General features: G+C 43.6%; 4 protein-coding genes across 11 annotated transcripts in view; 1 reads left to right on the top strand and 3 right to left on the bottom strand.

The window, feature by feature from the left end:
• LOC117750502 (RCC1 and BTB domain-containing protein 1-like) overlaps positions 1-2,213 on the top strand; it is an 8,939-nt gene extending 6,726 nt beyond the window's left edge. For 2 of the 6 annotated variants that reach the window (XM_034561743.1, XM_034561744.1), the window contains 4 exons: positions 27-153; positions 636-787; positions 880-1,010; positions 1,330-2,213. In XM_034561743.1, coding sequence (XP_034417634.1) covers positions 27-153; positions 636-787; positions 880-1,010; positions 1,330-1,470 — 551 coding nt within the window. In that variant the 3' untranslated portion in view covers positions 1,471-2,213. Of the gene's footprint in view, positions 1-26; positions 182-635; positions 788-879; positions 1,011-1,329 lie in introns of those variants that run through there. The other 4 variants (XR_004611811.1, XR_004611812.1, XM_034561746.1 and 1 more) reach the window with 4 other exon arrangements.
• A 901-nt stretch (positions 2,214-3,114) lies between these two features.
• On the bottom strand, positions 3,115-11,263 carry phf11 (PHD finger protein 11). Of its 2 annotated transcripts, none has more exons than XM_034561981.1 (17): positions 11,020-11,263; positions 10,451-10,555; positions 10,213-10,346; positions 10,048-10,082; positions 9,882-9,967; positions 9,048-9,054; positions 8,116-8,204; positions 7,956-7,978; positions 7,444-7,511; positions 7,254-7,336; positions 7,111-7,118; positions 6,448-6,482; positions 6,295-6,359; positions 5,890-6,015; positions 4,231-4,495; positions 4,062-4,133; positions 3,115-3,948 (listed from the first exon to the last, which is right to left on the bottom strand). In XM_034561981.1, exons 1-17 carry the CDS (start codon positions 11,125-11,127, stop codon positions 3,851-3,853), a joined length of 1,407 nt encoding a protein of 468 aa, XP_034417872.1. In that variant the 5' UTR covers positions 11,128-11,263; the 3' UTR covers positions 3,115-3,850. The 2 variants fall into 2 exon arrangements, with proteins under 2 accessions (XP_034417872.1, XP_034417871.1); XM_034561980.1 differs by having other exon boundaries at positions 4,231-4,500; positions 5,889-6,015; positions 11,020-11,262.
• Positions 11,264-16,063: 4,800 nt separating this feature from the next.
• Positions 16,064-53,196, bottom strand: mcf2lb (mcf.2 cell line derived transforming sequence-like b). 2 transcript variants are annotated; one of them, XM_034561523.1, is made up of 33 exons: positions 53,118-53,196; positions 37,164-37,247; positions 35,272-35,386; positions 31,359-31,449; positions 28,350-28,469; positions 28,098-28,214; positions 26,694-26,843; positions 26,473-26,597; positions 25,577-25,691; positions 25,361-25,480; positions 24,542-24,733; positions 24,224-24,415; positions 23,849-24,008; positions 23,058-23,119; positions 22,892-22,977; positions 22,716-22,782; positions 22,510-22,625; positions 22,281-22,350; positions 22,100-22,192; positions 21,922-22,014; positions 21,719-21,844; positions 20,925-21,146; positions 20,726-20,818; positions 20,244-20,322; positions 20,048-20,117; positions 19,786-19,892; positions 19,455-19,547; positions 18,479-18,544; positions 18,248-18,325; positions 17,792-17,901; positions 16,770-16,882; positions 16,579-16,682; positions 16,064-16,221 (listed from the first exon to the last, which is right to left on the bottom strand). In XM_034561523.1, the coding sequence occupies exons 1-33, from the start codon at positions 53,194-53,196 to the stop codon at positions 16,142-16,144; spliced, it is 3,588 nt and encodes a 1,195-aa protein (XP_034417414.1). In that variant the 3' UTR covers positions 16,064-16,141. The 2 variants fall into 2 exon arrangements, with proteins under 2 accessions (XP_034417414.1, XP_034417413.1); XM_034561522.1 differs by lacking the exon at positions 53,118-53,196 and adding an exon at positions 48,002-48,158 and having other exon boundaries at positions 19,437-19,547.
• Positions 53,197-63,404: 10,208 nt separating this feature from the next.
• LOC117750444 (probable phospholipid-transporting ATPase IH) overlaps positions 63,405-72,089 on the bottom strand; it is a 23,766-nt gene continuing 15,081 nt past the window's right edge. Inside the window, exons 14-29 of the mRNA XM_034561672.1 lie at positions 71,576-71,742; positions 70,786-70,857; positions 70,002-70,075; positions 69,787-69,890; positions 69,466-69,647; positions 68,749-68,982; positions 68,257-68,434; positions 68,045-68,147; positions 67,458-67,603; positions 66,974-67,033; positions 66,244-66,371; positions 65,987-66,122; positions 64,435-64,500; positions 64,256-64,359; positions 63,987-64,152; positions 63,405-63,482 (exon numbers count right to left, since the gene is read on the bottom strand). Of these exons, the coding sequence (XP_034417563.1) occupies positions 63,405-63,482; positions 63,987-64,152; positions 64,256-64,359; positions 64,435-64,500; positions 65,987-66,122; positions 66,244-66,371; positions 66,974-67,033; positions 67,458-67,603; positions 68,045-68,147; positions 68,257-68,434; positions 68,749-68,982; positions 69,466-69,647; positions 69,787-69,890; positions 70,002-70,075; positions 70,786-70,857; positions 71,576-71,742 (1,998 nt within the window). The remainder of the gene's footprint in view (positions 63,483-63,986; positions 64,153-64,255; positions 64,360-64,434; positions 64,501-65,986; positions 66,123-66,243; positions 66,372-66,973; positions 67,034-67,457; positions 67,604-68,044; positions 68,148-68,256; positions 68,435-68,748; positions 68,983-69,465; positions 69,648-69,786; positions 69,891-70,001; positions 70,076-70,785; positions 70,858-71,575; positions 71,743-72,089) is intronic.

Here is a 72,089-nt window from a genome sequence, read left to right on the forward strand (position 1 = left end):
CGTGTTTGGGTGTCTCCTCCCGGCAGAGCACGACGACTTCTTGACCGTGGCTCAGTCTCTGAAGAAAGAGTTTGACAACCCGGAGACGGCCGACCTCAAGTTCTGCATTGACGGCAAATATATCTATGTCCACAAAGCGGTTCTCAAAATAAGGTCATGGATTTCATCTCGCAGCTTGTCGGTTTGTTATGAAACTAAAGAATATATATATTATATATATATATTATTATATATATATATATTAAATATATATATATAATATTATATAATAATAATATATATATATATATATATATAATATTATATATATATATATTATTATTATATATAATATTATATAATATATATATATATCCCCGCCCTAGTCGATGTGTCCTTGAGCAAGACACTTAACCCTGCATTGTTCCCTGTAGCTGTGTCTACAGTGTATGAATGTAACATGATTGTAAGTCGCTTTGGACAAAAGCGTCAGCTAAATGACATGTAATGTAATAATTATATATATAATTATGTATAATATATATATATATATATATATATTGTATATATTATTATTATATATATATATATATATATATATATATAAAATAAATAAATAACATCTTCTATCTGTCCTGAAATGAACTGTCGTGCAGGTGTGAACACTTCCGATCCATGTTCCAGTCTCACTGGAATGAAGACATGAAGGAGGTGATTGAAATAGACCAGTTCTCCTACCCAGTGTACCGCTCCTTCCTAGAGTTCCTTTACACAGACAATGTGGAGTTGCCTCCCGAGGACGCCGTCGGTCAGAACTACACACGCATCACACGGCCTCGTCCTACTTCCCCCCCGACTCCCGTCGAGCGCTGACGCCTGTGCCTCTCTGCTCCCCGCCAGGGCTGCTGGACCTCGCCACGTCGTACTGCGAGAGCCGCCTGAAATGCCTGTGTCAGCGCATCATCAAGAGGGGAATCACCGGCGGCAACGCCTTCTCCCTGCTGTCTGCCGCGGTGCGCTACGACGCAGAGGTCAGAGTTCAACTTCGGTCCGCCAACTATCATCCGCGCGCTTGTATTTCAGTGAGGAGAGACGCAGGACTTGGAAAAAGCTCTTTATTTACAAGATAAGTTTACAAAAAAGTTTGTTTAAAAAAAAAATAAAAAAAATTAGTTACATTGACACAATCCACTGTCCTCGTTCACATTATGTGCAATTTAATATTGAAAAGACTTGTTGATCAGATGACTGAAGCCTCCATAATGTATTTCTTTTGCGTCCCCATCACTTTGCATTGGAAGTGCGTTAAGGAAAAGCTATTTGTTTCTCTCACCTTTTTTTGACATTCAGGAGCTGGAGGAGTTCTGCTTTAAGTTCTGCGTGAATCACCTGACCGAAGTGACCCAGACCGCCGCGTTCTGGCAGATCGACGGCGACCTGCTCAAAGATTTCATATGTCGAGCCGGCCGCTGCGGAGCCTTCAAAAACTGACTCTGAAGTCACTCGCGGAAGACGAGGGCGAGGGAGTGACTTCTCAAAGGTCGCAAAGGTCACCCCCTTCACTGACAGTCGGTTACACAAAGTTTATATCTTTGCCACAGTGCCTCGCTGCCTCTTCATGTACACACACACACACACTGAGGCACACTTTCACTTGATCAACGTGTGTCTAATTAACTTGAAAGATTCTCGCCAGTCGTTTTGGTTTTTCCTAATATTTAACCGACCGCGTTACTTACTTTTAGTATTTGCACTTGCTCGAAATCTGATGAGGCTGTTTTTTTGCACTTTTGGACATATGAACACGGACGTATGAAGAATACAGAGCGAAGTCTGTTTAGGTCAAAGTCCAGTCAGCGATTACTGAACCTCGGTCCAGGTCGTAGGACAACAAAATGAGAGAACTGGTGGCCAGCTGGAACTAAATATATGGAGCCATTAGAAATGAGTTAACAGGAAGCTTATGTTTGGACCTGGACCGACATTTAATGTATGTAGAAAACAATATTTTACAGGGTTAACGTTCATAAAGTTGTTAAGTGGCATCTGCACAACTGCAGTGAGTATTTTTAAGAATATATTTGCAAAATTTCTATGCAGGACATTTTTTTTTACATCAAAATCAATAAGTATGTCTATTGATGAGTGTTATGAATGGCCAGTTAACGTTTTGTGACCGTTGCAAACTAATTTAATAAAAATATGTCTTTTTCGGTATAATAATTATATATATTTATTATATATAATTATATATATATATATATAATTATATATATGATAAATATATATATTTATTTATTCATTTATAATTATATATATATAATTATTATATAATATTTATAATTATATAATTATTATATATAATATTTATAATTATATATAATATTTATAATTATATATAATAATTATAATATATATATATATGATATATATTATAAAATATAATATCTATAATTATTTATAATTATATATTATAAATATATATATTAATTAATATATATATATATATTATAAATATAAATATATATTTATGTATAAATATTACAATTAACCAAATTGGAAAAGACGGGAATTTCATGTATCTTTGTAATTTGAAAAAGTACAATAAGAATAAATAAAAATAAGAGTTCGACAGGTGATCGATAAACAGCTTGTTTGTGCATCAATAAACTGCGAGATGCAAATCACGAGTGATTTGTTTCATCATCAAACTGAATTTTCAGACGGCATGAGGATGTGATTTGGGGAGATGGGTCCCCGGAGTGGTTGGCTTGAAGCTTGAGGCTTTGCATCTTGGCTACAGCTTGAAGCTTGAGGCTTTGCATCTTGGCTACAGATGTGATTCTGTGTGAGGCGGTCGCTTCAGGTTCTGCTTTTTATTTGAAAAGTTTGTGAAGATCTTTCTCGCTGCAGTTTGGTGTTCAGACGCTTCTTCAGCACTCGGGTCTGTTTAGAAGTGCTTCTCGAAAGCGGTTTGTTACAATCTTTTGTCAACAAAAATATTTTTCAATAAATAAATCCAGTTTTTACTGGTTATGCACAGAGTTGTTCAAAGACTGGATCATTTCACTGTATATATATGGACTATGAAACTATAGGAAAAAAAAGGGTCAAGGAGATGAAAAACTATACGGCAACATGTTGAACAAACAACTTTACTAACGGTTATAACAATGTATTACCTGAACAAGAGGACTAAACATGAATTCCTCTTGATCAATAATGTAAACACAGACTCCTGAACTTTGCAATTAAGTATTTGCAGAAATTTCCTTGCAAATACTTGTAAACTGCAACATTATTTCCGCTCTTCTGTCCTTCTGGTTTACAGTAAACTTGTCAAACACACGTCTGATGAACCGTTTGAGTCTTTAATTAACAACTCAAACCTGCAGAGTTACTGTAGTCACTCAGTTTGAGGAGGAAGGACCTTTTGAGAGATGAATACTCCAAACATTTCATCTATTTCTGGCCCAAATTCACCGGCTTCCAACATTAATACATGCATTGAAATACAGCAGGGTTTTTCTTCTAAGATAGCTCTACAATAAAATATCTTAAAAGTACATGAAACATCATAAAAAGGAACAAACTTAAGAACAACAATGTTATTTTTTTTTAACAATTTCAGATCGTTGTGTTGCATGTGGAACTTTTTCCAAGACATAATTATATTATTATATACCCACATGCTCGGGTAAAATGGTGCAGTTCACCTTCCACTTAAATATCAAGACATAATCAATAAAATATATCGTAATGTACAAATCGTATAAAATGCTAAAAATGTCATCCGAGTAATTTGAAAAAACTAAAACAGTGTTTTAGTTGTAGTTTGTTTTTTTAGGACAAAAGAGAAGAGAAGACGTTCTCACAGCTTCTGCTGATGGACGCGTGTCTTCAGGGCCGAGACGACCTCCTTCATGGCGCCGCTGGCCGTCAGCAGCTCCGTTTGTTTCCTTTGCAACTCTGTGGAAACAATAAAAAAAAAACATGATTTTCCTAAATTATCGTAACTGTAAAAAGTATGCCATAAAAAAGGGTCACAGTATGTTTGTAGTGCAGTGGGAGAGAGGAGGCACCTTCCTGCTGCTCGGCCACAAGCCCCTCCAGTTTCCCAGAAGCATTCATCACCGTGAGTGCATGATCATAGTCTGTGGAAAGAAGAGAGCTTTTTTAAAATTTTTATCCCGGTGTTTAAAAAAAAAGAAAAAAAAGGTGCTCATGGGTTATCTGGATTCGCCCCCTCACCCTCCTGGCTGGCCAGGTCGGACTGAATTCTGCTGGAGATGGCGTTCATCTCATTAATGAAACCAGTGAAGAGCGCCCGTGTGCACCCTGCCTTGTTGCAGCTTTTCCAGAAGCGGGTGGAGTCGAAGCTGAGGGAGGGGTCTGAGGGAGGGGCCAGAGGAGGGGGAGGGGCCAGAGGAGGGGGAGGGGCCAGGGCCCGAAGGAGGGGAATGGCTGAGCTGGTGCACGGAGGTGAGCGGTGAGGAGAGGGACTGTGGACAGGACCGGATCCTGGGGGACAAAATGATGAAGTTACTACATGTGTTCAGCTCAGATGGTCAGATGGTGGGGCATAACTCCCGTTTGGTTTTTGCAAACTTCATTAAACAACAGCCTAATTATTCATATCAAAAGGCCATATTTGTGAGTACATTTCTCACATCCATCCATTTTCAATACCGCTTATCCTCATTAGGGTCGCTGGAGCCTATCCCAGCTGACATAGGGCGAAGGATGCATGTCTTTGGACTGTGGGAGGAAGCCGGAGAGCCCGGAGAGAACCCACGCTGCCACGGGGAGAACATGCAAACTCCACACAGAAGGACCGCTCCGACCGGGAATTGAACCCGCAGCCCTCTTGCTGTGAGGCGGCAGTGCTAACCACTACACCACCGTGCAGCCCTACAGTACATTTCTCACATATGTTATTTAAATGGATACATGTCATGTGAATGGCTAATCGTACACAAACCTGGCAAAGTGTGTACACTTAAAAAAACAAAAGATATTTTCTAAGTGTATAAATAAAGAAATTCAGTTTTTTGGAAACATTTTATAAATATATATATATATATATATATATATAAATAATTTAGATATAAATAATACGTTGTTAATTGTTCACCCCCCCACCCCAATAATAATTACAAACCACTTTATCAGAGAGCATGTTGGTCCTCTTGTAATTGAAATCCTATATAGAGCAACATCTTTGCACATATACATACATACATACATACATACATATACACATACATACAAGCTGCTATCAGCAAAAAGATGATTGTATCGGCCTCGCTGCTGGTTCACATGCAGTGTGTTTCACTGAGGGTGATAATTCAAATTCATCCTACATTGAGACAAATAGTTTCAGCCAAATCTTTATCAATGTCACAGTGAACGCTGGCAGTCTTTAAAAAAAAAAAAAATGTTTTACAGCCATTATTTCGAGATCACGAGTTCATCGTTTCATTTTTCTTGAGATAACGAAGCTCGTTTCCCGCGATAACGAGTTCATTTAAGGTGATTGTCGAGGAAACCAAATTGTCTGCCAATTTCTCCAGATGATGAGATAAGTAAGTCAATCTAGTCGGATAAAGAAAACAAGCCGCTGCATGTGAACGGGAGCATAATCGGCCCCGCGGGGGGCCGGACGGCGCTGCTTCAATCATCTCTGAACATTAGAGGTGATGTGCGGAAACGAGCTTCGTCACGTCGATAACGGAGCTCGTTTCTTATCGACGCAAAAAAAAAAATGAACCCAAAAGCCTCGCAGTTGTTGACGCAACAACCACAATAACCACAATCGATATATTATTACATTACATGATATATGAAGTCTTGATCCTGGTTATAATGATATTTCCTAACGCACTAAAGGGCCGTGAGTGGAACGGTACCTCGGTCTAATCTCCGAGCCGCCGCCTCCTCCGACTTCACCAAAACCATGCGGGGTGACTGAGTCGCCACGGTCTGAGTTGAAGGAGACCGACACACAGGAAGCAGCAGACTCTCTGACCCGGCATCCTGAAAGGAAGCAAAACAATATTTCATGCCAGACGAGTTAACGCCGCCATGCATGAACTGCATATTAAAGTCTGTAGATTAAATACACCTCTAGGGGCAGATTAATTCAAATTATCTTCAAGAAGCTTTGGAGTTACTGGAGCGAAAGACCAAATCTACTTCAGGACTAAATGAGAAGAACTGCTCAAGTGTTCAAAAGGAGTCTTCAGGACGAGTTGAGACTTTACAGTTGAGAGAGAAAGAAAAACAAACATGGCAATACAGAACTTAACAACTCACTGAATGCATGATGGTTTCATCTCCTTCATCATTTCCACCGACGCTCGCGTCCTCCACTTGATTTCCTGGAGAAAGACATCAAGCGTTAGCAAAACTGTTTGCATGCTGGCAACATATTACATATTATATATTACATAAGCACAGGCGTTGTACCTGAAGTGGACCCAGTGGGACTCTCGCCGTCTTTTCTGTGTGTGGATGACATCATCGAACAATTAGATTTTTTTTTTTTTAAACAGTTATGTTCACACTGAATAAACCACACAAAAGAAATTTAGTAACGTCATGAAAACTAATATTTTATTTGAAATAGTTGTTAGCTGTGCTTTGTAGTTGAATGGGAATGTTGAACGTTAAATGGGATTGAATATTAATATGTAAAGTATTTTGTGAGTAACAGCGACTTGTGTGTGTTTTTTAGGGTCAGATTTAGTTTTTGAAATCCATAAAAAAAAAAAAATTTAAAAAAAAAAAGGTAAATCAATTATCAGCTAGAACGCATTCAGCCCGTTACAGGCACCGAACCATTAAGAGTGCACATATCCAATTAATAATAATAATAATATCACAAATCTTGACTTTTAAAAAAAGCCAGAAACAACAAAGAGTACATTTATTTTTTTGATTAAATTAAGTAAACAATTGTTTCATCACTCTCGTGAGGTGTGATATTTCTCTTCCTTCTAAAGTGTAATAAATATTACGCCACTACGAACTAGAAAACACATCACAAATATGAGTCAACACACAAAACAGACACATTAGCTTCAATAAAGTGTGATTTATAATTTCAGTTCACCAGAGGTTTGATCTCACCTGATCAACTGACGCACAGCCAAGACAGGAGGGGGGAGGGGGGGAGGGGGGGAGGGGGGATGAATTAAGGAGAACAATTAGTCAGATTATTGAACATCTTCAGCCTCTCACGATGACGTCACCATGAAAAGATTAAGACTCACTCGGGCCTCCGGAACGGAGTTTGCGCTTTCCTCGAAATCCGTGTCCACGGGTGCAAACATTGCCATTTCTGACTCGCTCTCATCTGGAGCAGAAAAGAGAGAGAAATGGAATAAATCTGACGACCGCTTGACAACCACGAGTCCTCCAATCGGTTACGCTCTCTCTCGCGTACGGAAAAGCGCGTCCAACCTGAATTTGAAGAATCGTCCGTTGAGATCACGTTCCAGCCTTTACGTTTGGACACGCCCCCTTCCCGCCTGTGACAAGAGAGCCATTCATAAACATATCTGTTGTAATAAACAGTTACACAAGCAAGGATGCAATTGAAGAGGAAAAACAGTCGAGGTATGCAGTGTTTTTGGAAAGAAAACAAAGAATCCTGCACACTTGTGCTCCCTTTATTCCGCCGACCTTCAAAAAGGTCAAAAGGTCATGAAGTCACACGGTCTCTCACTCGCCTGAGAGCAAGACTTCCCATCTAGTGTGTGCATGATAATGTGCGGTGGATCTTTTGATAGCCTCTTTATGTGTGGTGCTGTTCGCTGTATGGATGATAAAATAAGTGAGTTCCAGACGTGGTGCAGGAGTCTTTGTTTCCTTTCCAATGCGCCCAGAACTAAAACTTTATGCTGTGCAAGAACACTTTTGAATTTGCGAACAGATATAAAAAAGGTATCGAATGCGAATTATCCCACACTTACTTGTCTCTGAAACTCAACTTTCTCTGTTTCAAAAAGCAAAAACAAAAAGATTATAAAAATTAAATAATTTTTTTTTTAAAAACCGCTGAATCGTTTCTGAAAAGAAAAGGAAACGGCACTGAAAAGCTATATTTCAGGTGCCTGTGAACTATATTCGTACCTTGGTTGATGAAGGCGTCGTCATGCTGCCGCACGGGTCGGAGTCGCTGCTGCTGCACGCCAACAGACGTCTGGCCGCGGTCGAGTCCCCTGTGAAGAAGAAACACGACGGAAAACATGAAACATGGCCGCTGAAGAAAAGGTTCCCACGGGACTGATGATGATAAATAAAAAGAGGCATGAAAAGAGAAATAAGCCTGAGATACGAACTGTGACGCTCAGCTACAACAGATATGGTGTGATATCAAAGTTAATGTGAAAGAAAGCATAACAGACCAGATGAAAAAGAAGGAAGATTCCTCATCCCAAGATGAGAGTTAATTATTATAAGAGGGTACTTCCTAATTATTTCCTAATTGTACCGAATAGTTCGAAGCTTCGATCCTAACTTTGACGTTTACAATTTTTAATCGGCACTTAAATGCTGCACGTCTTCTTTTTTTAATTTTTTTATGTGAATCTTTTAATTCTGTTCATCAGGATTTAATAAATGACATTCGTACAACCACAATAAAATTATTTACGGCAATGTCATAAAAATAAATTTAAAAAAACACACGTTCACACAGAAAATCAAAGCGTCATTCAAAAAAACCTTAATAGAAAATTTGAAAAATAGCATTTTAATTATGACAATAAATGATGAGGATTGAAGTGTCAATTTATTGATAATTTAACATTTGGCTACAAATAAGTGTCGTCGATGGACATTTTTAAAATAAAGTTGTCAATGGACATTTATTTGTAATGAATGCAGATTATAATATGAGATGTATTTAGTTAAACGGTGTGTGTTTACATTAGGACAGCCTTCACACTGAGGCAGTTCTACATTTATTTGTAAAATAAGAACAAATTACCGAGGTTGGCGTGTAAAAACATTTGTATGCACAGTTTAAGTACAGATTAATTTAATCATTAATCAGGACTCACCGTTGCTCTGACGTGACGCAGGAGCGCGTTTGTGACAATGAGATCTAAAAAAACACGACAACGGGGTCAGATATTGAAACGTACAAATGTTTTAATTACAGGATGATAAAAGGAATGTTTGCAACGTACTTACACGACAACGCTGTTGGACAAACTGTCCAAGCTGATACGCCCCTTCCGTTTTCTTACAGGCAATAAACCTCGTGAACAAAATAGATATCATTATTTAATAAAACACGTTTTTTGCGCCAGACTCTTAAACTCGCGTCTTTTGAGATTTCGACCCGTGACCGAAATCAATAAGAAAAAAGGAAAGAACTAGAACGGGCACTCGGTAGAGCGCATACCTTCGCATGCCAATTGGATAAAAATTTACCGCGTTATGATAAAAATACGATTTTGACCTTTTCATGACCTTGACCTTGACCCGATCGCTCCCAAAATCTAATCAAATGGTCCCCGGATAACAGCCAATCATCCCACCAAATTTCATGCGATTCGGTTTAATACTTTTTGAGTTATGCGAATAAAAAACAGACATATTTACAAATAAATACACAGCGATCAAAACATAACCTCCGCAAAAATATTTTGCGAAGGTAAAAATTCAGCACACGCCCGCTTCATTGACAAGAGCGACCGTCACAATTAGGCTGCAAAATGTGCATTAATCCGCCCCTGAAAAACAGTCCACCAAATAATGCACTGCGTTCTCCTGCTTGAGTGACGTTTGCTGAAAGCTACGGCGCCAACGTGTTTAAAATAAAGAAATAAAATAGCTGACCATTCATTTAAGTTTTGAAGTTATAAGTTATACATTTCCATCAATCTAACCTTAGAGGATCCGGCTTCACTCGCTCTATTGGACGGTCGGCACTGAGTGAAGGAGGCGGGGCGTCCGTTTACAGAGTCGTTGTGTCCTTGGAACATTTTTTTAATAATTAAAAAGATTCAACACATAATATGTTGCACACTGAAAAAGTGGAAGGAGGACACCTACTTTGTGTTTCTTGATAGTGATTGAAGCAGTACAGCCTGAAGATAGTTTAAAAAAAAGAGGCGGGGCGGGGGGGGGGGGGGGTAAAAAAAACATATATTTTTTTGAATGCCTTCCAGGATGTTTTCTAACATAAGAACACGTACTAGACAGTAATGTTGGACGAACCCATATTTCCCCTGGTCTGCGTCCTCCACATTATTGGCTCCGTCTTGAACAGCACACGGGTAGTGGTAGGACTTCTTGCAGCGCTTGACTTCACATCCTGCAGTGGCGCCTTTCTTCTTACATTTGTTACACATCTAAATGTCGACGAGTGAGAAGACACAAACTCAAAATGGCTTCCCGCACACCTTTTAATGGATTAGGCCTATTCATATATGAAATAAAACGATGTCGTCTTTACCAGTTTGCTTCCTCGTTTGACCTCGTTCAGCACATCCTCCACGGTGAAACCGAACAGATCGTCAAACTGTGGGGAGTTACGGCAAAACAGGCCGGAGGAAAATAACTGGAGGGGGAATAAAGAAATAAAAAAGAGTGAGGACAAAATGCATCCTTATATTTTCATATATATATATACACACACATATATATTCTATCTTATTCCTATACTCATGCTGTGCACTGTGTCACGTGTGCAGCAGCATCATCATTGACAGAGTCCACCGGTGATGAGGACGAGGGTCTCCTACCCAAAGGTCAACGGCTGTGAAGCCGTGACGTAGGTTAACTCACTAACGCACGCAGTTTCGCACGCAGTTTCGCACGCAGTTTCTCTCTCTCTCACACACACACACACACACACACACACACACACACACACACACACACACACACACACACACACACACACACACACACACACACACACACACACACACACACACACACACACACACACACACACACACACACACACACACACACACACACACACACACACACACACACACACACACACACGATGTTTACCAAACAGTTCTGGTGAGCCGTGACGTCAGCTTTAGTCGACAGCGCTCCGCTCTCTTCCGTCTCCTCGCGCCGGTGACAGAGGACGCAGCTCACCTGGCTAACGTCCATTCCTGTCGGCTGACCGCAGAAACCCTGTTTTTGTGTGTGTGTGTGTGTGTGTGTGTGTGTGTGTGAGGCGACCCTCCTAAACTAACGACTCGCGTGTGTTCGTTTCACCGCCTTTTACTTTGGGGGTTGCCAGGTGCGTTATATCCCCCGGTCTCACACAGGCCAGTCGATCCTCTTGAGAACTAAGCTTTATTGGTGTTCATTTCTATATAAGTGGTTATATTTTATTGTACCAGAAATGTAGCCAGGTTTTTTTTTTTTAGTAGTTCAATACTAAGGTTATGAATTTAATTACACGAGCAGAATCCCAGCAACTGAAAACAATGTTGGCGAAAACCACATATTATAAATAATTTAAAAGGATATAGGCATGCACGGACATAGGATATTACTTTATTCATCCCCAGGGGGACATTTAGTGAAGCGTTTTTTATTCATGTAATACGACACTGTGGTCAACCGGATTAGTTCGTTTTTTGAGATTTAACTTTATTGATGTGTTTTAATTTTATGACAACATGTTCTGGCCACTAGGAGCTTGGAAACTCAGAATGAAGAGTTTAACTGTTAGTAAGCCTCCTTGTTCATGTAAAAAAAAAATAATTAAATAACAAAATGATTACAACAGGGATTTTCTTTACTGCAATGTATCTGGTCTGAAAAAAACAACAACGGATTTAAGCATAAATGGTGGGTTTTGACAAACCTGGCAACCCAATTGGGCAGTTTCATTTTCGTTTCCGATAAAAAGGACTCAATCCCCTCCAGTTAGTGTGTGTGCGCGCTAATGCCCGTCAGAAGTTTTCATAACCCAAAGACCAGAGAACCCTCGTTTTAAACCAAAAGTTCAAACCTATTGACAATAAATCCTCACATATGAGAAGCAGAAACCATAAAATGTGGCAACCGGAGGTCCAGGGAGAGAGTGTCTAAAACAAAAACAATAACTACTGTCCAACCTCATCGATTAGATAAGAGAGGGACAGTCAGACTGTCTGATCAGAGAAATCTGATCCATATCCCCTGCAAGAACACAGCGTCCAGTTCAACTTTAGCTAATCTCAAACATGCAGTACTCAATGTCAGATCTTTAAGTAACAAATCTTTTTTAATTAATAGTTTTATTTCTCTTGTGTTTTTAACTGAGACATGGCTCGACAAAAACACAGCTGTCATTCGAAATGGAGATAAAACAATCTTCCATACTTTATATCACTGTTTACAAAACCACCGCAGAATTGTTTTATTGATGATTTTACTGAATTACTTTCAGTTGTGTGCACTGATTTTGACAGTTTAGTCATTAAAGGGGACTTGAATGTGCATGTGGATGTAGCCAAAGAACTCACTGCTGTCCTTGATATGTTTGGTCTGAGTGTCTGAGCCCACGCACAACAGAGGGCACACTCTAGATGTGCTCGTTACCAAGGGTGTTATCATTTTAAATGTGAATGTCGTTGATGTTGCTTTATCTGACCATGTTTGTGTTTTCTTTGACTCGTCTGTTGCACCCAAACCAGCAGTTAGGTCTGCAGTTGTTCGAAAAAAGACTCATAAATGACAGCACAGGGACACAGTTTATGGAAATGATTAGGTTTGAAAATACCCCGTGTTCTAATGTTGATGATCTGTTGAACTCTTACACATCGAGTGTTTTAAATGTTTTGGATTCCATTGCTCCTGTCAAGGTTAGAATGGTTAAAAGTAGGCAAAAGGCACCGTGGAGAAAAGAAGACTCGGTCAGGGCACAGAAAACGGATTGCCGGAGAGTCAAAGCTCCAGGTTCATTATGAGATTTACAAAGACAGGTTATGTGCGTTCAACCAGACTTTGCGTATAGAACAAGGGAGAGTTATTTTTCTGAAATCATCACAAACTGCAGTTACAACTCACGTGTCCTGTTTGCGACAGTAAACAGATTAACAAACCCTCCTGTTCCACTGCCCTTAGAACTCAATTCTATATCTAAGTGTGATAAGTTTGCAATATTCTTTCAAGGCATTAAAAATGCCATAAATTCCACAACACAAATATCTACTCTGCAGCCAGCTAGACACCTAGAGCTGACACATGTCATACCTGTCACTGACAAAAGAGTCGAAGAGATCATCTGCAGTCTGAGTCCATCGACGTGCTGCCTTGATGACTTACCCACTACATTTCTAAAGTCTGTGCTGAGCAGTTTGTTACCACATCTCACTCCAGACTGGAACATTTCCAAAGGCCTTAAAAACTGCTGTCATTAAACCTCTTCTAAAGAAGAGCAGTCTGGATGCCACAGTACTGAACAACTACCGGCCCATATCAAACCTGCCTTTCTTAGGCAAAGTCCTAGAGAAGGTTGTATATCAACAGCTTAATGACTTTCTCCTGTCTAACAATGCTTTTGATAGTTTCCTATCAGGTTTTAGGCCCCACCACAGCACTGAGACAGCTCTGATGAAGGTGACAAATGATATCCGCCTGAACACAGACGCAGGAAAAGTCTCAGTCTTAGTTCTGCTGGACCTGAGCGCTGCCTTTGACACGGTTGACCATGGGATCTTATTACAGAGGTTAGAAAACTGGGTGGGAATCTCTGGTACTGCTCTAAACTAGTTCAAGTCCTATCTCGAGGACAGGACGTATTTTGTTGAAATTGGTAACTGTGTCTCAGACCAAATTACTTTGACCTGTGGGGTTCCCCAGGGGTCAATCCTAGGACGCCTATTATTCAATGCTTCCATTAGGCCAGCTAATACGCAGCTATAACGTGTCCTACCACAACTATGCAGATGACACTCAGGTCTACGTGTCACTGACGGCAGGTGAATATGGGCCTGTAGATTTACTTTGTCACTGCATTGAACAGATCAGTGTGTGGATGCAAAACAATTTTCTCCAGCTAAACTCATTAGACAAAACTGAAATCATTGTCTGTGGCCCACAGAAACAAAGAGAAAGTGTTATCAGTCACCTTGAGACTCTCTCTCTAAAACCTAAAAATCAGGTTAGAAATCTAGGGGTAATATTGGACTCAGAAATGAACTTTAACAGCCACATTAAATCAATAACATCAACAGCTTTTTACCATCTAAAAAACATTGTCTAAACCAGACTTGGAGAGACTAATCCATGCGTTTGTCTCCAGCAGGTTAGACCCCTGTAACGGCCTGCTCACTGGGCTCTAAACGAGCTGTAAGACAGCTGCAGTACATCCAGAACGCTGCTGCTCGAGTCCTGACTAGAACCAGGAAATACCACCATATTAGTCCAGTGCTCAGGTCTTTGCACTGGCTTCCTGTTGCTCAGAGAATGAATGTCTTCACGGTCTAGCACCAACGTACATGTGTGACATGTTAGAGCCATATGAACCATCTCGGGCTCTGAGAAGCTCAGGGAGTGGTCTCCTGCTGGTCCAGAGTCAGGACTAAACACGGTTCACTTTTATGCTAAAATCTGTTGTCTTCCAGAAGATGTGAGAGCGGCCTCAACTCTGACAATGTTTAAATCCAGGCTGAAAACAGTTCTATTTGACAACTGAAAGTATTTTATATGCACTCTTCGCTTTTAATATAATTAATATATTATTATTTTTATGGAATTTTATTTGCCTTTGTAATTTTATGTAGCTGTAAAGCACTTTGAATTGCCTTGTGTATGAATTGTGCTCTATAAATAAACTCACCTTGCAATTTAGCTTGAAAAGTGACTTATAAGATGACAAAAACTGTTACAAATGTATTAATCGACTAATCCTTTGAGCTCTACGTGTATATACTGTTGAGAAGTTTATAACAAAACATATAATTAATAAACTTCATACTTTTTCTATTTAAAAAAAATCTTAATTTGTAAAGTAGATAAAGCTTTCAAATAAATGTAGTGGAAAGTGTCATGAAAAGAAAAGACTCAAATATACCTCAAACCTGTAATGAAGTATATGATAATTGAGTAAATGTACTTTGTTACATCTGTGAAGGACATACACATATACGCACCTCTCAGTGCAGTCAGGGGACCAGTCAGGGGACCAGTCAGGTGACCAGCCTTCATGGACAAAAGAAGAGACAATGACTGAATTGAAGTTGTTTATGTAAAAAAGAAAAAGAAAAAAGTAACAAGTCACAAAGTAGTGACGTCACCATACTTAATGTACAATATAGCATCTCAAATAAACATTTCATGACAGATATTAATGAACAATATCTACATTCAGAACATGATCCTCCACGTGGGAATAAGTTAGCGGTGTACAACGATCTCCGATCGTCAACGCGGGGAAACGTTTTTTGTTTTTTTTAAACTGTAGCGTACATGAAAACTCACAGAGTTTTAAAGACCATGAGGCCAACAGAAGAACCCCCAAAAAGACAAAACCTCATACACAACGTCTGGGCAGCTGGTGGCAAAACAGGTTCGTCATGACAACAGTGAGACAAGTGACAGACAGGAAGAGAGTAAAAAAAAAAAAAAAAAAAAACAGGAAGCAAATAAGAACAAAAAAAAAGAAAAGGGTCTAAATATATGTGGCGGCTTTTTTTCATTTCTTACAAATAAATAAACGTATAAAGGGAAAAGCAGACGCTCAGAAAACATTCATTCAAGCTGTACACAGTCGTCTCGCTCCCTCTGCCGTATTTACAGTAACAGTAGAATTATAACCACGAATCTTTCTCCACTTTTAATGTGAACACAAATAGATGATTTGACTGAGATCAGTCCCGCTGGCCCATTCATACATCTATATTACATCAGAAACACAGGGTTCTTCATAAAAATAATAAAAATAATAATACAAATGTACAGACGAGAGGAAGATCACTCCATCCATCCGGCATTCTGCATCTTCGCAATCGGATGACGTGCACACGTACGACACGTCATCTTAACAATCGGGGGCGCGTGTGCGTGATTTAAAAAATAAAATAATATACAGCTTTCTGTGGAAAACCCGACAACATTCTTAAGGGAGCTGACGTTGGCAATACAGCACAGATGGCAACGTGACGCGAGTGTTTTGGCGAGGAGGCGTTCAGGGTTTGACGTCGGCGAAGGTCGTTTCGGTCTCACTGCAGCTGGACGATGTGCTGAGGTTACCAGAGCCACTGCCTTCTGGGGGAAAACACACACACACACACACACACACACACACACACACACACACACACACACACACACACACACACACACACACACACACACACACACACACACACACACACACACACACACACACACACACACACACACACACACACACACACACACACACACACACACACACACACACACACACACACACACACACACACACACACACACACACACACACACACACACACACACACACACACACACACACACACACACACACACATATTGAGGGTTAATGTCAGATGTAGGTCTCCGGCTTCACACATATCTGCTCATCTGTCACACGCTTTATTTGGGTCCGTTTGTTTTGAACACCTGAGCTGGTGAGAGACGGGCAGGACTTGGACTTCTCAATGAGCGCGATGAGGTGAGCAGCTGCGATCCAGCCCTCCTTCGAGCTGCTCAGGTTGCGCACAAACCTGCACGACGACAACACAGACAAACGCTCACCTGTAGAGCGGTGCAATACGATATTATTATCAAAGCAGGATGACCGTATTTCTCACCACTGTCCGTCGTCCCCCTCTTTCACCAGCTGCACCACGTCCCCGCCCTTCACCGAGAGCTCTTGAGCATCGTCCTTCTCGTAGTCGGCCGTCACCGTGTATTTACCGGCGCACTGTTCCAAGGTTGAGATCGGGGGAAACAAGAAAAAGGATGCGTGCTAAAAAAAAGAGAATGGGTTGCATGCGACAGCTCTGTGCTATGAATGGACAAAAACAAACCAACTTTAAAGCTGCTCTCATCAATATTTGAAGACAAAGTTAGCAAATAGTTGGTGAACACAGGGGATCATTTATCAGCTGGATTATGATGAATTACACCTGTGTTTACCCTGCGACGACATGTGAAAATGGCTGCTGTGAAAGGGGCCCGTGGTTTCAAATCGACCATTACGATGCACGAGTAATCTAGACAGCGTCTTGAAATGTGTCCCATCATATTTAGTCGGGGCACCGATGGCAAATCAGTGTTCAGGTGAGATAGATGCTGGTTTAATTTGTTTGAAGAATTCAAATACCCGTTGTTTTTCCTTTAGTTTTTAATTGGTAACTATTTGTATACTTCAATGTGTGCGATATCAACAACGTCCAGCAGGTGTCGCCCCCTCACCACTGAAGGGGATATTGCAGGTTTTCTATAATACCTCATATTAGTAGAGACCACAGGAGACTATGTGTATTACTGTGTATAAACCAGAGGGTACAAACAACAGCGACGCTGCCGTCCGTATCCATGCCGACGTGACGTTATTTTGAGTGTTGATGGAGCTGCTACAAAAGGTGAGCATGGCCGATCAATCCGAGCTCCATTGAGAAAACAAGCATTTTAAAATGTATTATTTTTTTCTTCTTCCAGGCAACAAAACATGAATTCAGACTTTCAAATCGGCATCATAATGTAGTTATTTCGGTATCCTTTTTTTATCCGTTTATTGCAATTAAAATCACAGAACAATTGCTTGCTTTGGGTTCGCACAGTCGTAGGAAACCAGCTGACGTCTTGCTAGTTTCACACCGTGACTCACCAGCTTCTTGCCGTTGTCGTCCTCGGGGTCAGAATTGAGAGCGTCCTCAGCACTGGAGTAGCCGTCGTGCTCCTCCGAGGCGTCCAGCGACAGGGAGGTCTTGTTCCAGCCTGAGGGGAGGAGGGACACACGGTGGCTTAGTTCACGGCAACATTCATCTTCGGCTGCAGTGAGAGATCTACAAGTGTGAAAGAGTGAGAGGGAGAACCACAAGAAGCTCTGTTTGAACAGAGAACCCCAGTGTGACACAACGACAACCAGAGACCTCTTGAGAGTAGGGAGACGGGCATGCACGGACATATTGTTTTAACTCCCGACTCAAACAAAGAGAAAAGTGTCGGGCAGAAAATTCCTCCATATCCGCGTGTATTTCTACGATTTTTCGCTAAGCCGGGAGAGAAAGACAGTCTGTAAAGGGGTTCATAGTCGTGAAACAGCGGGCCCAACACAGTGTACCTCTCCACTTTGTCTGTAAGAGACTAGGAGTGCTGCGCCACCTGGCCCTGCTCAGGGGGAGAGGGGGAGGACCTGCATCTGAAGGCAATAGAAACACAGCTCGTCACTCCCCCTGCAGCAGCCACAGCCAATGAAACTCATCATTCCCATCGGCCGAGGCTGCGCTCCGGCATCACGGATGAACCGGTGACCGGGCCAGGTTCACGAGTCGTTGTTGAGCGGACTAACTACCTTTGAAGCCAAACGGCGTGGGGTCGCTCTGGCGTTTCGTCTTGTGATCGGGACTCGGGGGAGAGCCTGCCGTGAGGAAGAAAAGAAAGAAAAAAAAGGAGGGAGGAGCATGGTTGTTAAGGCAAGAACGATTAAAATCGCCATGGTAAGAAAAGCACAATCATCACATAACATCAGACTAGAATGACACAGACTAAACGAACACCGTAGCCATCGGAGAACTAAATTATAATACTGAGAGAATCTGCTAAATGCAGCTCAATGTTGTGATGCTTCTGGAAGAGGCTACCAAAAGAGACATGGGGCTCTTTTCGGGGGACATTTTAACATGTTACAGTAGGAAAAGCACGGGTGTAGATAATAAAATCAGGTTCAGGCTTCTGAATTTGACTGAGGCTTTTCCTACCATTACAAGTCAACGCTGTGAAAAAGGGCATTGTGCGCTGGATGAAATCAAACCGGGGTCTAGAGCTGTGTGATACCTGGTGAGAGGAAGATCATGCTAATGTAAAGCTTTCATCACCAGGAGTTGAGGACTCTGTGGAGGAAGCGTGCAGTGTTTGACCTACTGACCAAAACGTATATTACCTCTTTATTTATTTAGTCCTCCAGAGACTTAGGACGACCTACTTGGCTTAGGTTAAATGAGAAGTTCGGTACCATTCTCATGTCTGAACAGTAACAATGAATCTACCGCTTCGTAGTAGCCGGTTAGCTTAGCATAAAGACGGGAAATGGGGAAACAGCGAGGCTGGCTCTGTCCAAAGTTAACTGTGGTTCAATGAGGAGATGTGAGCCCAGATCAGAAAATGACTTTACAGTAATTTGTCGTCAGCGTACAGGCAGTCATTCTCTAACTTCTCATCGAACTCTCTCGGCAAGGAAGCAAATAAGTCTAAATGTCAACTCAACGACGATGACGATGACGATCATGCGATATGTCGGATATGAAATTGACTGAATGGCCTCCAGTTACCTTTCTGGGCTTTGAGGTTACTGAAGCCCTGTAAAGTAAAACGCTTTTTAGCCACGGCAGCTCTGTCTGAGGTCGGGCTTGTCACAGCCTCATCTGACCCCGGAGAATAAGACGGGACAGAAAAGAAAAGGGTACGTTAAGATGGTATAGAGGAAGACAAGGAATAAAGAGGGACCATGTTATGTGATTCAGTGGAAAAGACAGAAGTTAAGACACGGGTTCATCGCTAAGGAGGTACACAATAGTTTGTAGAATACATGCACTAGAAAGATTTGTAAAGGAACTATTGAAGGGTTTAATCTGGTTGATATGAAGTCGGCTCTCTCTCTACCTTTTGTTGTCGGCTTTGGTAAAGAGGAGGCGTTGGCGTCAGGGCTCGAGGGCTCCGCTTTCTTCTCCTCTCCCCTCTTCAAGCTCTTCTGACCGGACTTGAATGGACTGCAGGAGGACAAAGTGGAGCATGAGCTGATTGTTGCTGATCATCCGCAGATTAATATTAAGAAAGGGCTGCCCCTTTCTTAATATTCTTAAATCAAACGCTTCATTTAAAATTGTGAGAGAGAATAACATGGAGGTGGGGAGTGCAGGCTTACCTGAGACTTACTGCTCCACTGGGCGCAGGAGGGAACTGGGAAACCTGATCTGGCGCCCTCTGCTGGCTGGCTGTGTGGAAACAAAGAGAAGGAGAACAACCGCTTCAAAAACGCTCTCAAAGATTGTTCTTCATTACAGATAATAGTAAAAGGTGTTTCAGTTTCTGGTCGACCATAGATATCAGTGTGTCTGTACCTCTGCAGGCTTCCAGCTGAGTTGTCAGAACCTTCCTGATCTCATTCAACCAGGTGTTTTTTACTTCAGCCGTTGGCGCCTGAAACGGGATGGTTAACAAATATTAGAGAGTTCAGTGTAAACGGTGTTATGCGCACCACTGTTACCTGTAAATACAGAACATGTTCCTTCAAGGATAAGCCCTGTGGTTATTTTTGTATTGTTCTAATAGTCAACAGATTCCCTTTAAAAGATTTTTTTTTTTTTAAATGCCCAATACTTTCCGAGAACAGCAGGACACTCAAAACATACCATTGATTTAGCGAGCATTACGAAAACAAATGTCAATGTTGCACTCGGTGGTCCTCATTCATCCTCATTTCAATAAGTGCAAGAGGGAGCTTGAGGCACCAGGATGTAGACGAGCTACCGGCTGAGCGGTGCACAGAGGATTCAGACTTTGGCCACAAAGATGGTACTTATTATTATCGGTGTTAACGTACCTGAACTATGTAGACCTCTTCTCTGGAGTTGCACCAGATTTCAAACTTCTTGTGGTCTCCCTTTGCGTTCTCAGTTATGCCGACAGCACTCATCTAATAGGAAAACACGGGCGTGGCAAAACGTAGAACATTTTATGAATACAAACAGACGGCAGTACAAGAGACGGATGTTTTTTTTTGCAACCGACGACGCGCTCACACTCAGAGATTGCTTGAAGCTGTACGAGGGAGCTTTCTCGTAGCCTTCGCCGTACTCCTCCCTCCTCTTGCAGAAGAGCAGGGCCTTCTGGTGGAGGAAGAGGTGCCTCTGCATGGGCTTGAAACGGGCCAGGTCTTTCACCTTGGCATGACCTTTCTTGTGCTCCGTCCACACACTGAATGACCCCTGCATCAGCAGCTTGCCCAGGTCACTCATGTTACCCTGAGTAAAGAAAGAGATGAAGATGCTATAAGACGAAGCACATTGACCGCACACTGCTCTTGTCGTAAAGTACCGTTTAGAGGCCATCATTTAATGCTCAAACAATTCTGTTCCATTTTATATATACACACACACGCAAATAAATAAATAAATATATATATAAACAAATATATATAAATAAATATATAAATATATATATATAAACAAATATAAATAAATAAATATATAAACAAATATATAAATAAACAAATATATATAAATAAACAAATATATATATATATATATATATACACATATATATATATATAAATATATACATAAATAAATATATATGTATATATATTGTATAAAGCTTGGTTTGGCATTTCTTTTACTAATGTAATGGTATTATTGTCCCTTACTTGAATGTTTCCATCATTAAATCACAGAGGCAATTTCCCGGGTCATCACAGATCAGTGTGGCTTTTGCACAACCTCATATTTAAAGGCTACGCTCATCACGCATCTATCTGCCATGTATACACAGCGCCCGTTCTGTGATTGATAAGGCTGTGTCCTGGTTAATGTCTCACCTCATATCCTGTAATGGCGATGAGGTGCATGGAGTCATTGACAGCCTTGAGGATGCCTAAGATGGAGGTCAGTGCCTCCTGCAGGTCATCGGCCCCCTCACAGCTCTTGCTGTACTTCAGCATTTCCTATGGTTAGAAAAAACAACCAACATGAAGCTCAGCCACAGCTGAAGACCAGAAAGACCACCGGTAGTATCATGTACCTTTAGTAGCAGCTGATATTTGGTGATCCTCTGAACGGGCTTCAGCAGGTAAGAATCCAAGCCAAGTTTATGCTCCAGCTTCTTCTGACACTCCTGATGGAAATGGAAGGGGAACAAAATGTGTTAAATAAAAACAAACCTGTGGACCTAAAGACTTGATGGTGCCGACGGTGTTTACCTGGATGAAGGCGCAGTCCGAGCACTGCCTCCAGAGGCTTTCAGAGCGAGGCTTGTTGTGACAGTACTTCTCATAAATCTGCAGGTCTGTCATCTGGAGCAGCAGTGAAAACAATTCATATTTAAAAAAAAAAAAAAATCTCTTCATCAGCACAGTGCTGAAAATCTCATAATTCACTCACCCGCTCTAGAAAACACCTCCCGACCAACTGTGGGCAGTCGGTGTACTGCTCCAACTCCCTCAGAAACGTCCTGCAAACAGAACAAATTCATGTTATGGATGAAAAAGAAAAGATGATGAAGAATATGAAGAAGAAAAAAAAGACGACATATTTGAATATAATGTTGATTTGCTTCGTTGGCTGACAACGTGTCAGGGTCATCCCTGACAGACAGGAGGCGCACTTTCACCTCTTATGGAAGTCGTAGATTTCGGACATGTTGCCAAACAGAACCTCCTTTTTGTTCTGCAGAGGAGCGGGGATGAGGTGAGCCATCGCCGCGTTGTCCATCTCAGAGGCGTATCCCTGGAACGCACCAAACAAAAACATGACGTCCTGGACACGAGTAAAAGACGAGAGAAGAATTAAACATGTTCGTGGTGGTGAATAAAACACCTGCAGGACACAGAGCAGCTCTTCCACGTAGGCTCTCTCCGTTTCCAGCAGCTCGTTCATAACATGCCTGCAGATGCGCAGAGATTAGAGAGTGGGATGGAATAGAAAGGCACAAACGAAATAGATCAAATAAAAACAAAAAAAAGATAGATGCACAGGACTGCAGATTCCCTCACCTCCTGAGCACCGCCAGGTTCTCCTCCTCCTCCGATAGAGACGCGTGTCCGCTGTTACTGTCTTCGTTCTGCAGTTGGTCATTTTCCTGGAGAGAATAAAATTCAAATAAAAACATTGCGTGACCGTGATAAGCGACAGCGTGTAGACACAAACGGGTCCGCTCACTTTGTCACAGTTGTTCCCGGAGACGGTCTCGGAGCTCTTGCTCTCCTGCTGTGCTCTGTGTGCTGTGGAAAAACAGAATCAATGGAGGGGAGTACTTCAATATCGCATTCATCTACGGACACCAGTGGATGAATGATTATCTGCATTTGGTTGGCCATCAGTCAGCTGATGCATCACCTTAAATAATATATAGCAGCTAGCACAGAGCTCAGAATATTTTAAATGCAGGTTAAAAAAAAAAAAAAACTCTTTTTTTATGATTGAGCTACAATGTCTTTATTCTTTTTAATGCACTTTGTTTTCTATCTTTATATTACTTTTTTATTAATATATATATATATATATATATATATATATATATATATTTACTACTTTTGTGTTTTATTCATGGTTATGTATATTAAATGTCTATTAAATATGTTGCGTATTGTGTATACGTTTCTTTTTATTTATGTAAAGCACAAAGTTGCCCCTGAAAAACACATCAGTCAATTAAGAAATGACAAACTTTTTGTTTTATTGGAAATTACCTGGAAGTAATAGATCTACTATAAGACCTCACAATGTTTATTTCTCTTTTTGGTGATTTTTAAAAATTTAAATAACTTTAATAATGCTAGATATATTGTTTTTTTTTTTAAATATATGACTTATACGATGTCTTTTATTACAGTAAATATCTAAATACCTTTAAAAAGAATATTAAAATAACCTAGAAATGTCATGCCGAAGGTCATGCAAAGACCGAAGAGCATAACAATCGGTCCGCGTGTGGATGCGTGGGCACTGACCGGGCGAGCCGAGGGGGGATTTGATGAAGGCTTCAGGTCTCGGGGCGACCGGCTGCACCGGCCTGGTCTGTTTGGCTGCCAGCTTCTTCAGGCTCACCTTCCTCTTGTCAAACATCTCCTGCATGGACGCCTGCTTCTGGAAAACCTTTCCCACGTGGTCCTAATGCACAGGAAGTGATTAGAGGAGTGTCATTACATTTTTTTAAATTATATATATATATATATATATATATATATATATATATATATATATATATATATACACACACACACATACATATATATAATGTTTAGCACTATAAAAAAAAACATCTGGATTTTGCAATATACATTTTTGATAAAGTGAGGTCTAAAAGGTCAATTATTATTACTTACTCTAAACTGCTGGTTGAGCACAGCCTCATATTCTCTCCAGATGGTACCGAGTTCTTTCAGTTGGTTCTGGCCCGCGAGGTCCAGGTGACGCTCTAGCTCCTTCAGGGCTAACTCCGCCCCCTCGTGCGATTGACACTTGTCCACTGGCTGAGACGCCAGCAGGTATATACCGTCATCAACCCATTTAGAAGCCTGAGGAGGACAAGCAGAGGAGGAAGAATCAGTAAAAACAACAAAAAAAACACACACAACGGAAAAGACAAAAGCAACTCCACTGGGAGTGTGTGTGTGTGTGTGTGTGTGTGTGTGTGTTCTTACTCTCTCCAAACAGTGGTGGAGCTCCATGGCTTTGAGGAGATGGTCCTTCTTGGCCCTCAGGCTGCCGCGCACGTTCTCACCGACGGCTCTGAGCTCTCTGCATTTGGGCTGAATGGAGTCCTCGGCATAGTGGGAGTTCTGGATCAGGTCGTCACCGTCACCGGCCAACGACGAGGCTCGTTCCAGCACCTCCTGTGGAGCCATACTCAGTGAGTCAAGTCCTTCAAGGTATATATGTTTTTCAATACTGGTTGAGATTGTTTTTATTTTTTGGAGTCATAACTCTTGAATGCACCAAAATAAGCAAAATATTGCAACCGTCGACTCCGATAGGTCCTGCAAAAAATATGACGGCCTTTTGCCTACAGGTGGCGCTACACAGCAGCATGATACATTTAAATGGCCATGATGTAGGGGGTTATGTGACTTTCTTTTTTGTGCAGAATTTCTTCTTGTACAAAGCCCAAATATTCCCAGACAGGATTGAAATACTAACCCCCAAAAAACCCACGTCCACGATCGACCAATCGGCGTGACTGGAATGTGCATGTCATACAAAATTTCAAAGCAGATCTGGATCCAGATTAGGATCTACATTTATATTTTGTTATATTTTCTCAGTAAATGTAGGTGATTACACAGCTGGCAGAGCAATACACGAATGCTTTCTTAGATTAAATAAAGCTATGCTCCGTCAGACCTTTTTCAAGAGAGTACAGTGTAATAATAATAATAATATTTTGGAACACCGGCTTATTCATCTATTCGTGCCGCGGGTTGAACAAAGCTTTAATTGTGAGGGGTTTGGGTATTACTTACACAGACTCTCTCCTCGTAGGTGGTGAGTTCACAGAAGATGTGGTCCGCGTGGGTCGGGCTGATGCCCACCTCAGAGAAGGTTGCGAGTTTCTCAGACACCTGATCCAGCAGAGCCCTCACCTGCAGCAGAAACACCGCAGTCCGGTTTTAAACAGGGATCACGTGGTCTCCGTCGGAGCCCTGCATGGACCACTTCACTCGCGCCGACGGGCTCACCTCTCTGTAGTTGTGCTCAAAGTGGCGCAGCTGGAGACACTGCTCCAGTTTGGTTTGGTGCCTCAGCCAGAACTCATCGAAAGCCCGTTCCGTCTCGTCTAGCTGGGACAGCAGTCTGGAAGAAGAGCAGAGAAAGGAGGTCGGGACGTGGTGAGGCGGAGAGACCCAAAGCAGTAAGAGGAGAAATCGCTAAAGTAGGAAAAGCAGAGGGGATGCTGACTGAGGTATTTGGATATCTTTCCTGTGTGTGTGTGTGAATGTTATGTGGAGCTAATGCCTGTTGACATGGGATTCAGTGCACTCAGTGTTGCTTAAAATACCGCACTGACTGACCTCAAAAGCAAACCGCCTTCCCAACTATACTGACAGTAGAGCCGGGACAGCTTTGAACAGATCGGCAGCCATCAAAAACAAAATAGATAAATAAATGTTCTCTGGCTTTGAACTTCGTTGCATGGAAAAAATCTGAAATCTGATGACAATCAAAGCACTATATCTTAGTCCATTGCTGACGCTTAACATACAAGTACTGTGAGCATCTTAAAGTTTAATGTTTGCAAATACGTTACAAAAAGTATATCTAAAACTAGTGTAAATATGTCAAATATCTATATAAAGGACAAATTCACGACGTGACGCTCTAAACTGAAAAGAGTATTTTCTTTTAACGTTTTAATTGTTCACTTATCGCTACAGCATAAAAGAATAAAATAACAATATTTATATTCTGTTTCTGAAGAGTGACCGTCTATGCTGATGTATGATGGTTGGAAACCTGAGCTTTCTGCAAGCGCTGTCCAAACCAGATGTGTCAGAGATCAAAAACAGTATCACTTCCATCTGCCTGGTTCCTTTACGTAAATGACGGCGTCCATTTCTTCTCTAGCGGTTCTAACCTCTGCACGGTGGCCAGATTCTCAAGCTCATCCTGGTTCATGCTGTGATCGGGGTCTCGCGCCACCGGCTCATTGATGCTCTCCAGCAGCCTGCTGCCCTGATCCAGAGCTACCAGCAGATCCGCCTACAGACGTGCACACAGACAGACAGGAGTGACGTCATGCAACCTAGTTTACCGCGTACATGTAAACAATCTACACACGTGATTAAAAGGCGTTACCTTCATTTTGTCTTTCTTGTCGGTGTGTGTGCTCAGCAGGATGGTTGTGGTCTGGATTTCATTGGGGAGTTCGGTTTCAGCCAGCACCGTCCCGAACGACTGCAGGATCTGCGCCGTTTTCTTCACCATCAACGCAAAGCCTTCGATAGCCTGAAGCATGCAGGACACAACAAAGACTGTTGGCATGTTTGCTTTTAGTGAATGACGTGCAGCATCTCTCCTCCTATAATTCTCTGTCTCCCTATTAGTTCTTAATTGCCTTTACCTTTTACATGCACATATTACCCTGAATGTATTCATATATATATATATCCAAAAGCAACTTACAATCATGTTACATTAATACACTGTAGACACAGCTACAGGGAACAATTCAGTTAAGTGTCTTGTATTAGCTGCTCTGCACTGGCTCCCTGTAAAATCAAGAATCACATTTAAAATTCTCCTCACCTACAAAGCCTTGATTTGTGATGCACCATCATATCTTAAGGAGCTTGTAGTACCATATTGCCCCACTAGAGAGCTGCGCTCACTAAATGCGGGGCTACTTGTGGTTCCTAGAGTCCTAAAAAGTAGGATGGGAGCCAGAGCCTTCAGTTATCAAGCTCCTCTTTTATGGAACCAGCTTCCACTTTCAGTCTGGGAGGCAGACACAGTCACCTCATTCAAGAATAGACTTAAGACTTTCCTCTTTAATAGTGCTTATAGTTAGGGCTGAATCAGGTTTGCCCTGGTCGAGCCCCTTGATATGCTGCTATAGGCTTATAGGCTGCTGGGGGATGTTTTAGGATACACTGAGCACCTCTCTCCTCTTCTCTCTCTCCTTATGGATACATTTACATCTCTCCATTGCACATCACTAACTCTGCTTCCTCCCCGGAGTCTTTGTGCTTTCTCGCCTCAAAGGGTCCATTAGACCTGGCTGTATCTGGAGCCGGTCTTGGCTCCTGGGCCCTGGCCTCCTTCCTCATTGGCCCTGCCCCCTTCGCCGGCCTCCTGCCTCTGTAGCCCTGCTGATGCCCCTCCCCTCTACATGGATTGTTGTTATCTGGATCGTGGTCCATGCCTACTACTCATTATTCATACATTTCTGTCATATTCATAAAATGTGTTGTAACTCTGTAACGCTGGTCATTCTGTACACATGGCATCTATTGCTTCTGTCCATTTTTTCCCTGTGAAAGGTTTTTTTTCTGGGTGTTTTGGGGAGTTTTTCCTGATCCGATGTGAGGTCAAAGGTCAGGGATGTCGTATGTGTACAGATTGTGAAGCCCTCTGAGGCAAATTTGTAATTTGTGATTCTGGGCTACACAAATGAATTTAAATTATTGAATTGAATATATCTCGCTCATAAAGCAGTGATCTCCATGCTGACCGCTAAGGTGCTGTGTACAGTGTACATACAGTGCGGTGAGAGATCCACTTCTCATGGCAGTAGTCCTGTGTTCCTCCGAGTTCCAGGGTCAGCTGGGAGCGTTCGATGTAGGAGTGGAGCTCAGTTATTGAGCTCAGCATGATCACCTGAGACAGAAACACACACATCACTTAACAATAATCATATCAACTAGCATTTTTTCACAGTCATTCTATTAAAATCTTCTTTTCGTTAGAAAGAAAACGAGCCACTGCTGCAGAGGTAGGAGAGACTGTACGCACCGGCACCTTCATCTTGAACTCATCCTTGTTGAACTTGAAGAGGATGTCCGAGAGCGTACGCTGCAGGAGAGTGGTGGGCCTCAGGACCAGAACCAGCCGGAGGTTCCCTGGGAAGGAGCCCTGAAAGGAGAGCGTGGATGGGGGACTGTCATTTACGCAACAGAGCAGACAGGATCCTCCTCCACCCTGAGTCCATTATCCTGTGGAAATCTCGCTCACACACACACACACACACACATTACAGCATGTTCGTGGAGTGTGTGGCGTACAAGAGCGTGGAAAAGACGTGTGTGTGGGGGGGATGTCGGGCGTCGTCCCCGTGGAAGCAGGGACATTAATCTTCATGTCGCTGGGATGCTCCTGCGTGCATAATGAGGTAGTGTCACCACCGACTCATACCTGTGTGCAGGCTCACGGGGCTTTCTTTACCCAGCTGGCATCATTGAGCCGTCACATGGAAGACAAAGTGAGCGGATGGTAGTTAAGGGTGGACACCGATCTCTCCTCCTGAGGCAATATGACTGTTGATGCTACTTTAATTAGCCAACGACCTCAACGGCCGCTTCGCCTGAACGGCTGGTCCTTCCCGAGTGGAGTCGGGGAATGCCGCTCTCAGCAGAAATGACAATGAAACCATCCTTAATAGGAGCCACTCGGGATACGCGCCGTTAATGGAATTAATAAATCAATTCGGCGTTTGTCCTTGTTGACCTGCCAAAACAAGGGAGGAGCACTGTGACGATGGTCACTCGCCATCTGGCGAAATGATAATGGTTGTGGGACGTACTGTTTTCATGAACATGGTAGTAGTAGGTGCTACCATACACTACAAGGAGCTATTATATTCCGTGTATTTACGGACTATGGATTATAAAAATGGCGCGTAGCTCACACAAAAAAGTGGCTAAAGGAAAAAGTCTATATTTTCATTATCGTCAACAAATCCCATGAAAAGATTCATATTAAAAAAGGGATCCTAATTCAGCCAAACCCTTTTATTTATATATATATCCTTAAAAACACACTAACCACACTGTTCTTTTATTACAATGAACACCGATACTGGACTTTATTTTGACTCAATCCCACAAATATCCAGTTCCATGAATTCTCACTTGAATACACAACTAACACACAACTATTTATTGACGATTAAAGATTTACACAATATTAAGGAACGCACTAAAGCATTGTTGGTCTTCCTATTTTCATGGATTTGTTGACAACTACACTGTATAGAATATCTCCAGACGTAACCTTTAAATGCAAATTGTAGCTTCTGAGCATTCAACCGTGGAGCTTGGATGTGTGGTTGCTGGCAGTCATGGTCACGATCTACTTGTTCTTTGTCCTTTGTCAATTGTAGGCTGAGACACTGAGACACACACACACACACACACACACACACACACACACACACACACACACACACACCTCAAAGAAGAGCCAGATAAATGACAAGAGAGGAGGGTCCCCTTTAGGGACTGACAGTAACCCTGCAGACTTAATTGGGCCCAGTCCACAAAACACACTTTCTGTCTGTCATCAGATCAAAAAGCTTTTCCTTGAGACAAGCTGACCCACATTCACACAACCCACATGTGCACTAGTGCGCTCATATAAATAGACACACACACAAAAAGACAAAAGGGAATCCTTCAACAGCGTAAACATTCAATATCCTCTCACACACAAACACACCCGACTCAATGGCGTCGCTGAGTGAATACATCACAGCGTGCTTTGGCTACAATAACATTTAAGCCCACGAACCAGACTACACTGCACATACATGCAGTAGCCGTGTCGCAGCTTGAAAAGTGCCCGTTTTCATCATCCTCAACCTCCTCATCATCTATTTAGCAGCTGAATCACCACAAACGGGAGATCATTGCAGGGATGACTGAATGCCCACTTATTACCAGCCTGTAAAAGTCTCCCTTGTGGGATTAATAAAGCTTGATTTAATTTGAAATGAACAACGTGGACTCCCATGTCTCTGGAGACCATGCTTGGTGATATTCATCTCCTCACTCATCTTTTCGTACATCTCTCTCTGTGTTGGACTTATTACTTTGCTGCCATTGGTGATGATGAGTGAACTGTAGCGCTCTGTCCGACCCACATGTTCCCCGTTTCTTGTATAACAACAGCAATTATCATTTCTGAACTAAAAAATAAGCTGAATGTCGATATGAATGAAGCTGGTAAAAGCTCATACAGCATGAATCATGGTGCTGGTCCACTTCCCATTGTTTTAGCTAAGAGTGTGTGTGAATATGAAAGCCATTCTCCCCCCCAAACACACACACACACACACACACACACACACACACATGTATTATGGAGAGCTGCCAGTTCATCACCTCTCTATACACACACACACAACACAGATGAACGGATAGCTTTTCGACTCCCAGAGGAGAAGAACAACCGAGATGAGCAGAATAAAGCAACTTTAAAAACATTACTAGGATCAGTTCTTTGTCTCAAAAAAAAAGTGCGATGGAGCATATAGCTGCAATAAAAAAAAAAAAAGTGATAGGAAAATGAATTATGTGCGATAGACAGTTTATACAGCGGTTTCCCTTCCTGCATAATCATCCTGCAACTAATTAAAGTGCAACGAAATATGTGTAAATAAATTGGTTGTTTCCCTGATGGTGCAGAGACGATAAGTGAGACATTTAAATGACCGCTGGAACAAAAAGCGACATTGTCTCCTTCTGTCTTTTTAATGGCATGTGACTGTTTATTTGTCCCTGTAGCTATGGAAACACATGGCAGGCTGTGATGGTGATGGGATGGAGTTCAAGGATGAGGTTGACTCATATCAAACCCCTCAGGGTGGAAGTGAGAGGGAGATGCTCCAACATCTCTCCCTCCGTGCGGGTGAGGCCAGCCCCCTCTAAACGCTGGGTCAGTTGACTAAAACAGTTGTTCCCCTCACACACAGACACACAAACATCAACAACACAGAGACAGAACGTAAATGCACGGTCAACTTACTGCGATACGAAGCAGGGTCCCCTTGACGGCCGCCCATCGGTCTTGCCGGCGATCGATGACGAGGATGAAACCCACGCCTGTCGAAGACAAACTGAGGAACACAGAGAGACAACGTGTGTCAACACAAAGTAAACAATGCAGCGACACCGTGAGCAGCACCGCACAAAGAATGGGGAGAAGAGATTGCGTCGAGAAAAACCACGAAGACATTAAAACATACATGTAGCTCCCGGTTGCCGTGTGCACAGCGGGACAGTAATGAACCTAGGTGCTTGTTGTTTTTGTTATGCTGCTCTTTATCTTCTTAGACAGCTGGTGCAATCCAAATGTTAAAGATGCTGTGGAGTACCGCCAGATTTCTTGGCCCCCAGTTATCTCTCCCTCTCTGCACCCCCCCCTCTGCCGTCCTCTCTGGTCCCAGAAGAGAGGAGGGCTGTATGGTTTACACGCCGCCAACAATCAATGATAATCCCATGTGTGCAGCTCACCGGCAGACTCCCCTGTGTATACTTGAAAACCCCGATGCAACTACAGGGCTGTCAGAACCATGCAGGAAGAGACCACAGCGTTCCTCAAGGATTTGCCTTCATGTCCACCATCCTGCAACTACTACAAAAACCAGAGCGAGCAGACCGTGGGACAATAAAGCCAAAATAAAAAACGCAGGACACAGGGTTGTGTGTCAGAGGTAGATCCCAGTGTGCTGTGCTGTTTGAAGGGGAGGGAGACAAATGCTTCAGACCACCACAGCATCCAGACTGCCCCCCCCCCTTCTTCCACTGCATCTATCAGTCATCCAATGGGACACTGGGAGCTGCTGAGACAGGAGCCTATTACTAAATGGCTGCAGAGTGATGGGCAGCTCTCTAAGCCAGTCAGCAGACGTGGGGGGGGGGGGGGGGGGGGGGGGGGGATGAACAGACTCAAAAGGAGGGTTTCATTTAATTAGGAAAACACAGCATGTTAATTCATGTCTGCTCCTCTATTTTACAACATGTAAACTCTAAGTGGCACTTTTCCCCTTCACCGTTACCTGCTCCTGTCCTCTCCCTCCATCATTCACGTGTCTCAGCCGTGTGTTCAGTCACCCACAGAAACTCTTACAGACACTCAGGCTTTCAAAGCACAAACTGCCTCGGAGGAGGAGGAGGAGGAGGAGGAGGAGGAGAGCGGGTGAGTGGGACAAGAGCTCTTACTGCCTCCAAGACATTTACGGCTGCTGAGATGAGACGGGGGTTTATGGTGAACATAAAACACCCGAGTCTGAAATATCAGAAGAACACGATGAAATAACTCTGCTGTCCCAAACTGTGTGTTGTGTGTGTGACTGATGACCATCTATTGCTTATGTCCCATTTGATTTTCAATAATATATTTCAATAATAATAATAATAATAATAATAATAATATGTATCTGTTCCCAATGTTTTTTTTAAAATTCTATTGGGACTAGGGTGCAAATTAGGCCATGGCATTTCAAAATGTAAATATTGATTAAATGCATTATACCCTATCTTATTTTGGAATATATAAAAATGTAAATAAACACATGGGGCATTTTGTATGGTTATCATTTGTATTTAATAAACAGTTACAATCAAATATGCATAGAAACCACCTGGTGGTTGCTGCACACGCATCAGTGTCCTAATAATAATTGGATTCCTCAGGACAAAGTGTGAAGCTGCGAGTTGTAAAAAGGCCTAATGGCGATGCAGTGATGAGGGACATTTGCTGCATGAATGCATATGCAGATGCAGGAGTAAGCAACACACATCCTGCTTCCTCTGTTGTAACGAGCAGCGCAGAGAGAGAGAGAGAGATTGCTTGGATATAAGAGCAGTGGTATATCAAATTAAAAACAGATTAAGCCACAAGCGCAGTATGCGTTTCGATTCAATATGTTTCAATCTTACTGCCAATGGCACCTTTTTAATATGAAACCAATCGGCACAAACTAAATCCATGTGTGCATGCACTTGCGAGGTAGAGATAAAATAAGGGAAGGGACAAAGGGCTGAGCTATTAATGCATTCCTGAGTGCGTTTATAGATGCAAAGCCTAAAGTAAATAAATTAGGATCCAGAAAATCCTGCGACAAGCCTGAAATTGATTTGATAGTTGACACATCTTAGCTTTAATAACAAAAATACATATTTAGAAGGATGTCATGCTATGACATGACATATATCATAGCCGGTTTTCTGGTAGTTCAATAAATAAATAATTGATTGGAATAACCATATGCTGTGATTAAACCAACATTATAAATATGTCTGCCATTAATATTGATCCAAAGGTATTTGTTTCAAACTAGCGGCAGCTGTTGAAGGGCACGCCACAGAGTCATAGGACATTTGCCCCCCCCCAGCTGTGCACAGCGTGCCCCCGTCAGGGGCGTCGGTCCCTCAGGTAGCACCAGCCATCTGCTTTGGTGTTCACAACAGCTTGAGGCTCCACCACCCCCCCCCCCCCCCCCCCCCCCCCCACCCGTCCATCAGGTCGGATCATGAAGGAGCTGAATATGCAGTATATCTGCATGTTAACTTGGATAAAACTTTCTTTTTTTTAAATAATTGGCCATAATGTAATATAGTTTATAAAAGAACAACATTTAGAAAAGTTAAATCCTAACGCTGATGCTGAAATAGGCTGGACATTTGATAATACAGCTTGTTACTTATTGATTAGAAACGATTAGAGTTAATTTAAAAAAATGGCTGTATTGACAGCTTATTATTATCTAAAAGGCCTGGAGACATGAGCACATATATATTATATTATATACATACATACATATTATATTATATACATACATATGTGTATATATATATATATATATATATATATATATATATATATATATATATATATATATATACACACACACATATATATATATATATACACACACACACACATACATACATATATATATATATATATATATATATATATACACACACATATATATATATATATATATATATATATATATATATATATATATATAGACACGTGCTGTGTGAACAGGTCCTCCTGTGAATCCATCACACATAAGTGCACACACACTGCAGGACACAGCTCTGCTCAGCTGTCTGTATGCATTATTCATATTAAAAAAAACGGTAAGAGTCGCTGGGTTTCTATTTTTAAAAGCACTTTGCCAGTCCGGTTCAGGATAAAAAACGAGGGTGGGACAGCCGGGGTGGGACAGCTGGGGGGGGGACCGAAAATCATCAGTCAATGCAATAATTAATAGTGAGGAAAATATCAAAGAAATAAATTTAAAAAGGGTAAAAAAAAATGCTTTCAGGAGGAATAGTTGGAGAAAGAGACGGTCTCACCCCCCCCACCCCCCTCCCCATGGCTTGTCCAGGTCTGTCCATGTGTACAAAGACAGTCTGCAGAAGACTGATAAGAGGCCCTGGATTAGATTATTAATTGGCCATTTTATTAATACAGGAACCACTCTTCCACTAAATATATCTATGCAATACACACCGACTGTCCCATCCACTGCACACTGTATGCAGTGAAAGTGTGTTTAGTACACACTGCCCCCTACTGGCAGACTTCGTACACAAAAAGCATCTTCACAAAGTTAAAAAGGTCTCTACTGCCTCTCTGACTTAATTACATCCACTCCTACATCCATCTAATTGGAGTTAAATTGACCAGCATGTCTTTGGAGTCCGAACCCGGGAAACCTGACTTCGGCTCTCAGTTTACCCATAAACCCACAGCAGGTTCATCAACAGTGGCGTGCTGCTGCATTAAGAGGGAGCGAATACGTTGCTGGTGGTGTTAAAGTGTTGACGAGCCAGAAAGGATGGACGTCAGAGGTCATACCATGGAAGCTACCGTTAGATGACGTGCAAAGCATCTCGGATTTGCCAGTGAGGGACGTTACCTCGGCACGCTCGTCAGGTAGGTCAGCACGTTGTGAAACTCTCCGTCTGTGATCCCTCCGAACGCCGGGAACTCTGGGAACACAATGATGGGGCTGCCGTTGTCTCCTCTACCGCCTAGAAAAAAAAATAAAAAAGAAGGAAGATCAGAAATTGCCACATGAATATACAGGGATTACAATTTAGGCAAATCACTGAAGCATAGCATAGGATCATTTATGAAGCATAGTAAAATATATATAAATATCAACTCATAACTTTCATGTTGTGAGTCTCTGTGTTGGGGGCTGACAAGGAACATGTCTTTTGATTTATTAGTTAGAATAAAGGAAGAGAGCACTGAGGAAGAAGAACCAATGACCACATGGGGGCGCTGATGTTAAAGCCGTATCACTGATGATTGGAGACTAGAGGAAAAACATGCAATACCCATCATTAAAATATATACCCCTCCATTTTAAAACAAACCAAAAAAACAGTGGTTTTAGATTGTATTTTTTTCTTCTAATATAGATGGATTGTTTATTTTGAAATAAATAACATTTTGAAATAAAGTTAAATATCTGAAAAAGGGGAGGATAAGGTTGCCCACAACAGTTTATTTATTATTAATGAACTACACTCGTTTGCACTGAAAAAGTGATATTATCTCAATATTGTACCCCCTTACACCACCTTTGTTGTTACCTACAACACAGTTCTACCTTAAAGCCCCTGGTTTCTAATTCTTAACGCCTAAAAAAATGCTTTATTCGCTTCCTCTGGACTGTGTTTTGGGGTTTGATTTAATTTGATAAACAGTGGCCAAGCAGCTGTCGTTCTTAAATCCTCATTACTTTACAGAAATATGTTTACATCACCTTTTCCCAACAGAGCCCCGCCCACCTCAAACCGGTGAAATCTCTCATTGCAAGAAAGGTGCGTGTTAGACCTCATTACTCATGATAAGAAGCACACACACACACACACACACACACACACACACTTCTGCTCTGTCAGCGGCATGTGACTGGAATATCAACCTCTCTGGCTTTTCCTTCTCTCGTCACCATAGCAACAGCGAGTGCGCGGTCATGGTTTCACCGTCCGCTTAAATATTAGTTTTGTTGGCTGCAGTCACAAGGTCAGCTCTGACAAACACAGAACTGTACTGTAATAAATTATTTAACACGCGTCACACATGACTGGGGATCTCTGTTGAAAACACAGAATTCATCAGGAAATGGACCTGAACACAGATCAGGTAACAGCAGCAGGAATATGTGTTCAAAGAGGAAATGGAGGGAGGTGACATTTGAATGGCAAATCATAACTGCCAGGAGAAAACTGTTACACATGCAACATATACATATACATGTATATACATACGCAACCGGAGTAGTTAAAATATAAATGATTCCTCTGGTGACAGAGATGAGGAAAATGATCAGCGCCAATTAAGAAATGAGCTGACAGACAGCAGATGAGGAACAAAAGATCCCCATAAAGACCGATAAGCAGAGGCACACACACACACACACACACACACACACACACACACACACACACACACACACACACACACACACACACACACACACACACACACACACACACACACACACACACACACACACACACACACACACACACACACACACACACACACACACACACACACACACACACACACACACACACACACACACACACACACACACACACACACACACACACACACACACACACACACACACACACACACACACACACACACACACACACACACACACACACACACACACACACACACACACACACACACACACACACACACACACACACACACACACACACACACACACACACACACACACACACACACACACACACACACAATATATGGAGGAGTCACCTGAAAGGAAGGCAAACTGCTTCTGGAGGTCAGGGGTGATGTCAGCAGCAAGGAAGGGACTGCTGTCCAGCTGCATGATCTCATCTGGAGAAAACAGAGAAGGGAAAATATTAGTGACATCAGAGCGGAAGAGGTACAGTACGGAGGGAGCCGGAAATACATTTTCTAACTATGGCAGTCACATTTCCAGTACATCGAATAAACCCTTTGACCATTTGTTTATTAATTATAATGCGTTTTAACTCCAGCAAAACTATATCAAAACATTCATTTACAATCTCCCACACAACTCGTGCAGCATAATTTAAACCATTTAAAACACTTACGCAGAAACAGTGTCATGCTGGTGCAGGGGCTGCTACTAAAAAGTAAGGCCGTTAATGAATATGCATGCACAATGAATATGACCGGGATAATACTGCATGGGTTTTGAGAGAGTTTGTGAACTCATATTTTGCCATCGTTTTCCCGCTTACTTCCATTCATTGAGGCTTTTGTCCCGTTTTTTGGATTGTTTGTTTACCGTGAGAGCGTCTCAGAAGGAAATCTTGCAGACGGGCCAATAAGTGATAAACAAATGGTCATATTGTGGGTGAAATGTTCCTGAAGAGGTTGTACAATGGAAACATTCCTGTTGTAGATAACATACAGTGTAGTATTGACAAATCAACGGGCTTTGTTGCTCCCCTCATTCCACCTTCAACAGCTATCCATCCCCCTGTGGACTCCCTTCATGAGGATTAAAATAAATCAGATTTAAGGTTCAATACCCCAGTAGGAGACGGGGATTGTGGTCATTAAAGGGATCAAACTGGTGGCAGCAGACACTCACACGGAAGAGGCAGCGCATTAGCAGTTTAGCGAGAGACTTTTGGGCCCGACGAAGGACCCAAATATATATATATATATATATATATATATATATATATATATATATATATATATATATATATATATATATATATATATATATATCTCTCATCACGTACATCATCAAAATAGCATCACACATGTTGAACATTGTCACAGTGAATATGCAAAGCGAATGTGCAAAGCGGGAAAAAATAGAGTATATTCAGATCAATGCAGAAGATTTGGCAAGAGTACAGTTACTTGCTGCAGGATGATCATGTTGCTGCTATGCATTGTGGGTCTCTGTTTACATATGTTGCATCTGTACAGGTTACACAAGCCTTAAACATAAAAGCGTTCAATCAAAGACGTTTGGATTCATGCAGCCGTCCCCAACGGGACAAAAGATCCATGGAGGTCTGTGCTGTTTACTTTATATGTCGTTGACTAAAAAACAGCCAAAGTAATCCGGTACATTGGGGTCAGATACTACCGTGAGAAGCTGTCGGACAGGTAAGTAGGTTTCGGTATCAATCCTTGAGGCATTTATTTGGATGTGCAAATATTTGTGTTAAGATTGCCTTCCTTCAGGGCGGCTGAATATCAGAACCTGAAAAACCACTGCTCAAGTCACTGGGCACGTGTTTTAAAAAAGAAAAAGATAGTTTAAATTTAGTTCCAGGCAATTTTGCGGGGGGGCTCTGTAGTCGTCGTCTGTCATTAAAAAAGCTAAAATGACCACATGCAAGTCATGAAAAACTATTTCTTCAGCGTCTCTCTTTATTTTCACATGAAAGCACTTCCACGGCTCGGGCTGTGCCCACCATTGAGGTCACCGAGGTCCGGACCGCTGTATTTTCTGGCCTAAAAATAACGTGACTCCGGCGCAGCAACAATGCCAAGATGACCGACTTGCTCTTGTGATCTCCATTTGGAACACTTTACACAGCGGTCAATGATGCCGGCTTGTTAGTTCCACCGTCGTCCCTCTATAACCCATACGCGTTTACTTTCCTCACTGAGAAACACACACACACACACACACACACACACACACACACACACACACACACACACACACACACGGGATGTCAATCAAACCTCAGCTTCTGGGAAAATGACCATAAAAGCCATGAGAATACAGGGAGTGAGCGTCCCCAAAATGACCCGACACTAGCCCGTCAACGTGGTTACAAACATACAACAGGCAAAAGTAACCATTTGGACTCTTTTCTCACTTTGTTTGCTCTTTTTTTTTAGGCCAATCGCAAAAGTATCACCAGGTATTCCCAGGCTGGAAAACACGTTGTCGCGTAGTGAGTAGCAGTAACCACACGGGTTAATGTCTTTCAATAAAAAAAAAAAAAGGCTCATGACCGTTATGGATCAAATGTTCAGAGTACATTTACAAGAAAAACACAGTTTGAGTCAAATTAATTAAATGTCGGCATACACGGTTTGCCCCCAACAACTTTCTTACCATACTCTGTGAGGCACCATACCTGCCCAGGCCCAAAACACTTCGTAGTCTAACGTTGTACTCACTGGAGCTCAGTTCATCTCGGATAATCACAACACATGGATGTCAATTCCCTCTTTATTCAGACTGTCTCTTCACAGACACTCCTCCAACTTATCTGTTAAACCAACGAGTCTTGCCGTCAACTCTTTGTTTGGCAATACCTATCAATGGCCGTAGGGTACATTGAAGTTTAGTGCTTGTCTGCTTGCTTGCACACACACACACACACACACACACACACACTCACACTCACACGTTTGAGGACAGGATTCATTCAAATGTGTCTTCTTTGACTGGCATTTTCAGTCTCCTGCCCCCTTTAAACCTTTTTCTTCGGGAGACCAGCTGGTGCCATGCGTGTTGTGTCAAAACAACACCAATCAAAAGGTTGTCGCTGCGCAGGGGGACTAAAAAAAAAAAAAAAGGACCATACCTGTGTTTTCACCTGTGTAAGCCCATTGACTGCACATTATCTTTCACATTACTGGGATTTTACAGAGCGTACCAATGCGATTTTAGATTGCTTTCCTATCAAGCTGTCAACATTTTTAAACAAAGTTCATGTACCAACATAAGTGTCGTGACAACCTTATTAAATTACCTTAATTTGGCAGGCGCTTTTGTCCAAAGCAATTTATAATAAGTGCATTTATAGGAACAAGAGCTAAATGTCATCCCAAATAGTAGTTATGAAGAAACAAGTGAGGAACCTTGTGATGGAGGAATCACCAATAAGCAGCTGATGAATAACTGATAAGTAGATAATGAGTTACTGGTGAACAAATATTATAGATCTGGGATAGCTTTGTGTTTATAAAGTCCTCGATATCACGGCGAGAAGACAAGAACAGACGATCCCTGAGAGAAAAAGGAGCTCAGTGCCAACACAACACCTTTGTCACTTCTCCACAGCTTCCGTTTTAAATCTTGCCCGACAGCAGGAGACCTCTGGGGCGGACGGTGATACAAAGACACACACGTGAACACAATGTGTAGTAAATTGTACATATCATACACGGGCTGATAATTAAGACGGATTAAAACCGCGTTAATCCATCACAACCTTTAGGTGCTATTCGATTACACTCATCAGGAACAGCAACCTGTGCCCTCCTCTTGTTTGTGAGACGGCAGAAGGTTAAACAGGTTCATCTATTATGAATTAAAAGCCTACCTGTGGCTGGACAAACGTTATCGAGCGTGGAAGCTAAGGCACTGCAGGGCGCATATATTGATTAGGGACAACTGACTGATATCTACAGGCGTTATTTGAGACGGTTTCACATTCCTCTTTTCTTTCAACTTAACCTCAAGCATGGGTGTGTGAACCAAAAGGCCACCGCAACAGAAGCCAGGCAGGTAAAAATGAGACACATGACCATATCTTTGATGTTTGCAACTTGGTAAAGCAGTGCTGTTAACAATGGCCACTCGCTGCCTCGGGGACACAAAGCTGCAACCGCCTAGCCGTCTGCAGAGCGCTTACAGGCACTCACACGCTCTCCGCATGGAATCAGGTTCACACAGAAAACCGCCAACAGTTTCCACTTTCTGACCCAGCATCACTTACTCCGCCAGCCATGCCCCCCCCCCCCCCCCCCCCCCCCCCCCCCCCCCAAGCAACTCCCACACATATCAAAACCCAACCTCCCCCATGCAAGCCGGCAATAGCTGCACTCGGTCTCCAGAAGGAGGCTATTCTGTTACTGGGAAGAAAAAATAAACTCCTGTGAGATGCCAGGTTTGAGTTTAAGCCCCTTTTATTTTCTTTTTTTAACACTCTTTACACTTTCTGTCCTGCCTCTCCTCCTCTTTTTTTTTTAAACTACGTTACTTCCTTCCAAACGTCCAGTCAAACCTTAGACGGTATTACACAATTGTTTCCAGCCCGTCAAGAGAGGATGAGCCAGTTTGACTTACTACTGTACGTCTCGTAAAAGAGAACAAACACGGAAACCGCACCACAGTGTCTTTTACGATCAGAAAGTATCGATGATGTCACAAGGATCCTGTAGAAGCAAATGATGTTTAAAAAATGAAATGAAAGTCTGGAGAATATCGACAAACACACAGGCCTCACCCTCCCAACGAAAGGAAGGGAAATTAATGTTTGTGTTTATTTTACTCATACTGCTTATCACATGGTACATGATTAGAAGATACCAACGCATGCAATATGGCAGATACAAAACACACACACACACACACACACACACACACACACACACACACACACACACACACACACACACACACACACACACACACACACACACACACACACACACACACACACACACACACACACACACACACACACACACACACACACACACACACACACACACACACACACACACACACACACACACACACACACACACACACACACACACACACGGCTCTAATGTTCTTTAAAAGGCTTAACGATGGGGATTAGTGTCCACTCACGCTCACGTTTGTGGCAGACGAGTCAAACATTAGAGGGTTACAGTCACACACCTGGACTGCCTGCTTCTACTGACACAGATTACACAGGACGAGAGCAGAAGCCTGAAACTCTGATTCTGTAGGCCATAAAGAGTGAAAACGTGATCATATCCGGTTCAGTACTCAGTATTGGACAGGTCAGAGAGTCGGGGGGAGGAGGGGAAGGGCATGGAACAGAATGGACACCCAAAAAGCAACAGAGCGGGGGCAGCAAGTGGGAATTAGGGGCTTACAGTCATGGTCAAGGAGGGGGGGGGGGGGGGGATGGGGAGTGACAAAAACAAAGTAAAGCACTAAATAGGGCTCAGCAGTGACAGATGAGTCCATATAAAATCAGGGGTGGGACTAGGGTTGAAGAAGGCAATGTTTAAGGCAACGGTCAACAACTGTGTTGCTCCACTGGGTCTGTAATCGCACCATAAAGAAATCAGGATATGGTTTGTGATCGGGAAAAGTTGGAAAACAGCAATCAAATTATTGAAAAAAAAAACTGAATCGCTCCTAAAGATATATCAAAATCGACCAAACGCAGTGGAAGTCTCTTGTGTAGTGGGTCATCACAAACATGTGAAGGGACATAAATACATTTACCTTGGGTCCTGTCTAAATATAGTAATGCATCCCTCTTGATCATTATCAACATGTTATCTATACCACATCCTACATACACACTGAGCTTCTCTGATTTACTGGTTCTTCTTCTACATGTAAGTTTAAAAAACAGACATCGGATGAAACTGCACAGCCAAATTGACTCAAGATTTCACTGACAACAAAGCAAGCGAATGCTGTGTATTCTCAAACCTAAGTCAAAGTGCAAAGGTCTTCAGGGAGAAGATGTTGTGTACAGAACCATACCAGCACCAGAGTGTGCTTCATGTAATAAAAAGGGATAAACTGCCCTCCAAAAACAAATAAAGGTAGATACAGCATGGGAAAAAAAAAAAAAAAGACAAGGGAAAGATACCTACCACGCAGCCAGTGGCAGCAGCGAGCAAATCGGTAGTATCTTTCCACCTCCTCCAGAGAGATCCGTACATGACCCCCACTCTTCTCTACTGGCCACAAACGCACATCCAACGACGCCCTCATCTCCTCCTCTTTGACCACTTCATTTTGATCATCCATCTCTACCCCCCTTTCTGCTTCAGTCTCTCCATTCTCCATCGACCCCAAATCCGCCTCCGTCTCACCTTCCCCTGAGGTTCGACTCCCTCCAACTGCTCCCGGACTTTCCTCTTTTCGCTCATTTCTAGTGAACAGAGAATCTGTGTGTCCTGCACTCGCAAACCAGTCCAGCTCCTCTCCATCCGGGTGTTCATCTGAACTCAGCTCCACATCGATGCAAAACCCAGAGTCTAACTCTACCTCAACGTCCTCCACCACCAAGAAGCCTGAATCTGCCGTCTCCTCCCCGCCCATCCTGCTGTACCAGCCTACGTCTTGTTCACTCTTCTTCTGCAACGCTTGTTCCATGCAGCTTTGCAAAAAAAAAAAAAAAAAAAAGGTATCACTGCAACAGATTCCCTCTCATTCAGACTCCACATTCGGCCTCTCGCTCTCTGTGAGGCTGCAGGTGCTCTACAGCCTGCAGGACGTCACTCAGTGACTGTGGGGACTTCCCCTTGCAACCTCAGGTTACCTTCCCCGTAGACAAAAGCAGCAGTGTAGCACCCTACCCTACCCTTCCCCCCCACCCCCCTGGTTGAATAGCAATGCCTCCAACTTGCTAATGAGTGACTAAGACGGATCTTTAAAAAAAGGCATCCAGTTGTGAGAAACAGGAAAAGGTTATGCATGCCATGTTACGTGACAGTTATAGAGGAACTGCAGCTCCAGGTCCTTTCCCCAGTGCTCATTTACCTATAGGCCAACTAAGCTCTCGCTCCTCGTCTGCCTTATCAAGGGAGATGTGGAGCAAAAAAGTACAAAGCCTCCATTCTGACCCGCAGCCCATTCAAACACTGCCTGCATCCCCATTTAACCATTCACTGACTGTATCCATTCAAAGCCCCTATTCTTGTTTATAAAAGAGCCCATTCTTACATATTTACTGAAAGACTTAGTTCTAATGAGACTTCTCAAAGAGAGACACTGTTTAACAGAATTTGGCGATTTAGATTCCATTTCAATGAGGTACGTAAAAGATACATTTCACCTAAAAACAAGCTGATAGACGCCACTCTCTCCTATTTAAACCATTATCTACAAATACAAGTTCAGTGTGCTAAAAGGTTTGGGGCAAGGGATGTTGATTGCGTTAAGTGTGTGTCCATGTATGGCTGCATGTGTGCGCATGGGTAAGCTTGCATCTGGAACTATGTGTGTGTGTGTGTGTGTGGGGGTGGTTGTGGTTAATGTCTGCGTTTGCTCTATGACCAAGGGCAAGCACGAGGTTATCAGTAAACCTTGGAGGTAAACACGAGAGCCATTACGTTAAAGAACTGCACAACTCAACGTGAACAAGAGGGTCAAACAAAGAGACCGAACACTCAACTTGCAGTCTCAGTCTCATTTAAAAAGACACTGGTCATTGTGTTTAGTCACATGAAGTCAATGAGCGAGTACCAACTCAGAGAGCAACTAGTGTTTCAGATATACGTTTCCTCTAACTCGACAGAACACAAAATGCAAGAATACGATGTTTAACATCATTTGTACGTAACCCGTATGTTAAAACAGATACGGTTTTGCATATTTTTTGTATCGAAACTTCATTAAAATAGCGCGTGATCAGAGCGCACTCACTGTTCCACTCCCTGTCATGCTGCCTGCACGCATTGACTGCAAGGGGGGCGGGGCTGCTACACACAGCGAGTGAGACATGGCATCAAGGGCAGGAGACATGGCATCAAGGGCAGGAGACATGGAGACATGGCATCAAGGGCAGGAGACATGGCATCAAGGGCAGGAGACATGGAGACATGGCATCAAGGGCAGGAGACATGGCATCAAGGGCAGGAGACATGGCATCAAGGGCAGGAGACATGGAGACATGGCATCAAAGGCAGGAGAAATGGCATCAAGGGCAGGAGACATGGCATCAAGGGCAGGAGACATGGAGACATGGCATCAAGGGCAGGAGACATGGAGACATGGCATCAAGGGCAGGAGACATGGCATCAAGGGCAGGAGACATGGAGACATGGCATCAAGGGCAGGAGACATGGCATCAAGGGCAGGAGAAATGGAGACATGGCATCAAGGGCAGGAGACATGGAGACATGGCATCAAGGGCAGGAGACATGTAGACATGGCATCAAGGGCAGGAGACATGGCATCAAGGGCAGGAGACATGGCATCAAGGGCAGGAGAAATGGCATCAAGGGCAGGAGAAATGGCATCAAGGGCAGGAGACATGGCATCAAGGGCAGGAGACATGGCATCAAGGGCAGGAGACATGGAGACATGGCATCAAGGGCAGGAGACATGGCATCAAGGGCAGGAGAAATGGCATCAAGGGCAGGAGAAATGGCATCAAGGGCAGGAGACATGGCATCAAGGGCAGGAGACATGGCATCAAGGGCAGGAGAAATGGCATCAAGGGCAGGAGACATGGCATCAAGGGCAGGAGACATGGCATCAAGGGCAGGAGACATGGCATCAAGGGCAGGAGACATGGCATCAAGGGCAGGAGACATGGCATCAAGGGCAGGAGACATGGCATCAAGGGCAGGAGACATGGCATCAAGGGCAGGAGACATGGCATCAAGGGCAGGAGAAATGGCATCAAGGGCAGGAGAAATGGCATCAAGGGCAGGAGACATGGCATCAAGGGCAGGAGACATGGCATCAAGGGCAGGAGACATGGCATCAAGGGCAGGAGACATGGCATCAAGGGCAGAAGAAATGGCATCAAGGGCAGGAGACATGGCATCACCTCAAACACACATCTGTATGGAAGGAACTATGTAGTCATCTGGTCAGATATGGACAAAAGGCCTACATAGTCGTGCATAATCAATGCTGTGATGGCACCTTGTAGTTTTCATTAATATCTTGCTGTAGGCTAATACTAATATGAATGCCATTTGTTAAGTGTTCAAAAAGCTGGACAGGAACAAGCTGGTAAAAAAGGGAACCATACAGATGTTTGATTTATTACTATTATAGATAAATATAGCAGTATCATATCATATTTGTGGTATTGTATCGAATTCTGGTATCGTAAGTATCGGGTATCGTGATATTTATGGCAGGTATCGTATCAAAGTTATAATTTTGGTATCGTCACAACCCTAGCACTTACATTTACCGGTGCATCCACACCGAATAGCACAATACACAGACTCTCAGACAGAACTCTCAGTCAGCTGACTATTTGTATTGTGGGTGGGGCTGGGTATGTTTTAAGAAATTACGACGCCAGCATCAAGTTAAGCACTCTTGGCACCTGTCAGCATCGTTAGCTGCGAGCCTCGGGCTCAGGCATCACCATGTTCAAAGCTGGCTGTCCTCAAATTGAAGAACGCTTGCTGCGATTGGCTACCAGCAAAACTATACACGTTTTTTTTTCTTTCTTTCTAGGTCGGTGCACACAAAAGGATTGATTGCAGGTATCGTTTGACTGGAGAAGTTTCGATACACTTGGTGCGGGGGTTATTTTGCTCTATACCTGAAAAGGTAACGAGTACCGACACCCAGCTCTAATTGGGGGTAATGTAGGACACAGGGTGTTGACGAGGAAGATGAATGTGTGTACTAAAAAAAAATGTCACAAGTTCATCCCTTTGCAGTCGGTAGAACTTGCAATACCCTCCAAGTGTCAATTCCAGAATGATAGATTATTTAAATTTTTTTAAGTAAGGTTGCTTTGGAAACAACCAAGTTTAATTTGTGCTTCTTTTTAGATCATTTTGAGAATCAGTCGAGGGTGGAACAATGTTTTTTTATTTGTGACCTACAAGCACACACAAATATTCTCTCCCAGATTCTCTGACAGTATCGTTGCTAAGTGGCCTCGGCTAGAGCAACAACACAACATGGTTCTTCTCTTGTACCAATGATTTTAACAGAGCTGAAAACTTACCCTGAAACTACACAGCTTGAGGTAAAGACAATATGCACATACTGTACTGTAGCTGCAGACACACACTCGCAATCCATAAGTGCCACGCACAGCAATGGCTTTGAGCATGAAGTAACCTTCAGCCAGGGACAGAACAAACATAAATCTGTGAGGACAACCTCTGGGAGAGACGAACGATATTTTCTCAAGTTTTCACATATGTTGTGTCAGCAAACTCTAGGAAAATAGCTCACAGACAGAAGATCAGATTTTTGGTCAGATTTTTCCAGACCTAGCAAAATACACACGCATCCTACCCACACAGACAGACACAAAGCGTCCATGCATATGTCTCCTGACTCACTTGGCTTCAGCGGGACCATCGGTATCCCACTATCCCATTGAGGAGCATTCCCCCTGGCTTTGCTCACCATGCTCTTCCTCCTTGCGTGTTAGAGAGACCAGCAAAAGTCCTTTTTTCTATGCAGAGGAAAAAAGCCACGGTCTCAAAAGTGGCAACAATTTGGCTGACGGGCAACTTGAAAACTCAGCAGCTTTAAAATCAGCAGCTCCTCTGCACCAGCTCGTCTGCTGGGATGGTGCCTGCCGTGCGCTGCAATTTCTGCATATGTTGAAGAATCCGTTACAGAAAAAAATATCAGTGCAGCTGCAAAGATCTGGAAGCTGGAAAGTGAAGTGGCTGTTTAAACTGCGCGGTCACGCACTCTCACAAGCGGTTGTACACACAAAGACACACAAACAGCCCAGTGGGGAGGCATAGGGAGCCCACAGGAAACACTGTGTGTGAGGCTCTGGGCGTGATGCCCTGCAGAACTCTACACACACACACACACACACACACACACACACGAACACTGGAAACTTGCACATAAGCATGCGCAGTGCTCAATCTCTCACACACACACACACACACACACACAGTCTCCTTTGCTCTTTTGGTCTTACCATCCGAGTCTCTCCAGGAGCTCCTGCGGCTGGCAGGGTTGAAAGCAAAAGGAGAGCCCAGTCCAGAGACGTCCAGGTTCTGGATCAGATGACTGAGCCGGTTCACTATCCGGCACGACGCCTCACCACCCTCCCGCAGAAACTCATGCACAGACATGAGAGCAGTCTGCTGGTCTCACACTCGGTCATCCAGCGAGACCCCTCGCTGCCCCTGCAAAGCTCCGCTGCGCGCTCGGACAGACTCGAAATCGCAGCCCCCAAATGCAGACATGGGAAGGACCTTCTTCGGTGTAACGTGTCGGTTCACTCGGAATCGAGCCGACGTGATCTCACATGCATCCTCTGAGGAGATTGTCTGCATTGGCTAGGTACACGAGACGCAGCTGCTGAATGCACACGCGTACCTCGTTGCAGGTGCATCTGTTGAGGAATCAGAGTAGCATATAGATTTCCCAGCGAGGAAGGGGAGGAGGCTGGAGGTGAGCTGTGGCAGAGGGCAGCCGGTGGAGCACAAATCCCCTTCTGCTGCTCGGGCTAATTATATTCCTCCACTCCTTAACTAATCTGCCTTTTCTTTCCCTCTTTCTAGCTCCCCCTGATGCTTTCATGCATTCCTGGCGAACCGGGAGAGCATGGACATTCAAAACAGTCCAAACACTAAAACTTTCTCAGAGTGAGTTGGTTACTGAGGTGGAGGAGCAAAAAGGGTCCTCTTTGATGGCAGAGTGGAGGAGGTTGCTGGCAGGCTTTTAGTAGTGTGCGTTTGGCGAGCAAAAAGCAGCATGCAGTTTATAGGCTTAGAATAGCGATGAGAGGCACTGCGTCTCTCACACTGAGGCACCGACGGCAGGGACGAGGCCCACAGCATCAGCCATCTACCCATAGCCCCTCCATCTCTGTCTCCCCCACTCTTCTCTCGTTCCCCTGGTAATCAGGTCTGGTTTCTCATTACGATGTCACTCACCTCCTGTGTGTTACGTTATGTGTAGTAGCCCTTCTCACATATCGCTGCCTGTTTGGACACAAACAAATACACGAGCACACAAAGCTCATATGTCTGCCTGTCCGGTAATAACCAACGCTGCTGAAATCAACACCACGAATCATAAAAACAACAACAACCCTACAGCTTTGTACTTTTGTTTTGAGCTAAACATCAGCGTAACAACATGCTCACAGTAACAACAACAACATGCTGATGTTTAGCAGGTATAACGTTTGTTCACTATCTCAGGAGTGTGTTGCAATGATTTAGAATAGTTTAGAAGTAAGTACATTAGTCTTTTAGGTATTTTGTCCTAAACACAAGTTCTGGAAAAATCTAATGTATGATCCGATGATGGCGCTACATGAAAGGTCAGTGGATCACTTAGAGTTGACACACATTCTTGATTGGGCATGACTCTCCAAATTGTCTGGGAATGTGTCTATAATGTCAACCTCATGGTGGCGCTAGAGAGGAGAAGAAAAAAAAACATCAAGGTCACCAAAGTCGGTAAGATTCATCCTCTGGGAACCATGAACATCAATACCCAATTTCCTGGAAATTCAGCCTTTAGTTGTTGAGCTATTTCAGTCTGGACCAAAGTGGTGGCCGCCCGGAGAGCCAACCCATTAGTGTGGCTAACCTGACATGATTAATTCACCAGTATTACCACAATAAACACATTGTTTCTATCATTTCTATCTAGATGTGATTATGGCGAATATAAACATACAGTAGATAATGATCTTAAGCAGGACATTCGCATTTAAAAATAAGACTTTCAAATTCCTCTGCAGACAGATTAAATTATATTTAGTTTCATGTGGAAAATACATTGTAACTACCCACACTAAAATGCAATGACATACATTGAGACTGCTCTATCCTGGCAGCACTCTCCCTAGCTGCTGACCAGCTGGAGATGAATAGTGGCCTGCTGGATCCATCTGGCCATACACCTGCTCTGCCTTTATGGATAAACAGCACAGCTCACCTAGAAGGGCTGAACCCCTGACCTTGAGCTCATAAGTAACCTGACACTCACATTATCTTACATGTATCGGATTTATAAGCAAGCATCCTGGATGTGTGCTTTCAATCCAAAACTATGCCTCAGGGGAGCATTTGATCAATAACCAATAACTGAGATCAAGTAGCAACAACGAAGTCATGAGACAGCTGGGCTGCCAGGAGCTCAGATACTTTCATAAACCTCGGCTCCTGCTTTGGTCTATAGCTGCAAATACACACATACTCTCACATGCATGCAAAAGGAGGTGTGAATACATACAAACCATAATCAGCATGCACAAAAAACACCAACCACGACATACATGTCACTATTACTGCGCGATATATATGAAACATCTCCCCCCCCCGAGCAGCAGATGAACACATTCCTGCTGGAAAAGCTGAGACATGTTACCCACTGAACTGGAAGTGTCTCTTTAAATCAACTGGAAGTAGGTCAAAGGCCCAGTCAGACTCCAGGAGGGGGGCATTTTTCATTAGGGCTGCAAATAACAATTATTTTCATTTCAATGATTATTGTAGAATATGCTAACTAACTAAAGATCTACTGGTTTTTTTCATAGCTGTATGGGTGGCGGTTGGTTGGTCCACCAGTTCGGTCCAGACTGAAATATCCATAAAATCTTTTACAGGTATTAATGGTTCCAAGAGAAGGAAGCAGGCCGATATTGGTGATCCTCTGACTTTCCCTGTGGCGCCACCAGCAGGTCGAAGCGTCCACTTATCCAGGTAAATATTTTTGTACATACATTCATGGATCCCAGACAATGCATCATGATGACTTATGGGGTCAGTATTATACTCTTTCATAGAGTCAGTATTATACCTTTCATAGGGTCAGTATTATAAGGGTCAGTATTATACATTTCATAGGGTCAGTATTATACTCTTTCATAGGGCAAGCGGTTCTGTCTGGCCAGCAGTTCAAACCCAAAGTTATTTATGTATATTAAATTATTAAGAAAGGCACATTTCTCCCTTCCATGGATTATTTTGGTATCAACTGAGCACAGATAAGTTGTGTTAAACAGCTCTGCCCACTTACTGCTGACTGAATGACACCGCTGATGGACGGATTGGATCGCTGCCACTGATTAGAAAAAGAAAATATCAGCAGCCAGTGTGTGGGCTGAAGAAAGATCTTCCTGAATCGTTATCAGAGAATATTGCATGTTTAGACGCCATGATCCAATTCAAACGACAAGATCTGTTTTCAACTTGTTCTCTGGGGGACAGAGAAGTAATTTACAACATGACACCTCCTTTACAGTGCAGGGGGAAGCTATCCGTTCGCCAGATTAGACAACGATAAATCCTTTTCATCATCAATTGACTTTGTTTCCTCAGAGTTTCTCTGAATCTTTCTTTTTCCTCGGTCGCCCTTCCTCTCTGCTGTCGTCTGCGATCAGTGTTACTGTTCTCTCTGAGCCGATTACGGCTCTCCTCTTCCTGCCACGGCTCATTCTCGCACATTTCCTTGCAAACAAAACGCTACCAACGATTGCAATGTCTGCAAATGTTTACTATAATGTTGCACACCTGATGCCTGCACACACACACACACACATATACATATATATATATACACACACACACATACATACATATATATATATATATATATATATATATACACACACACACACACATATATATACATACTATATATATATATATATATATATATATATATATATATATATATATATATATATATATATACACACACACACACACACACACACATGTATATATACATACACATATATATTTTTGTTGAATGTCTGGAGTCATGCAGCTCATAATTCTCTTTCAGAGCTGTAGTTTGTTCCGTTTTATTCCTCTATCTTTGACATTGCCGTGCCCCCTCCTCACACAAGTCCGCCCACTCACTCACTGCCGCCATACATCTCTGGTGCTAAGGAGGAGATGCTACTCAAAGCCCACGATGCTGTATTCATGATTCTAGCAAGAGACCCAGCATTATTGGGGATTTAAAAAACAAAAACATGCACTAGTATTCCTCTTCCCTCTGCATTCACACTGTAGTTGCACATACAAATACAGCTAAAAAGAGAATCTGAATACCACACGTCACTTAATGAGCAGCTGCGGCCTCTCTAAATCCGACCAACATCACATCAAATGTGTGAGAATGACGGTGTGCTGGCATGGATGCGGATTAAATGAAATCTCTATAAATGGATCCAAAAAAAGAACCGAGGATCTGAAATATTCATTTTAGGTGCATTTGTTAGATTAAGGAGATAATTATGTGCTACAGTTAGTGGTGATAAATCAGGAGGCATGTCAGGACCTCACCTCTACAGTCTGGAAAAGGGTTCCCGTGTCAACTTAACAAAGCTCAGAAATAGCCTTCTTTTCCATGACTGCGTAATGATAGACATAAAATGTTTCCCTGCAGCAAATATGAAAGGCCATGACTAAACCCACAGAGTTGAGCTTTGCACAAAACACAATAGCAGAGCCCTGACAATAACATCTAAGAGGTGATGAGACTACTTAAAGTAAGTAATCAGTACAGGGTATCAACCTGTCTATGCAGTAGATGTCATCATTGATATCGATGTGAAACCGAAGATATTTTGGCACATTTCAATGTAGAGATTACAAATGAGTTTTAATACAATTAAAACATTTAAATAAACAATTATAACAAAGGACGCTTTGCCTTTCACAACTGAACTGACTGCAAAAATTTCAATCCCTGTCACAACGCCACGCACTGCAAACTAAAATGAGTCAATGTCACATTTTCCACGCCAAGCTTAAACTGTAAAAGCAAGTTTTGTGACAAAAGAACAGCTTAATGGCCAAACACCACCCTAGCTCGAGGCAGACAGCATGAACAGCAGGTTCATGCGTCTGTTAAACCTGGTGCGGTTTCCTGCAGAAATAAAGATTTGTAGCTCATGACGATGCTGTATTTTCAAATTGTATTTGGTAACTTATTGTGGCTGAATACAGAGAACTAATTCACCTATAATCATGTTTCAGACAAAAGTTCAGAATTCCCTGCAATGAAGAATACAATGACCAGGGATTCTAGCTGTTGTTGAGTGTGTTGTTGTCACCCACCTATGCCTTGAGTGACTGTTCTCAGTCTCTCCAGAAGCTCCCCCAGGGCCATCTCCTCTGTCTTCATCCACAGGATCATCCTCCAAAGGGACAGCGGAAGACCAGCTGCCCAGCCAACAGACACTATTGCAGGAAAAAGAGACAGCTTGCCTGCTTTTTTCTGACCGGTGCTACGCAGAGTGGATGATGGTGAAGAGGACGAGAGCGGGGCACTGCTGTGGTGGCAAGCCCGGCCGAGCAGAAGAGGGGGATACAGCGGGGTAAACCAGCCCAGGATGCGACTGCCTGGGTGCCGGCTTGTAAGACACACGGTCGCTGGAGGGAAGAAATCTGAGAGAGAGGGGGTGTGTGCAGCTCGGAGGTGCGGGGATGCTTGTGAGAAATGGATGCTTTCGAGGATGCAGAAGAGACGGACGAGGGGATGATGCCGAAGCTGCTGTCACAGCCCCAGTTGCGGCGACGAGTCCTCCGCGGAGGGATGCAGAACGCAGGACACCGGCGATGGAGATGGGGAGGCAGCCTCATTCGCACACGCATGCTTTAGCCTCAGCACACATGATGGTGCAAACCTGTGCAGACCTGGAAGACATAGAGAGGGGGAGGGGATTTGAAGGTCAGCCTTACAGTTTACCACAAACAGCTGATCCAACAGCGGCACCCAGTGTGGAGGAAAGGCACAACAGCTGTGTCATGAAACATCATCCACAGAAAACCATCACAGTACTACTGGTCATGCATCGTTGATTATGCTGCATTGCCACCATGTGACAGCACTTGGCTATGACAAACAATGGTTGGGTTACCTTACAAAAGAGAGAATTCCAGTTGTATTTTGTTGCCACTGGTCTTTGAATGAAGGTTTAGGCTTCTTTTAAATCAGTTAAACTCTACACAGATCAACACATAGCCCTTGCTATATATATATATATATATATATATATATATATATATATATATATATATATATATATATATATATATATACATATACATAGAGAGAGAGAGAGAGATAGAGAGAGAGAAATATTTCATTACTTTTAGACACTGTTGGTAATGTTTGATTGGGTATGTACTACCTACTCTTCTGTGGATCTCTTCCAATGTAAATAACTGTGTTGTACAAATAAGAGGTCTACAGTAAAGCCCATGCTGAGGAAAAGACCAAATCATTCTCTTGATTATTTATCCCACCTTCTTTAGGGCTGTAACACCTGCAAGCTGAAATATGAGCTCTGCAATCACATGTCGGCCAAGCACTCTGGCCAACATGCAGATTTTAATTAAAAAAAGATTACAGTGAAAGTGCACAGACTTTAATTTGATGTTTAAAACTCAACCACACTCCACGTCCAGTGTTTTGAAAGGTCATCCACAATCAAACTGCTTTGTGTCTACTGTTGCTGGGTGATTAAAGTCCTTAAGAGCAGTAGCTGCAGGTTGTGATTGTGGCGAGTATACAGTCAGGATACTGAACAACAACATCAAGCACCATCGTGTGTTAGTGTAAAGTTAGCAGGCACTCGTCACGGTCACCTCTCCTGACTGCATCTCTTCATCAGTGGCTCCAGATGTCTCCCTGTGAGTCACTAAGAATGTAGCTTTCCTTCTGCAAACATTTTAACGCAATTTGTTTACAGTGTAACAAAAACAGATTCAATTAATGTATAAAATTCATAAAATCATCTGGTGCAACCTAAACGGCATAAACAATCCACTCAATTTACCTTAGGTCAGCTCATGAGCCGTCGGACCGGAACCGGATGTAAGAAAACGTGTTAGAACCGTTAATTCTGAGCCGTCAACCAATACAAGCTGTGAACGGCGAGGCTTTTGTCGTATTATCATTGCGGTATTTCTTCGGATTTAATTTAGTTAATTTAACGAGGGCAAGTTCTCCGGTAAAGAAGTCGTCAATAGCAACGTCTCTGAACCCCGGAGCTCGCGCGCCCAGTGTGCTAACTCCCTCCTCCTGATGGCTGAGACCCTGCCGCACCAACGTCTGCGCCGCTCCAACCGCACCGTCGGCGCCGCTCCGCTGCCGCTCCAACGTCTGCGCCGCTCCGTTACCGCTCCAACGTCTGCGCCGCTCCGCTGCCGCTCCAACCGCACCGCCGGCGCCCTCCAACCTCGGCGTCTGCGCCGCTCCACTGCCGCTCCAGCCGTTTCACCGCGCTGCTCCTACAACTGATTGGTCCCTGCGCCAGCTGGTCACGGACCGCAATCAAGCGACATCAAACATCCTCCTTTCTTCCTTCAATGAAGAGAGTTTTGACGTTTGCCCATCAAAAAGAGGTCACTATGGTTGCTCGAAGACTTAGTTTAGAAGCGTGCAATAAACCAGTTTTTACCGCGGAAGGTTATTTATTTCTAAAGTTGTACGTTTTCCAACACAAACCAACAGATCGTTTCTCTATGAATTGCCGCGGAGTTAGCCTGGCTAGCTAAGCTAAGCTAAGAACGTGCGGTGTGCACGTTCTTAGCTTAGCTTAGCTGTCTCAGTTTAGTCGCCGACGTGTAGAATAGTTGTAGCGGTCCGTAATCGGTGCATAAGAAACACCGCTGCCGCCAATGTGATCGAGAGTTCTGGGTTCGTGTGTGAGGTTCACTTATAACATGTTAATAAACGGAGTCGGGAGATCAGACATGTCGTTCAGGGCTTCACTCTTATTTGTTCCCCTCAAGTCCAGTTACCTTTCCTCTCTACGGCAACCTCCAAGGGACATATCATCTCCAACACACGAGAGAGTCTGTTACGGTACTATTTTATTGACATACAGAGCGGAGTGATCAGGTGTATGGGATGTCACAGGGGGGCGTGTACAGTCCGCACGTCCTCATGGAGTTGTAGAACCCAGTCAATCACAGTCTCGGTGTTATGCTATTGTTGAGCTAATACAGTTAGCCGAAGATACAACGGTCTCCGAACCTCATTCTACACACAACACTACAAGTCGTCCACTTATATGCGGTTGAATCCAGCAACGTGGACCAGCTGCTGAATCACGTGATGTCGACCAGCTGTTGAGTCTAGAGCCGTGGACCAGGTGTTGAGTCTAGAGCCGTGGACCAGGTGTTGAGTCCCGGGATGTCCATCAGCGATGTGGATCTGCCCGCGATTGATTTGGCCATAGGTGATTTATTGTAAATACTTTCATATGGACTATTTCTATATATACGATATATAAAAAAGAGTATATATAAAAAAATATATATAAAAATAAAAAAAAAAAATATATATATTTTTTTTGTTTCATTTAATTTTGTTTAAGTAGTTGGTTGTTCAGCCTCAATAGTTATTTACTGATCACAGTAAATATCCATACACCACTAGATAGGCTACTTGTACCTGCTCATGCTCTCTAGGTGACAGAGACCGTTATGCAGGATGGTCTCGGGCTTTTCCCGTAACCATGTAAACCTCAACCTAGCAGCGTATGTACTGGCGCTGATTGAGAAGTGCACGCGCTTCCACGTGCACTGCGCCCAACGCCTCTGCGAGGAGCGCATGTGAGCTTTTGACGCCAAGATCAACAACGAGAACATGACAAAGTGCCTCCAGAGTCTTAAAGAAATGTGCCAGGACCTGGCCACGCGTCACATCTGCTGCCCCCTGGAGGCAGAGCTTCGCCAGTACAACGTGCTGCTGAAACTCAACGACGGTGACATCCTACGGTCAGTCCATGGAAGCACAAATGAGTAGACATGTTGGTGAAATGTCATTGAATTAATTACTTTTTTTGAGTAATTAGCATGTTTCAACAATTGTATACATTTGCTACTTCAGGATTTGGGGCGCATGCTTGTTTGCATTCACTGCATTTCGTGCCCCACCTCATCCTATCCGGTAAATTACTACTTCCTCCCCCTTGTCCAGGTGAAGTTGGCCATGCAGGCGTTCGCTGCAGTCAACAACAACAACAACTTTGTGCTCTTCTTCAAGCTGGTCAAAGGAGCCTCCTGCACCGATACTTCAATCAGGTCAGAGGCGGTTTCCTTTATGAATGAAACTGAGAAAACCTTTTGCTTAGCACTTGTCAGAAGAGATTTCACTTTTCTGGATGCGCTCTTTGACTTTAGGAATATGAGAACATAAATGAGCATTAATGAACATAACCATAGACAAATCTATTTCCACCATGTTTTTGGGAATAACATTTTATAAATCAGGCTTTGAATGATAAATGGACAAACCCCTCTGGAAAAACCATCAGAATATAGAAAGGAATGAAACTGGAAAGTTTAATGTATGTAAGTGCTGATGAAGTGGATATTTGTACAATGAATTTCTCTACATGTGAATAGGGTAAATAAAAGATAAAATCACCATAACACTTCCCCAATTGATTACATACTTTAGGACAATTATTTTGTACTAAAAGTTTTCTAAAATGTGATGTTTGAATATGCAAATGAGGCATTATACAAATACGAATGTGTAGGGAAAATCTAAAGATACAAATGGACAAAGTAGTAAAATGAACATCTGAATGTGGATGTTTTCTTTCCACTAGTCTGAAAGAAAACGTGTTCTGGTAGCAAAATAGCCCAAACTCTAAATATCAGCGTTGTAACGGCTGCCATTGAAATAGTAGATGTGAATAATGTTTCTGTTCTTTTAAGTGTGTATGTGTGTGTGTGTGTATGTGTGTGTGTATACAGGTTAGAGCTAAAGCCTTGAGTATCTTGAACATCAAGATCGACTGCGTCTCCGGTGGAGGACATCGTTCGGATGTTGATGTTTCCGCAGCACTGAAGAGGCTTCTGACTTCATCCAGCAGTACGGCCTCAATGTGACTGATGCGTGAGTGTCTGCTGGTGGTCGGATAGATAATTGAGCCGTCAAATTCATCAAGTATAAATATATATTAATATGTTTTATTAATATTGTTCACAGTGTGGTCGAGCTGAGTCGGAGAGCCCATCAGGAGCCAGATCTGCCTCTGGCCCAGAAGAAGTCCGAGGTCTCATCAGGTGGTGAATGGATCGTATCACGTCTGTGACAATGAAGAGTCATAAATAATGTCCTGATCATAACAACCAAATTACTCATTGATACACTGGTAAAAAACAGCAAAATGGCACGAGGTGCAGTTGTGCTGGCACGTGACCGGGGAATGGTGGACTGAGGACTGAAATGACAAGAGAGGATAGTAGACGGGCAGAAAAGACGTGCAGAAACGATGTGAAATGTATTCAACACAGGTCCCAAAATGTTTTCACTTTTTCTTTATTACAAGCAGAATGACAATACAGTGCTCCGCCCCCATTTGCTACAGACAGGCTGGCAAAAAAAAAAGTCAACAGCTCAACTTTAAAAAAAAAATCTTGATCCAAAACCCCCCAAAAAAAAAAAACCTGATACGTTCTCAAAACCTGTTTAGTAATACAAACAGTGCTGTGCTGAAGGTATGATGTGAAGTCGTCATTTCAGACATCGGCCGAGCTCAGGAGTGACGGCGGTGAGCGCCCGCTGCTCCGCTGATGGACTTAGAAAAAGCCGTTTGACATTCTGATCAGCAGGACAAGGCTGGTGCGATAAACCCATTTGGAGATAGTCTGTTCCTAGTCAAGTTATTTGGTCACTTTTTTTTCTTCTTCTTATTTCTCACCCACTACATTCTTAGAAAAATAACTTGTGAGGAAGAGTGAACACTCATAACCCCCGAGACATTACACCTTGTTTTAAGGGAGGGGGGGGCGGGGGGGGGGGGGGGGAGACTGTCGTAGAACAAAGTGCAGTGTGTGTGTGTGTGTAGACCTATTGGTAAATCTCTAATGAATCACATCATGTATATGTTGCTCTAATTTTGGTTACAAACGTGAACACACATTCTAACACAGTTAAAATATAGTCTTCTCTCTGGGATACAAAAGTAGCAAAAGAAAATATTCAATGTGGACAACACAAACGTGACAGGTAGTCGTGGAAAACGGAGCTGTGAAGGTGCTCAGATGAACTGTGTTTATTTTACATTGTTAAAGTAAAATAGACCTCATAGCATTATCGTGGTATAGGATTTGTATGTGACATGTAGAATATGTCTGGATACAGTATGGCAACAGCACAGTGAGGCGGGACACTGCATAACAAGCACCAAGGCCCTTCTATGAATCTACTGAGGTCAGGACGTTGAGCCCACAGGTTCAAACACGTGTGGGCTTTGAGTGAAAACTGAAAAGAGACAAATCCAGACCTAAAATAAAATACCGAACACCTGTTATTAAATCTATACATGTTGGCAGATGGTGATGTGTATGAAAATAAACTGTATAAACATACAAAAATGCTTCGGAATCTGACATTCGAGACTTCCAGAGTCGGGTCGCTTGCTGTGTGCAACGGGGACAGATATGCTTTGGACAAAGAGGACGTTGGGATGTTTAGAAATGCAGAAAGGTGGTTCGTCCATAATGAGCTACAATCTTCAGCTGGAGGACATGATGGACAAATCAAATTCAACATTCTCTTGATTTGATTGTGACATTGCCCTCCTACTTACAACAGCCTATAGAACACCCCTTCTCAATACAATATATATATATATATCAAAAATGTTTTTGTTTTTTTAAAGTTACATCCATACATCAACAGTGACCGCCATCAATACTTTTAGAACAATACAGAAGAACTCATAGGTAAATGCAACACAGAGAAAGAAGAAAAACAACCTTATAAATGTGACAACATGACATCAGCATTACCTTTTGCATAACACAGAGCATGGCGACGAACACACAAGCGCAATGCATTGAGGACATCCATAAATAAAGACTCTGCTGTTACCCCCACGTGACCACAAGGGGGCAGGAGTGGTGGCTACAGTGTGCTCGTGGGTGGGAGACTGAACGAATATGTGATATGGTTCATGATGAATGATGAACGGGGCGAGGGGAGGATGAGGAAGAGCCGAGAGAGGAGCAGATCGTGCACGACGTGCTACGCTGGCAGATAAGAAACACACATAAAAGTCGACACAATCGTGAGTGTGAAAAGAAGAGGAACAGTGATCACACTGTACCGGACATGTACGCCCTCTGAACCGGTCAACTCAAACACACACGTGTGTAAACTGACGTAGAAATATAATCCTCTAAAAATCAGTATGAATTAAGGCAGGGTGGCTATACTGCACATCCCTCTTCAGATTCCCTCCATTTCCCTTGTGTGTGTGTGTGTGTGTGTGGCTTTGCACTACTTCTACTTTTTTTTATTATCTTTTTTTAATTTTTTATTACACCTTTTTCTCCTTTTGGCTCCTATAGCCTGCTGCTGTGTGGCTTACCTGTAAGGCAAAAAGGTGTGTCACGTACAAAACATACACGTAACAGGCAAATTCATGCATACACACTCGCGCGCATGCACGCGCACACCTAAAAAGGGTGGAGCTCGACGGCCCCGCCCCCTTAAACTTGGCAGGGACCACAAACTGTACACAAATGTTTTGTTTTTTTTCCGACAACGAAGCAAAAAAATAAAAAAAACAGGCAAGAAATGTGACACTTGAAAATGAGGACGGGGGAATAAAAATAAAAAAAGTAAAACGGGACAGTTCAAGAGGTCATGAAACAATCGCCCCTTTTTGTTCTTAGACTTGTTCAAGTAAGAGTTTGGGTCGGAACGTGTTTGAGACGACACTGAATGGAAAAAGATGTCACCGAAGTATGAAGATGAGGCGTCGGGGCCACAATATGTAAAGGGTCGTTCACTCAGGTTGAAGCCCCGGATACAAATGCACGTGGTGAGCTCAGCATGGAGGTGGATGCGCGTGAACAACAAATCCTTGCCCCCCCCCCCTCCTCCTCGAGATGCCGTCTCTCACGGGTCACGCCATCCGGGCTTCGCGTGTGTGTGTGTGTGTGTCCAGCCCACGAGATCCACCACGCGCACATAGTTTATTTACCCGGCGTGTCTGTGTTCACACGGAGGTCTCGGGCCCCGGGGCGTAGTAGGCGAATCCTTCTCCCGAGAGACGGAGCGTGTAGGGGCCGAGAGAGCGCGAGTCTGCCCCCCCTCCTCCTCCTCCTCTTCCTCCTCCTCCGCCTTCCGCCCGGTGGACCGGTAGTTTCTGGGGGAGCGGATCAGACCCGCGGAGCGACGGCGTCTCCGCGGCGTGGAGGTGAGAGGAGTCCGTGCTCGTGCCTTTGAAGGACCGATGAGAGGACGGTGGAGTCGGCTTCTCGCCGTCCTATACGGAGGAGGAGGAGGAGGAGGAGGCGTTCGTCACGAGGAAATCCCAAAACCACAGAAGCAGGAACACAAAAAAAAAGAGAAGGAAAATCAGAAAGGATTTGCAGCATGCAGATGAAATCAATAGATGTGAGACGGCTTGATGCACCGGATAAAAACCCTCTGAACGTTCCCATTGTGATCAAACGGATTATGAAATGAAGACGTACACTACACTTGCTATTTCCTCTTTCAACACCAGATGTCGTCAGTATTCCCGATCCTACGTTTCAGATACAAGCTGCCTGGGCAACCTGGATATTTTTCTAATCAGTGGATTAGGCGACCTACCGGTGACCCTGTCAAATAAAATGACCTAAGTTACGAAACCAAACGTTAGTCAAATCCCTACGAACCTACAACACCAGCTCAGGTCATCTCAAATGTCACAACTAAACATCCTCCGACCCAGAACCTTCAGCGTGAGCTCCCCTGGTCTTACTCAAGCTGCAGTCCAGCAGCACAGAGGAGTCACAACAAGCCCACCTGACAAGTGGCAATAGATGTTAAGTTGCCTGGGTCTCATAAGGAGAGGATACTAATTCCTCAATCGGCTGCTCCCCAGATCAAGTCCATTGCCATCCCAGTCAGTGAAAAAGCACAGCATGCTTCGCAACCGGCACTGCAGAGTTAATTGGAGGTTGCCATTCCTGAAAGTAGGTTTGATGACAGGAAATGTCTTGTGTAGATGCCCCCCCCCCCCCAGCCTGAGCCACAGCGCAACAACATGCCCCATGCAGAGCAGCAGGAAGCATCACAGCAGCAGCTTTAAGCACCCGAGTCCCCGCGGTAAAACGCCCTCTGCGTGCTGTTACCATGGTGACCCTAGCCCCCACACAGGGGTGGGGGGGGGCGTGCTCTTGGGTTTGCCGGGAGGGGTGCCGTGGCCGCGTGGCATCGTGGAGTCATAGTTCCTATAGCAGCCCTTTCTCCACTGTCTCCCTCACCGGTCCTACCAGGGTGGAGCGGGTTCCTCTCATCGCTTCCCCCTCCACCATCTGCAGCGCCGGGGGGCCACACAGCCCTCCGGGGCCCCCGCTGTCCTTGCCCTTCTGTAGGATGACGTTAAAGGAAATTGAAGTGAACTCTAGCACATTGCACACCGATATCTGTCTCTTCACGCTAAGAATTTGGACATTACAGCCTTTTACTGCAGTGATGAGACTTCAGTCTACATGGTCACTCACATCCCCGCCCAACTCCGAATGTGACTTTTAGATGAGACCCCCAGTGCACTCTGGGTCAGCTGTAAATACCACACTGTGCAATTGGGATTCGATCTCCAAGGACACATTTGAGAGGAAAGCTTAAACGGATCTTTGGCAATAAGAGGCGTCTAACCTTCCTTTGGGATTCTGTAAATCCACTTCAGGCTATCCGATAGCTAACGTGATCAGGAATGGGTTAGCTTATTTTCTTGATAAATAATTTACTCTATAAAATGTCAGAATTTAGAGATAATTGCCCCTCAAACTTTGCAGAGCCCAAGTTGATGTCTTCAAGATATCATTTTTTTCCAAAACCCTAAAACAATCAATTTACAATAATATAACAGATAGGTTATATATGAGATTAGAGAGGATTTGGGCTTATGAAAATGACTTCAAACCAATAATAATTTATCAAAACAATTGACGATGATTTTTCGAATAACCATAAAAGCAAATAAGAAATATCAAACTGGTGTTTTGAATGGAAGACATTTCAGAAAAATTGCCAAAATCACTTCGAAAATACACGACAAGGTGACAAAATAAAAGACTATGATATAATTCATGGCATGCAATTAAAATATCTTAAAACAGGAAATAAAAAACAAAACACCAAAGACACACAATGGAAAGGGAAAATATAATTTTTTTAAACCTGGTTTACAAACCAAACACTGTTTCACTATTGTCATCAATAGCGCCTTAGTGGTTAGTTTCACATGGAGCGGGGCATTGAGACGGTAATAAGTGGTTCACACTGAGACATACCAGCATGCATATGAGACGAGGGCTGAAAAGAGAGCGAGAGTCACCTCCTCTTCCTGCTCCTCGCTCGTCTCTCTGGGCCAATCAGAAACTCATTCTGCTGGAGGACTGAGAAAGCATGAAGATGGTGGACGGCTCCACAGTAAGGCACGGGCGAGTGGACTGCAGTTACCCCGAAAGGGCGAGTGAGTGCGGAGTCACAGGAGAGGAGAGGAGAGGGAGAAACAAGAAAGGAAGAAAAAGGAAGGATGAGGCGAGTGAGGGAAAAGGGAGAAGGGAACAATGGAGGGTGGTGTGGATGACGGTGGTCCATCAGGTTGCAGTGAGAAAAGAGAAAAAGGGAGGAAAAAGCACAGCAGGGAGAAATCTGTCAGACCGTATTCGTTCATTTTTGCCGTTCACGGTGAAGCTCGTTTCATGGGAAGGTGAAGCGAAGCCACAAAGTCATCAAAGCTATTGGGCGTCCTTATGCTGTTCCTGGAGGACTAATCAATATGGTTTCTCACAGTCAAAATGTTATCGGCTAGCGTCGGAGGGGAATATACTTACTATCGGGCACCGTTTTTAAAAATGGGAAAGCATTAATTGGTTAATGATTTTAGCGAAGCAGAAGCCACTACAGGAACACGAACCCCTGACCCCTAAAGCTCGGTGCCGAGGTCGTACCTGTGCACGTTCGGTCGCCGTGGGACACATGGCCCTGCAGAGGACCTTTTTGATGACATCTGGCAACAGGCTGACCGTTACGAGCAGGATGATGCTGAGCCAGGCCGGACCACTGGACAGCATCTGCATGAACACGTAGTACATCCTCTGGTAGTTCAGGAAGGGCCTACGCGGCAACGGGGGAAAAGACAGAAAAAAAGTTTTTTTTTCCAGAAATGTCCTGAGCTACCATAAAATGTTGCAAAGAAAGAAAACTGAGCATATTATACCAAATGATGCCTCCCCAGAGAAGAGAGAAAATGACGTAGAAAAGTAGTGACCCCCAGATGACAAAGTGATTGATCCAGGTCCAGTGGTGTGTGTCCAAGGCAAGCTGAAACAGACAGAATACACACATAGTAACACACTCTGTCTCTTTTCTCCCCTGCTTTCCCGCGCTCTCACACACCTTGAGCGTCACGGTGAAGACCAGCACAGTAAAGACCAGAGTCCCGAAGGTCCAGTTGCCGAACATCTGCAAAGGACGAGGGGAAAGAAAAAGGGTTAGAGGCCACGTTAGCCACGCGTCCCCTTATCACCCAGCATCCATGGACTAGTGGACATCCTATGGCTTCACAAAAGGGGGAGAGGGGATCAGTTTGAATGAGAGTAGTATTTCCTTTCAGCTTTGGAGCCAATCAACTGAGAATAGTTTCCCGTAGCCTCTTTGCATCCCAAATCTTTCTACCTGCTGAAATCCCAGAAACGATTTAAGCGCACATCAGGGGCGACAATGGGAGTTGAGGGGGAGGGAATGGACGAGGGAGGGGCGGGTGGAGGGAAGTCAAGACAAAAGAAAAACCGGGGAATTGATGTAACGACCACAGCTGGTTGTTGGAACCGGTGCACTCCTCCCATTAATTATTCTCTACCATGGATGCAATGAACGGGGAGAATTTCAATTTTGAAACCTGCTTAAATCCGTTGGTTTGCCAGCCGTGCACAAAGAGTACAGGATGAGTCCAGCCAACGCCTGGATGCTGAGGCAGGGACATTAAAAAAACCACCCAACCCCCCAAGAACTGCTACCACAAATGATTGGATATACGAATACACACAGACACGTCGAACAGAACCACAAACAGATGTTAGATCTTAATCTATAGTGCAGACTGGCATAGCTCTACGAGCACAACAAAGCACAAGGATAATGTGGGGGAGCGTCTAAGGTTTCTATTATGTCAGTGGAGTTGTTAAGATCAGGTACTGTGTAGCATTCGGGGCTTTACAGAGATTAGAGGAATAATGGAGCACTGGGAAAACTACACATTCAAATGTAAGGGCGTGGATGATGAAGTGAGAGGAGGGGGTGAAACGGGATGAAGCGGTCAAACTGAAAGCTTAAACGGTACGACGGGAACTACAAAAAGGTAAAAGACAGAGAGAGCTGACAGGGGGGGGGGGAGACAGGCTTACCATCTGTGTGTTGGTGGTCATGAGCTGAGGAAGAAGAAGAAGAAGAGGAAGAAGAAGAAGAAGTGGAAGAGGAGCAAAATAAAGAGAAAGGAAGCAGAGAGTAGGAGGGGGAAGAAAAGAGAAAGGAATCAGGACAAAGGGTCAAATTAAATTCAGGATGTTTCAACTTAAAAAAAAACAGGACCAAAGGCAATTGAAAAACAGTTGACATGATACAAAATAACAATACAGAGAAAGATGCTACTGCGTTGTCGATATGAATGGAGATCCAATGTTGCTGACCTACAGCGGGGGCCTGGGTCAGAAACCCTTATTGTTACAGACCCACGACAACAACAACAACAACAACAACATGACCACAAAGTCACCCCGTTACACGTAACTCCTCTTTCATGAGAATCCAATGGAGATGGATGAGTGTTCTTAAAGGGAGCACTAACTTTGTGTCCATTATTCTCTTTTAATTTCCTCGAACGCCCCCACAAGACTGATCTGTTTCTACTGGTTTTCGGTCTCCTCTGTTGACAATGGAGACAGAGGCTCACCTGGCCATTGCTGGTGAAGGTGGTGTTGTCAAACAGGAAGTAGGCACCAAAGAAGAAGATAACGGCGTCAAACACACCCAGGCACGTCCAATACAAGAAGACGGGCCAGCGGAGGAGGGAGTTCTTCGCTACGTCCCTGAGAAAGAGGGCAGAAGAAAAAAAAGAAGAGGAAACAGCTGAGTAAAAGAAACAAAGATCGTATCGTAAAAAAAGGTACAAATACAAAAGGTATTTCTTTTCATCTGAACTGCGCTGACCTGTACAAGGAAGGGTCCCTCTTGAGCCTATCGATGGTGACGTGCTGCTCCACCAGGCTGTAGAGGAGGATGGGGAGCGAGGTGAAGCTGATGTTGTACAACGTCAAATAGGCCGTGTCGTACAGAGGCTGCGGAGGGACACACACACGCACACACACACACACACACACACACACACACACAACGTCAGACATCTGGAACTGAAGGCCATCTCAAAAGCTACTTGAATTTCTTTCTTTTTTTTGGCCACTTGTGGGCAGCAGAGGGACAAACTATGTTTAAAAAATATATAAAAAATTGTTATAATGAACATGTTGCACGTAGTTGTCTAATTTAAAATGCACAACATTAGCTTTCATTTACTGTTCTGACTATTTTGACGATTATAAGCCTCTTTTTTTTTTTTTTAGCTCTATTCAGAACAATGGCAGTCCTTCAGCTGCTGGAGGTGCTTCTTCGAGACCAGCAAGGTGCTTGGCAGGTACAGTGAAGTGGGTTTATTATAGAGCTGGGAACAAGATTGATGACAATGGAAGGTTTGAAGGTCATGAAATCAAAACGGAAAGGAGGTGAACATGCTTATTGGAGCTGAGGGGAACTGCAGAGCACAGCGTTCGTTCTCTGACACTAATCAATGCAGCTTTCATGCATAAACTTTAAATAAAAGCCAGTTAAATTCGTGACACTGTGAGTAATATGTGCACGCGCTACACTGTGTGAATGTACTTACCTGCTGGGAGAACCCACAGAAGAACTGGTACAGGAACTGAGGGAAGATGAAGCATACATTCTGGAGGGATTTAAGAGGAGAAAATAAAAGAGAGAGAGAGAGAGATCAGCTCGTGACGAGCGCACGTGAAAAAAATAGATTTGACGAATCTAAAAATGCCACAATCTACGCCGTTTGTGCAGAAACTGTTTGCTATAAGCTCACTGAGTGGGCCGCAGAGTGCTGGCCTGCCAACAAGAAGAAGAGGAACAAAAAAAAATATGAATCAGTTGGCAGGACACTTGCTTGCTGTGGAAGCCGCCCACACACTGATCACGGGAGCCGTGAATCCAGGAGAGAATGTTTTTCGCCGGGGATTCACGAATCCGGTAATCTATCTGTAGCACAGCTGCGAAATCGGGTTCTTTTGAACTCAAGTGTTTCGCTGGGAATTAGCATAAAGTGCATAGAAGGTGTGTGTGTGTGTGTGTTTTCCGTCTCAGACCTTGTAGAAGAAGTACTGGACGAGTTCGGCGATGCGGATGTAATAGTAGTGGCCGTGGACGAGGAGCATCTTCTTCAGGTGTTTGAACTTGGGGATGGCGTAGTCGCTGTTCCGTGCCGCCTGTCGGCCCTCTTTACCCATGATGCCTTCAGGAGGAAAAAAAAAATGGAGATTGGTTACGTGCAATATGATTAGGAATATAAACGTGTATTTTTCTAAATATGGAGACGAGAGCCCGACGAATATACGATAATAAAACCGGCTTTTCACAAACATAGTGTGTCGTGGTGTGTTGGCAGATAGTCAAATAAAAAATCAGGTGAATGCATGTTTTATTAAATTAATTTGTAGGTATATGTGGCCATTAAAAAAAAAAAAAAGTCTCAATTATTTATAATAGTTACCAATTATAATTATTTATTTATTAATTTATTCAAGTGAGGATTTTACACAGCTTGTTGACATGTGCCTGTGTGTGTCATCAAACTAGTTTTTCTTTAAAAGAATCGAGACCTGGAGGCTTTAGAGATGAACTCGGGCTCTAATAGAAGCGGCGGACACCTGTTACGGTGTTGAGAAGTGCTCACCGATGCCCACATGTGCTTCCAGGATCATGCTGACGTCGTTGGCCCCGTCGCCGATGGCGAGGGTTATGGGGTGCTCCTTGGACGCTTTAATCAGCTTCACGATCTGCAGGAACAAGAAGCCACAAGTCAAGTCACTCCCACTGTGGGTCATGGAGCAACGTGCCTGTAGAGCGAAGCGCAGCTCTCTCTTTCTCTCTCTCTCTCTCTCTCACCTGGGCTTTCTGCAGCGGCGCCATCCGACAGCAGAGCACGGCGCTACAGTTGCGACAGATCTCCAAAAAGATCTCTCGGTAGTTGCCGCAACCGGCGCCCTCCTGGTTGGCCTTCAGCACCGCGGAGAGAGTGGCGCCGTCGATGATCAGACCGAAGTCCAGGCAGTCGACGGACAACCTGGATCGAAATGTCACGGATCCATCAACAGGGAGCTTTGTGGATCAGGAAGACATTCTTTATGATCACGTGACACATGGATCCACAGCATTCACTGTGTTTTGCGTGTACGCCGTTAGGCTGCAACTATCAGTCGTAAAAATTATTCATTCGATTAACCATCTTAAGGATTTTATTCAATGTTTATTCCAGATGTGATCATTTGCAGCTTGTTCAGCTTGTAAACTTGCGATCACTATTTACTGATGCGGTACAAACCAAAATGACCAATGGAGGAAAAAAAACGACGAGCACCGCAGCGAATGATCTCGTACCCAGAAATGGAGCGTTGTCTCAGCACCGTCCGGTTGAGTTCGAACAGAACGTCGTGCAGGCTCTGCTCCTCTGTGCGTTTCTTGGTCAGCTCCAGGATCTGGGTGCTGCGGCGGAACAGCTTGCTGGCGTAGCAGGTCGCCGCCGCCGTCTCCATCTTGTCCCCCGTCAGGACCCAGACTTTCATCCCGGCCTTGTGCAGCGACTCGATGGTGTCTGCAGCTTTCTCCTGGAGCCTGCGCATCAATGAGCGGATAACTGTTTTTAAGCCCTCCAGGTGGGGTAGGTTAAATAAAGCATCCATCAGGAACTTCAATCAATCAACTACCACCCGGTGATAACTCATCGACGCGTGACCGACCCTGTCCCTGGCCCGTCACCAGTTTATCTACAAGGCAGTCAAGCTGTCAGGCAGCTGATGGATCAGTTGGGTGGAACACTATACTGGCGGTCTACCTCGTGAGAGCTCGAAACGCGTCTTCCAACGGTGCAGAAAATAAAGCGGAACGAAAGGAAAACAAAAGGCACAGCAGTGAGCGTGGTGAGTCACCTGTCAGAATCTTTTTTCACCCTCGCGAGTCATTACTATGCTTTGACGACGGCCTCGTGACTCATTAATCTTCCCCTTTGTCCCCCCGCCCCCCCTCCTCTGCTGCAGTGTTTTTAATCCTCTCCCCCTCCCCCTCCCCCTCTCCCTCTCTCTCTCCTTAGCGACCAACCTGTCCTCCACTGCCGTCGCTCCCAAAAGCACCAAGTCCCTCTCGATGATGTCATAGGCCTGCGCCAGCCTCTGCTCCCTGTCCTGCAGGGCCAGCTTGGCTTCGTTCAGCCGATGACACGCCTCCTGGTATTCGGACTCCGACAGCTTTCGATAAGCGACACACAGAGTCCGCAGCCCCTCCTGCATTACAGCGATGGAAGAGGGAGAGAGATGATGGGGGGTCGGGGGGGGGTCATCATATATGGATATATCAACGCCCTATGAATGTTCAAATAGATTTAATCCCCCCCAAAAAACTGATAGAAAACTGTACACTTACAACAGCGTTCTGCTCCACCCGGGCTTTCACCTGCTCCACCTTCCCAGACACGACGCGGGGGAAAATGGACGAGTCCGCTCCTTTACAGAACAGCAGGCATTCTCCTGAGATGCCACAGAACAACACAAAAAACATGTCAAACAGACTGAAAGAAGAGTCTGCTGTCCGATCGTGGATTTATGAACGGCGTGAAGAAAGCATTGAGTCCGTCCCACCTGAGCTGGACTTGACGATGACGCTCATTCGCCTCCTGACGGAGTCAAAGTTCAGCACATGGAGCAGCTGAAATCTGAAGGAGAGACAGACGTTCAATTAAGGGGTTTATCTTTCTGAAGTTTCCCTTCTTCCAGTCTTCAGCAAATGAATTCAAAATGGTCTCTCAGCTCTGTCCTTTTTTTTGGAAAATGATGATGAACGGTTTAGGTTATGATGAAAAAGAAGGTGATGTCATAAACTGAAAGGGCAAAAGAGGGATTCCAGGGTTTGATCAGACTTTTCAAGGGTGGCTGTTTGGCAAATAGTGACTTCAACGGACACCTTCATGATTTCATCTGCAGCACAATGACGTTTGATAATGTGTTAAATGTGTTATATATCTTTTTTTTTTGTGTCATTTTATACTATAATCTCTAAAGTAGGTCACTTACTTTGTCACTTGCTGTGTCAACAATGAATGAACCCCCCCCCCCTCTTAAAATAGCTCCCTATTGACGGGGCCGCAGCAGAGAGTGACGGGTGGAGAGGGCGGGTGGCTACACGAGCACTGCCTACGGATCGAAACCACTCCCTAATGGAACCTCGCTGCCTTTCATTCCAGATCAGTCGGAGCATTTTGATCCGATTGGAGCAGTTTCTTTAAAAAAAAAAAACCAAAAAAACCCAACCCTCTTGTTTTCTTCTTCTTCTGTCGAACATGGAACACAATCCGAGAGCCCTTTCTCTGCAGGTAACTGACCATCAACAGAAAATGACTCCCGAGAGACCTCGAACTAAACCGACCTTTCGATCTCATCGTCTTTGTTGAGGATCTCCATGTAGTTGTCTTTCAGTCTCAGATAGGTGTAGCCCAGCCTGGAAAGAACGAGACGAGACAGAAAACCAGAGATTATTCATACAAGTCTCAGAATCAAACATAAACTATGCAGCATTACTCACTTGGAAAAGCTCTTCTGATGCATTTAGCGTAACCTGAGTACAGCTCACACACACACACACACACACACACACTTACTACAGTTCTCCACATCTGTGAAAGCGATATGTGAGATATGTGCAAACGGCGATTTGGACCATGTGTCTGCGGCCACGTGCAGAGCAGAAATAGCCGGGCGTTTTTAAAAAAAGTGTCCGTGTCGGTGTGGCCGCATTGCATCCAATGAAAACGCGATCCAGGAGGTCCAGTCGCATGCAGAAACAGATATCGAGTCCTTTTGTTGTCAAGCATAATCGTGTGTTCTCGACGGGCTACACGTCAGTCTGTCCTCCATCTGTGGTTGTTTGTCTCACTCGTGAAGAACAAACAACGCATCAAGTTCGTGTGTGTGTGTGTGACTCTTTGGAAAAGTGACTTCCACCAAAGGATTCCCAGCAGAAAATGTCCAAACGCAATGATTCATTCAAGTCTCATTTATCCCGGTCGGCCTCCGTAAACGCCGTTAAAAATTGAAGCTCAAAATCTAAACTGATTGAAGTTCGCCTCAAATTCTGTAGAGGGCAGCGCCAACGCAACAACAACAAAAAAAGGGTCCCCGAACCTCATCGCTAACGGTGTGTGTTTTAGTGCGTTCACCTTTTCATGCCCTCCACCAAAGCCACCTCATCCGGTGAGGAGGAGATGTAGAAGGAGGTGGGCTTGCCCTGGTGGATGCCCCTCTTGATGCCGTCCACCGTCTCCTCCTCCTTCACCTGCACCGTGTGACACAGGCACAGCGCCCGGAAAAACAGATCCTCGTGTTCCTGCGCACACACAGGCAGCACATTCATTTCTACCAGTTGAGTTCATTTACAAGCACACACGTGGTTTCCCAGTTAGTATTAAAAAAACATATTCAACTACATTGCAATAACGCGGCATATCCGCAACATCTTTCTTTTCTTCTCAACGCGTCGGCAGGGAGCGCCTCTCTCTCTCTCTCTCTCTCTTTGGTTCATCTGTGGTGGCTTCTGCTGCTCATGCTGACTGCACACATTTTTCCTTCTATTCCTAATTACTGTTGCCACAGGCAGAAAAGCAAAGCTCATCACTTTTCTGTGTACCAGAGGACCTTTTATTTTCTTCTTCTTCCGCCCCCCATGTAAGACAT

The sequence above is a fragment of the Cyclopterus lumpus genome, chromosome 21, assembly GCF_009769545.1.
Source record: "Cyclopterus lumpus isolate fCycLum1 chromosome 21, fCycLum1.pri, whole genome shotgun sequence".
Classification (NCBI taxonomy): Eukaryota; Metazoa; Chordata; class Actinopteri; order Perciformes; family Cyclopteridae; genus Cyclopterus; species Cyclopterus lumpus.

Coding starts and splice junctions, on each gene's coding strand:
- phf11 (XM_034561980.1), bottom strand. CDS start 11,127: ATGGACGTTAGCCAGGTGAGCTGCGTCCTCTGTCACCGGCGCGAGGAG. Junction 10,083..10,212: donor GCAGACCAGGGGAAATATGG/GTTCGTCCAACA, acceptor AACTATCTTCAG/GCTGTACTGCTTCAATCACT. Junction 7,979..8,115: donor CGACGCCTTCATCAACCAAG/GTACGAATATAG, acceptor TTTTTGAAACAG/AGAAAGTTGAGTTTCAGAGA.
- mcf2lb (XM_034561522.1), bottom strand. CDS start 48,158: ATGTCTGTGCATGAGTTTCTGCGGGAGGGTGGTGAGGCGTCGTGCCGG. Junction 23,120..23,848: donor ATCCCCCCTCGGCTCGCCCG/GTCAGTGCCCAC, acceptor GTTTTTCCACAG/CACACAGAGCACAGCAGGAG. Junction 18,545..19,436: donor AGGTAACTGGAGGCCATTCA/GTCAATTTCATA, acceptor TCCTCACGGCAG/GCTCTCCCCCGAGTCCCGAT.